Source organism: Pyrgilauda ruficollis, unplaced genomic scaffold (genome assembly GCF_017590135.1).
Source record: "Pyrgilauda ruficollis isolate IOZ18807 unplaced genomic scaffold, ASM1759013v1 scaffold30, whole genome shotgun sequence".
NCBI classification, from domain to species: Eukaryota; Metazoa; Chordata; class Aves; order Passeriformes; family Passeridae; genus Pyrgilauda; species Pyrgilauda ruficollis.
Window position 1 is genome coordinate 2,705,472 of NW_024524378.1, and position 72,089 is coordinate 2,777,560.

The following is a 72,089-nucleotide window of genomic DNA, read 5'->3' on the forward strand; positions in this document are numbered from 1 at the left end:
TAGGTCAACAAAGCATAAAATGATAATGCAGTCTGTGTCCATAGTCTGTAGACTGGCTCCTGGATACCCTGACTCACAAAGAGGATTTAATGTTTATACTAAATTGCAACAAACAAGAGAGACCATATTTGATTCAACAGCAAAAAAAGACTAATGTGAATCCTAAATGTGCAGATAAAAAAGAAATAAATGAGTACACAGAGGTGAAACAAGAGCTACACAGGAGAATTCCAGTCTGTATTTTTAATGTGGAAAATAGGAAAATGTACAGAAAAAAGATAAATCCAAGATATCTTGGTCTTAACCCTCTAATAAGTGTTAATGAGCTCCTTTCGTTTAAACCTCACAGAGGTGACCAGACTAACACAGGTGAGCACATTAGAGAGAAAACACAAAGCAATAAAGGCTTTCCTGTCAAGACAAACAAGCATAACATGAACTAGTGGCTGAGAGTCAAAGCCAGAAAAATTCAAATTGGAACTGAATACCCATTAGTTAATACTGAAAGAGATTAACCACTGGAATGAGCTCTCAAAGTAATGAGTTCTTCATGTCTTGATGTTTTCAGGTCAGGCATTTCTGAAAAACGTGCTCTGGCTAAACACGTTATTATTTATTGATATCCAAATAATCAACTTAATACATGAGCAATTGCATGAAATGTAATAACTGTGATATAGGAAGAAGATTATTCTCTGAATGTACAATTTCATAGCTTTTCCAGAACAGGGTACATGAGCACTTTTCCAGCTATGGATGTTGGCACGCTGATAAGTGAAACTTGGTAGAATGAATGATGAACTGACACTCCTTTCACCATCATTTTACAAACTCAAATATGTTGTTATCTCCTTGCCACTTCATGCTGATCAGTGCTTTCTCTTTCTCAACAAGCTTCCCAGCTGAAAAGCCAACACCTGTAAGCCAACACCTGCTTGTGCTCTTCTAGTGAAAAAATGATCAGGCCCATTATTTAGCTCATCCTCTCCTTTTATTTTAAACTGTAGAAGGTATTATATCTTTCCCTGATTCAGAGCTTCCCTTTGAAACATGTAATTTGTAAGTGGTGGATTTAACATCTATCAGTTCCACTGACAAAGAGCCACTCCTTTTCAATAGCTATTAGATGAAATTCATAATCCTTCAAGAATCTCATATAATGTTAAAGATCTGAAATTATTACAGCTAGGTAAATACATATTTATCATCCCCTTATTGCAGATTTCCCCCTGAGCTTCCCATCTTCTTTAATTTGCATCTGGGTGTATCATTAGTTTTGCTTCCTTCCTAAAGAAATAAAGAAATAGGAGTTTTGCCATGTCAGGACCCTTGATTATCATTTGCATTCTGTGTTTCAGAGACATCTTATTTCATCCTTTAACTGCCTTTTCCTTTTAGCCCGGTAGCAGAAAAAAAAAAATCTCACTTCCCTTCTAGTCTTCTGTTGTCTTCAGGAATTCACTTTACTTTTGTGCTTATTTTACTTCATCAGCAATTCCTATTGTATCTACCTTTTTTTGTAATTCTTTCCATGTTTTTTTTCCCCAGGGCTAGATCCTTTTAGGGAAAGGGAAAGGAAATGCTTCAGCAGACTACATGGATTACTTTCTAAATTTTTTAGTGTGTCCTTAAATACACTGTACTTTATTATAATTTCTTCTGTTCCCTTTTGATAGTAGTTTTTTCAGTTCTTAAAAATTACTTCCTGTTACTTGTGTTTTCTTTAAAAAGCTTGACACTATCCCCTGTAGTTTTAATGTCCTCAAGCTCTATGTCTAAATTTTCATGGAAAGCCTTAATAGTCCTGCTTTACACATTTGAACACTGGGAGAATACACACCAATTATACCCATAGGTTTGTAGCTAATTCCCATTTTCCCATCACTTGTGCATGTAAAAGGTTTATAACTATACTGTAGGAAAATGTCTGTACACACTTGAAGATCAGTATGTTGATCTTTAAATTCCCCACCCAAACCATCCATATTGTAAAGTGAAACATGTGAAGTGTGTTTAGGGCCAGTCTGCAGTCCTATTAGCTGGCAAAACCAGGAAGCACGAATTTACACTTAACAGACCATAAAAACACACAAGGCCATGGAAACCACCCCTTGGTGTAGATGTAAGGGGAAATTGGGATTCAGCTGACATATTTTTGCAATGTTTGCAGGATGGCATTTGCCAGTGTAAACCTGACTTGAAAAGATACAGTGTCTTTCACTGTGAATGGTTTATTTTTGCTATAAATGGCCCCTTTATTGGAAATGGTCTCCCTTTACCTTTTAATCTTGGACTATTTGAACTACCCAACCAAATTTTCCATTCTGTAATGCATTACTACAGATGAAGAAAATAAAAATAGGCAAATGTTATAATTCCAGGAATACTGGAATATTATTCCTTCGAATGAACTAGTTCCCTTTAAAATGTGCAGAGAGATTTTCAATATTGGTACACATAAGCTTGTGTTTAAGAGTTCAAATGTAAAAACTCTGTGCTTACACTTCTAAACTTGGAAATCAAACTTCTGTGAGAGTATAATCTGGCATGAAATAAAGATAGAAACAAGACCACGTGGGAGATATTTGCTGGTCAACCTCATAGTCAACACAGGAAGAAAAATAGGAAGCCTTATTCACTGGAAAAACAAGATGCTCCAAGTCCCTTCAGCTGCTTGTCTTGCTGAATGGACGTTGCCTTTTCTTTCAGGAAACCTTGGCAAGAATGGAGATCTGGCTTGCAGAAGTATAAATAGACTTTAAAATTACCCCAAATGGAATGCTCTAATATGCCATAGAACAATTCCCTCCTTATCAAAATATTAAATCCTCCATGCCCTCACCTACTCTATGTTGGCAGCAATGTAATAAAGAAAAAAGTGGATAATACAGGAAATATGATCATCTCAGAGTCTGAATTTCTCATCCCTTGCACCAAGGAAATAAGTGTCAGTTCTGTGGCTGCAGAGAACCATGCAGGTAGGAATGTATGGTCTAAAATAACTTGTATGTAATTCTGCTTTTCTTTTTTCCTATAGATTTCTTAGTAACCTCTACAGTTCTCTGCACTGGACTCTCCCTTTTCAGAGTGGTGAAAGCAGTAAGTAAAATTGTGGACATGTAACCTCTAAAAAAAATGTTGCTAGTAATTAATGAGAATTGTCACATACAAATTTTTCAGCATTTGGATGGAGAATATTGGTTCAGGCCCAGTTTTCCCAGTAGATACTTTTTAAGGTGTTTAGGGAAGACATATTTTCTGAAAAAAGACAAATTCATGCAGAACAAAAAAGTATATCTAGATATAGAAAACAGAAGAATAGTTGCTTGGGATCTCACCAGGATTAAGTATTATACTAACCATGTTTCAAAATGCCATTTCTTGTTTGACAAAAGGAATGTCAGAGACTACACTGCTTCTGAACTACTGTTGTGTGAGTTCAAAGAGGAACTATTAAGCCCTGGATCTGTGCCTGGGCTTTTTATTCCTGGTACTATCAAAGGGTGTGATCATTAATCCCAGTTAAACAAGAAGTCAGCACGTTCCACAGAATCAAAGGGTGAACCAGGATTCAGGAGAGAGATGTCCTGCTCCTGCTTCTGTTGATGAGGCGTTATGTCACTTATGAAGGTCATGCTGAGCTTCTCCTACTTTTTGCTCAACAATTTAATATTAGCTTAGGGGTCATAACTATGCTTGTCTATGGATTTTTCAGTGTGTTTAGCCAACGTAGCAAACATAATGAGCAATGCATTTTTACAGAATAAGAGGGCATTTATATGTATTATAATTATATATTTAACATATTTTTATTATAAATTCAACTATTGGGAACTTCTACACAAACTTAAATGATTTTATGTTTGCTTACTTCATTAAAGGAGATCAAATCCCACTGATCTTGAAGAAATTTTAGCTCATGTGACTATCTCCATCTGATTGTTTCAGCCCTTTTATTTGAAGCTGGGTCCATAAACGAATGAGTTGGTTTGTGCAGAGGTCAATATCCACATCCATCTTTATCCATTTTTGTAAGGTCAATATTCACATTTGTCATTGGAGTTTAATGTGAGGGCTCAGTCCCATGCTCCATTTCCTTGTGGAGAAGTGAACCTCTTTGTTACTTACATTCTTCACCATTAAAGAAGTCCCAGGAATCCTCAGTGGAACCTAATCTGTTGATTCTCTAATCTATGCCTGACAGATACTAAGGAAGAAACAGGATATTTGCACAAAAACTACTCAGCAGACATATGGGAGTAAAGAGATGTCCATTATTCAGAAAGGATTTACCTGCTATGCCTAATTTTGCAGAAGAATATGGAAAGAATTGAAAGGTTAAAAGGAAGGGCAACAAATATATGGCAAAGCTATGAAAAGCATTTATTGCAAGATAGGAGCTCACAGGTCTGATAACGTTACCCCTCATAAGCATGAAATTCTAGAACAGACATCCCACAGGAAGGTTACTGCAGGAAAGGACTTAATAGAGAGCATGAATGAATGAAATACTGTATTTCAAGGACTGAGGCAATGAACCCAGCCTCCTAGGACTGGTTCGTTTCCAAAATATGACTCCTTTTTTAGAAGAAAATGAATCTCCAGTCAGATGGACCAGAACAGATCATGATTTAGGGTAATGTTTGTTTTTTCCCCCATGTGGTTGAACAATGATTCAAAGGAATCTACATTAATAGAAGCAGCTGGTGTGTGTTTTAGAAGTGAGTAGATTATAAAACTTAACAACTTAATAAAGCCAGTTGGCTATGGGAGGTGGGTATGCATATACAACATGATACCTCATGTGACTAAAATGCATATTAAAAATTTTCATTTTCTCTTTGTACTGAAGTCAGGTGCTCAAGATATGAAAAATATCTATTTGGGTTTTTTCCTCAATAAACTGCATCATGTTGTAATTTGGGTAGTATGATACTGCAGAAGGAAATCTGTGTTTCTTCTCTGCTCTTGAAAAAACCCAACCCAGTAAACTCTACTTCTTTTGCCCTATTTTCTTTTCACCTTGCATGCAGCTCATGAACAAGCGAGCTTCATTAATGAAGTTTCATCTCAGTCCTTCTTTTTTCATCTCACACTCACACTGATGATAATTTCTACTCCCCTGTCAGTGCTGCACAGGAATCACAGGTACTGCTGCTGAGCTGGGGATCACTGAAGCACAAATATCTCCACACTGAGATCAAACCTTGTGGATCAACAGCACAGGATCAAGATGTCATCACCATGGGATACCAGAATTCAGGGAGGTCTGGTCACTGTCTTTAAGTGAACTAGGATGGTAAGCAAAGGGCACTTCTTACCATTTTGGCAATGCTATTTGACTGCCTCTGTTACGTTTTCTGATTGCTGTCAGGGATTGCAGACTGTCAGTATTACATTCCCGTTTCCCTTCCTGTCACTGATGCAAGTTTTTGGGCCACTGCCTAGAAGAGATCTCTATAACAGAGGTCCCTTCTGTCCTTTTTTCCCCTGACAGAATGAATATTCTCTAGTTCCATACACGGCTGTCTTCAAAGGAGAATGAAGAGTCCTTTCATAACCTTGAACTGAGGCATCTTCATCTTGGGGAGAGAATTTCCTCAAACCTTCCATTTTTGAATAATCTGCAGTAGGAATTGATGCCACATTTCTTCCTTTAGGACAGAAAGGGCAGAAGCGGGCTCCCTTCCTTATTCAGTGGCTTCCTTATCCTCACTGAGGGTTTCCGTTCCTCCACAGAAGGGACACAGTGCTCAGTGGTGGGGAGCAAACACAGGGGCACAGAATGGCTGATGTTGGCAGAAACTTCTGGACATCATCTTGTCCAAATCACCTGCTCAAACAGGGCTGCCCACAACGAGGACTGTGGTCACATTAATACCTTCATGGATGGAGACTCCTCAACCTCCTGGGGCAACCTGTGCCAGGGCTTAGTCATTCTCACAGTAAAAATTGTTTCCTGATGTCCAAAAAAAAAAAGCCTCCCATGTTTCATTTTGTGCCCATCACCACTGGTCTATACTGGGCCCCACTGAAAAGAGCCTGCTCCACCCTCTTTGTATTTTCCCTTCGGGTATTTGTACACAACCCTGAGATCCCATTGAGCCTGCCCTTCTCTAACCTGAACAGTCCCAGCTCTCTCAGCCTTTCCCCATAGGAAATATGGTCCAGCACCTTAACCATGGTCATGACCATTTGTTGGACTCTCTCCAGTATGTTCATGTCTCTCTGTACTGGAGCAGCTCAGATCTGAGCCCAGCACCCCACCCAGGTGTGTCCTCAGCTGTGCTGAGCAGAGGGGCAGGATCACCTTCCTCAACTTGTCAGAATTGCTTTGCCTAATGCAGCCCAAGGTATCGTTCACCTTTTTTTTGCGGCAGGGGCACACTGCTGGCTCATGTTTGACCTGATGCCCGCTAGGATCCACAGTGGGTGGGACCCATCCACCCACTGCCAAACTGCATTCCAGTCAGGTAGTCCCCCACCTGTCCCGGCCTGGACACCTGGATTGTTCCTCCCCAGTGGCCGGGCTTTGCCCTTCGCCTTGTTAAAGTCGCTCTCCCTGGGTGTCCCCTGGTGCACAGAGAGCCTGTGCCCAGCTGGAGGTCAGCGGGAGCTGTGGAGACACGCACCCACCCGGGCTAGGGAAGCAGCCTGCCGAGGACGGCGAGGAAGACTCAGGGAGGCTCAGGAGCGGCGTCCCGCCGGGAACGCCCGCTGCAGCCTCACCTCTCGCTCGCCGTGCCGCGTCGCGCCGCTGGGACAGCGACCGGCTCCCGGCGGCCGCCCCCGGCCCTGCCCCGGCCCCGGCGCTCGCCGCCACCCGCGGGCGGGGGCGGAGGGCGGGGGGAGGTCCGGGCGCGGAGCCGAGCGCCGCCAGCCCGGCGCGCCCCGCACACGCTCCGCTCCGCTCCGCACAGCCCGCCCGGCTCGCGGGGCGCCCGCCCATGGCTGACAGGAGCCTGATCGAGGGCGCCGAGCCCCTGCCGCGCCGGGAGGAGGCTCCGGAGTGGGGCTACGAGGAAGGTGAGGAGCGGGCGGCTCCGCCGGGGAGAAACTTTGTCCGCTGCCGGGGGAGGAGGAGGCAGTGTGGGAATTTCAGTGGTGGAGCGCGGCGGGGTTCGCTCCCCGGCCGTCCCGAGCCGCCGGGAGCGGGGAAGCGCCGTCCCGCAGCAGCTCCATCCCCGCCGGCGGGAGGGCAGCGCGGGGCGGCGGCCGCGGAGCCGCGGGGTCCGGCCGAGCAGCCCCTTTCCCCGGGCAGGGTCTGTCTGACCCGCAGCGCGGGGTGCCGGGTCCCCCCTCACCGCTTTTCCCTTGTGCCTCAGGAGTGGAGTGGGGGCTGATTTTCCCCGATGCTAACGGGGAGTACCAGTCGCCCATTAACTTGAACTCGAGAGAAGCTAAATATGACCCCTCGCTCCTGGAAGTGCGTTTGTCACCGAACTACGTGGTGTGTCGTGACTGCGAAGTGATCAACGACGGGCATTCGATTCAGATTGCCCTGAAGTCAAAATCAGGTATGCTGAAACATGGCCTTGATTTTCCCGGCTAAAGCTTGTGTTGTCTGAAGACTCACTGTACTCATGTCCCGGAGTGTAGCAAAAGCAGCCTTTCCCAGCTGAGAGCAGTTGTGCCCATTCTGCATGGACTATGCCCGGTGAGAGTGTTGCTGTTGACTTTGGTAGGAAGAGGAGCAAGTGTTGCAATGGGAGTTGCAGATTTCAATGCCAGACTGGATGGTCAGTGAGATTGCTTCAAAACATATCCAGAATTTCTTCTTGTGGTGGTGGTATCCAATTCACTGGCATTAACAGCTGTCTGCACTCAGAAGCAGTACAGACTATTGCTAAGTGTAGTGCCAAACTGTTCTGTACAGCTGGCAAGATTTGTTCGTGGTTCAAAGACCACGTGAGTTAAAAGTACTTTTTCCCATTAACTTGAGTGGGTTCTGAATACTATCTTCAGAATTGGACAGCTTAAGATAGATACACCAGTTATATACATGCTCACAATATTGATGAGGACCAAGTAGAAGGCAGTCCTCCTTTCTTAAAGGATGACATTTTTGGTGTCACTCATCAAATTTGATTTAGAAGAAAGTAATAAAGGAAACAATTCCAACATAAGTGAAGTTGCAATATCTAATCCAGACCCTTCATCTGGGTAAACTCTTCTGTATGAGGGAGGCAAGAAAGTAGGAAGGAAAAACCTCTGTTTTGCTTTCCAGCACTTAGTTCTTACCGTGTGTTTGGAAGAGCCTCCACGTTATTCCAACCAGTCTTAGCTAGTAACAGCCCTTTGGGGGCATTTAAACAGCTGGACATTGTCAAACCATGAGACATTCCAACTTCTGTTTCCTTCTGAGAACTCAGTAGTACTGGGAACTACAGCTGTGCTAAGTGAGGGAGTCAGTTCAGTTTTACACAGTTTTTTAAAAAGGAAGGGTTTTTTATCTTAATAATGATGCTTTCCTTTATAATTTTCTTTCTATGATAATTTCCATGTATTTTTGCAACACAGAATGTTTTTTTCCACGGAATTTTGCAGATTTGCAATAAAAATATTGTACTTCCAGTCAGTTTTACTGCCTTCATCAGAAGCAGAGCTCTTTTCCCAAGGGATAGGGTTCTCCCTGCAGGATCAGGAATACTTGAATTCTCCTGTGGAGGAAGTGAGAGTGACCACAAGTGACCTCATTGTTCATATAACAAAATGGAACTCCTTCCATGCTACCTTTCCCAAGTGCAGTTTCTAACTTAGTAGTGATTAATAAGATGGGACCAACACACCTAAATGCCTTTGCAAAACCATTAAGAGAATTAGAAAAAAGGAAAGACTTCTTTTATACTTGAATGCAATGTGATGCTGGACAGATGAGTCTTGAATTATAAGAAAATGTAAAATGGAAAAAAAGTTTATGACTGGAGTATGGAATTATGATTTAGGAACTCTTAGTTTAGTTTCAGCTTTTTCTTAAATTTATTGTTACGTAATTTGCCATTTTCCCTTTGTAAACTGGGAATAATTTGGGAGGGAGAGGACAACATTTATTAAACCTAATAAGAGGAGAAAAGAGTTAATAAGTTGTGATTGAACCTGGCCTAGTATTCTGGCCATTTTTCAGGGATTGCAGAAACTCCTGCAGTTTCTTTTCCTCACAGGAGATCTCTGATGACAAATCCATTTAGCTGGATTATTTTGTTGGGAACTGTTGAGCACTGGATGCTTTTGAAACTCTGTCCAATTAATGTGCAAGAGATCCTCATCTACTGTAATGTTAGCAGTCAAAGAAAAAGTTCTTTACGGAAAAAAGTAAGATACATATTAAAAATGAATTTGTCATTACTGGTGAATGCGCTTATCCTTTAATTCAAGACACGCAGTCCATATGAAATTCCCAAATCCTTCTCATTATTTAATTGCAAACATTTTCACAACTGCTTTCATTTTGATAGTGGAATACATGTGGTGCATTAGGTGGAAGAACCATGACCAACTATGAAATAGTTTTATCATGGGATCAGTCTCCTGATTGAAGCCCTGGAAATAAACTCTTTGAACCTCCTGGAGATCCAGGACTACATCATATAAGAACATTTGGTCTAGTTACAGTTTTTCTCAGAACAATGTTTCAAAACAGAGAAAATGCTCAATTTTCCTAATTGAGATTATTATTATTGTTGTTGTTGTTGTCCTAATTGAGCACTACTTGAGTATCATTATTCTTTTTTTTTTGTACAAATTTCATAAATATTTCAATTGGTTGTTTCCTCGAGTGTTCACTGGATTTGTACATTTTCCCTCTAGGGGATAAAGGTATAGACAGAATATAGATAAAGTTAAGGAGCAAATCTGAATCTATAACTATATTTAGGACATTTCATTTTAGAAATTCTAATGGCTGTTAGATAAGTTGTGAAGAATTATTAAAGGAGGATTAACTGGAATATTTGACTTTTTTTCCTCCAGTGTAATTACTTATGAAAACCATAATTGATCTGTTTTCTTTCTTTTTTTTTTTTTTTTTTTTTTTTACAGTTTAATACCTTTGCTTTCGTGTTTGTGCAATTGTAATATGATTAAATTGCTAACTTATGTTTTAGTATTACACAACCTCTTGTGCTCCAAGTTCAGGTGGTATAGTTTGTGTGTCAAAATAGCTATATATTATGGAACTAATTCCCTAAGGCTATATGTCATGCAGTTAAATAATACTTATCAATTATCAGAGATTGTAAAAGATTAATTCCAACTCTGTGAAATGTAAGCTAGAATTTAATGGGTTCTGGGTAGACTGTGAATGCCCTTAAATAAAACTTGGCCCTGCCTAGAAGCCAATATTCAATGATTTTAGTGGGAAGTTACCTTCAGCTTGTGGTGTAATATTTGATCTAAAGCAGATTCAGAAATCCCTGGGTGAAATGTTTCCATTGATTAATTCCATAGCAGATTTGGCCTCACAATTGCTTGCTTTTACTGCTTCTGGTGGAAGTCTCTATTAATGCAAAAGTACTGAGCAGCTATATACATTTTTTTTGTGCACGTGTTGGATTGTGGACAGATGCTTTTAAGAAATTCCAGATGTTTAAAAAACTGAAGTAAGGGAAACCCATGGCTACCTAGAAGCTGTTTTTAAGTAAATGAGGTATGCTGGTTTTGCTCCAGTGTGTATGTTTGATTATATTTCGGTGTGGAGGTGTTCAGTATCTCAGAAGCCTGACAGGTGGTATATGACTGAACACCTTTACCCAGCAAAATATTTGCTATCAAAAGTTTTCTATCCATTTCTGTGACCCACAGTAAATATAGGTGATGGAAATCAAACATTTGGACAACTTGGAGGTTACTTCCCAGTTCAGTTCAGTTCAGAACCCCTGCCATCTGTTTAGAGCACACAGTTAATGTCTTGTTAAGACAGATAAACATTCCCACTTCTGACTGGTAAAGGTACAATGCTTATATTTGGTGTTCTGCATCATAAAACAAAGAGTTCAATATGACAGCAGTTTTACTGTGTTTCATAACTGCCTCAATTCATGTTCTGTACCTGCAAAGTTCTTCAGAAGTAAAGGTGACAAGTCTGTCAACTTAACTCTTCTCCTCTCTGGTACCACTAAGAATATAGAAGATTGCCACAGACTCCTTGTTGTATTTGGAGCATGTATTCAGTGGCATGTCTGCTTTGAAAGGCAAGTTCTTTACCGCTTATCTTCTTCCCCAGTGTTAACAGGGGGGCCATTACCTCGGGGACACGAGTTTGAGCTACATGATGTTCGATTTCACTGGGGGAGAGAAAACCAGCGTGGTTCTGAACACACAGTTAATTTTAAGGCCTTTCCCATGGAGGTAAGAGTGTTCTGCATTGTATAACACCCGTGAAATGGAAAAGATTTAATTTCATAGCCTGAATTCTTGGTAGTTCAAAAGCAACTTCCTTTTAGCTCTGCATGCTTTATATTTCAACCACAAAGCTATCTTCCTGGGGTGTGCTTTACTGCAGGTAAATTAGGATATGCATCTGGAATAGAATGCCTCCAGCACTCATCACACTGTATGATTAATTGGTCGTAAAGTTAACTTGCAGAATTATTAACTTCTTTCTTATTAGTGTTCTAACAAGATCTGCCATTTCAACACTTCCTATGTCACCTTGACTAATAGCTATAGATGGGGAGAACTAGCCACTGGAAATATTTCCATGGTGAGTAATAACAATGTAGGTCAGTTTGGAGTAAGTGTAGAGCAATTTGTTAATGAAACAGCTTTACATACTTGAAAATTGAAGATTATGTGATAGTCTTCTGTATGTTCTCCAAGATCTGAAAGAAGTACACGATTTTGAAATAAAAGCAAAGTGATAATGCAGTCTTAAAAAATTCAGCTCCTCATGGGGTTCATGTCATAGGCAACAAAATGCTTGGTCCTATTCCTCCTGCCCTCCAGCAGCATTTTGTCTTCACTTCCCACTGTCCCATTGGTTACAGCTGTCAAGGAATGGCTTGGAGTATTCCTCAGGACCTGGGCTGCAAGACTATTTTTAAAATATACCAATTCTGATGTTTGGTTTCTTCAACTTTGCATCTTTTATTTCATTTGTTGTGCACTATTTGTCTTAAAGAAACTCAAGATTTTTTGGAGTTCTTTAATTTATTTTTGCCCTATTTATCTATCATAATCCCTCATGAGTCTGAACCTCTTTCTTTTATTCACTGTGCTCAGTGCTAGGAAATTTATTATTGTTGTGTTCATGACTGCCTATTGGAACAGAACTGTCTTTTGGAAAAGTATATAAAATATTAAAGCATATTAAAGCAACTACTGCAGAAATAAGTGTAAAAATCCTGTGGACTTATATCATCCATCTAGTTCTTAGGGTTGTTCAAATACTTTCTTTAAGAGTTGTGGGTCAGATTTTGGTCTCTGCTATTTGTTATTTTGCACTGTTATTTTGTGGTCTATCACAACTTCCCATGTATAAACTTAATAATTTGGAGTTTTCAGGTTGAATTGAGCCAGATGATAGAATCATTTATGTTGGAGAAGGCCTTTATGTTCAACAAGTCCAATCATAAACCTAATACTGCCAAAATCCTCTCCTAAACCATGTCCCTAAGTACCACATCTATGTGTAGATCCCCTCTGCAGGTTGATTCCAGGCAGGTCTTGGAAATACAGAATTGCTTGAATGGGTAAGACTCATCAACCAAAGGGAAAACAAGGCAATGACTTCTGCATCCTGATTACCTGGCATAATATATACAATATGATTTATATGGGCAGTAAGACCTTCAGGATATTGCAGTGTTCCCTTGAGGCAGGAAGTAGCCAATTCATTATAAAATAGGTCTGCTTAGTGCTTTTCTCCAAGGCTGGTCGAGTGTGTGGTGATTGAGAAATATGCATATGAACTATGCTGAGAGCTGTACTTGGGAATCTATCAGGGTTTCCTGTCTCTTTGTTTATCAAAGATCGATTGCAAAGAGTCTTGGTGGTATGTGTGAACAGTCTGTTGATAATCTGCAGAAAATGTAGAATTACCTACTCCAGATCAGTCCAGAGAAAAATATGCTTGACCCAAAGATACAAAACAACAAACTTAATAAGTCATGAAGGGATTTCATTCTTCACCTACTTTAAAAGCAATACAGCAGCTGCACAAACAGAATTCTGGCACAGTTGAAGAACGTCACCTGGAGGTGAGCAAGCCAGTGTTTTTCTGTTTCCTGCATCTAAGCAGCTTTCAAATAAACTCTAACTTCCAAGAAATAATTACTGATGCAAAAATTCTCTAGCAGAAAAAAACCTGATCCATAATATACTTTAAGTACAGTATGAAAGTTTCATTTAGTGAACAGATAAATTCTTATGGCAGAAAATGGCCAGTTCATCATCATCTGCCCCAAGTTCCAAGAAAGCGCAGAGCAGTTTTTTTGACAGATGAACTGCATTTCCTTCTGCTACATGCACAGAGAGCTGTTATATTAATTCCCTCTCAAATTGTCCAAGTCAAATATTATACTTGAGCAGTAAATAATAAAATGGGTGCTTGTGGCCACTATAGTGTTTAGGTAGCACACCCGGGACTCCAGAATGGAAGATTTGCTGTTTGCATTCCAGGCATAGCCTTGTCTTTTTTTTTTTTTTTTTTTTTTTTTAACAATGGCTTTGATCAATGGACCAGGAAATCTTGTTTTCTTGGCTTTTGACATTGGCATTGGCTTATACAGTTTTTGGAAATCATCAAATTCTGAATGTGTATTTACCTTGATTTCTACTGGGTTTCATAGAATATCCGGTCTTGGAAGGGGCCCACATGGATCATCCAGTCCAACTCTTAAGTAAATGGCCCATGTGGGGATTGATCCTACAATCTTGGTTTTACAAGTCCCATGCTCTTATCAGCTGAACTGAGTTTGTTGCTTACTGAGCACAAACAGCAATTGATGCCTATTTTGGCTACATCCAAGCAGTCTGCTGTACAAAATAAGCTGGCAGCTGCTTGTGCATCAGTGCATGCCTAGGAATACGTTGCACACCAAGTGCATAAGTCTGGGTCTTTTTCAAGTGTAACAAATCTAGTAGGTCATCTTCCTAAGGAACTAGAAATTATTTCCATGGCAAATGATAGGGATTCTCTTCTCTTTGTAAGAGGAAAATAAGGAGATAAGCGGTAATATGAAAACGGATGTGCTTGGTTTAAGTGGGTACATTAACAACACAACAGGTCGGCCTAGATTACACACTCTACTACTCTATTTTAAAACCTGAACTGAGCAGTTCTACAAAAATCAGCTTTTAGTTTGATGAGATCTGAGGTGACTATCTGAGACTAATTATTGACTAGAGCAGCAGTCTGTTTTTTTTTAGGGCTGAAGACTATACAGCTTTATTTTATTACACTGACAAAATAGTTGTGAAACAGCTTCAGATTATCATGTAATGACCTTTGTAAAAGATTTTGAAAAGAGTGTAATTTTTCAAAATTTGGAAGGCCAATCTTCAATTACTTCCTTTGTCTCTTCATCTTTGGTACCATAATTTCTATTAAAGAAGTTAGGCAATATCCTGTATTAGTTGGGTAATATCCCATGTTTCTTAGTGCAAAAATCCATTACTTACACACAGCCGGGGCCTTTGCGTGTGGTTGGGATATATAGTTTCATGGTGAAGTTGGGTAGATTACAAAGCTTGTGTAACCTCTGGAACAGCTTCTTGAGCTAATACATATTGTCCAAAAATGTTGTTCCTGTGGCTTGGAGGCTGAGTTCTTTGGGGTTTTTTTATTCTTACATGAGGTTCAGCAAAGATGTGTTTTCCACCTTCCTTGACTGAAGAAACCAGAATGTAGACAGTGATATGCCAGTGCTTGCATTTTCACTGAAAAATCTGTATTTGCAATAAGTCAGGAAAGCAGGACAAAGCAAAAATATTTGTCAGAAGTAAAAACGGTAACACCTCTTAAGCCAAGGAAAACTAGGGGGCTGCACATACCAATACTCCTCCCTTTTCTTCATGGAAAAAAAGAGCATGAAGACCACTGCTGCCCTTTAGGCAGGAATCGGAAGGAATCATTTGTGCAACTTTCTGTAGAAATCCATCTCACCAACTACTTCTACTTCATGTAAAAGAGTGCTACTTTGCTTTTTGGCCAAAGATGTGTTGGCCGTGACATTTGCTAAATATTTAGTAATGGTCTTAGTATTGAGAGACTGTTTCATGCCAGCAAATGGAACGGGGTACCAAATATCTGTGCCTTACAGTACAAATTTCCAGAAAGTAGTGAAATCCACATTTACACATGTGGTTTACCTGAAGCTGATTTAGGTGTAGGAAAGAGAGGAACTATTTGGTGTCTTTATTCCTCTCCTTGATGCCAAGAGCATGGGTTGGAGAAGGAGGAAAAGCAAATGAAGAAGTAACTTTCTTCATTTAACTTTCCCTTACTTCTGATATACGACAGGGAGACAGAAGAGGATAGGAATTGCAAATTGCTGATATTTATTGTTGTTAATAAAGTGAAATGGGAGCAGCTAAAAATGAGTTCCCATCGTACCTGATCTCTGTATAAACATAGCATATTATAGTGCCAGGCTGAATGAACTTACAGTCAAAAAAGAAATGAAATCCAGCAGGAGAAAGTAAATCACATAACATCAATGCAGGTTTATGGGGAAAAAAAAAATGTTTTCACTACTTCTGAAAAGAAGGGAAACAGAAAAATATAAGGGGGCCTTAAGGTTGTCTCTTCCTCTTAGTTAATCAAATGGTGGTGTGACCAAAGGCACAAACTGACCATAAAGGCACAGTTGTTTCCAAGCTCTTGCTCTGAAATAAAACTGTATCAGGGAAAATAAAAAGGTTCCTTTCACCACTTGCGATATAACTAGGAGGATAATTCTCTGTAATCCATCCTCTTTAAAATGTAGGATTGCATTAGCTGTGAACCATGTGAAAGCTCTCAGTAGAAGTGGGTTGGCAGAAAATAATTTAAAAAGTGTTTCCAAGATGTGCAGGAAGATTAAAAACTATTATTGTCCGCCCTACATTTTTTGAGTAGAACAGAAGAAAATACAGTTGCTGCAAGGACCAAAATCAGTTCTGCACAGGAATAAAAACTATTCCTTTCTGTTGGATAACAAAATGCAAACTAAATAATTCTGTAGACTCTTTCAGAGTAACTGAAATACCTGCTGTAATGAAGGTGACAGTGCAAAACACATATCCTACCCTGGATTTGATTTAAACCATGACGTTTTCCTTTGTTAACAAGAAATGGTGCCTGAAGTACTCATCTAACACAGTTAAAACTTTAGGGCTTCAGGTGAGGCTGTTAACATTACGCTTTCCCTACTAAAGCGTTTACAGTCTTCAGCTTGGGGTTTTCTCTGTGCCTGGCTCTGAAATCACATATCTGCACACAGTGCGTCCCCTTTCTGGCATTTCTGGAGAGAAAGTATTATGCTTTCAACACAGAAATTTATTTTTTGCCAACTTGTAATATTCTTTGCCAAGGCTATTTGACCTTGCTATCCCTTTTAATAATTTTCCTATTACCTTATCTGGACTAAAAAATAAACCAGAGTATTTTTAATTGTAATAGAAGGCCTGGGAAACACTGTGCTTGCCAGCGCGTCTCTCCCTTTTTATTCAGAGACTGACAAGCTGCAGAAGGACTGGGTAGGTGTGAATGGCAAGCAGAATTCAAACCATGATGACAGTAGTTTCTTTATTAGGACTATGACCCAGTAATAAACTCTAAAGGATAAACCAAGGAGTAAATCCCGTTGCCTTAGTTGCTTGCATTGCTTGCCTGATTGTGAAAAAAAAAATAATTCCACTCATATTGGCAGCATAAGATCTTTGAACGAAGGAGATCTATGAATTTAGCAGGAGGCAAAAAGAACAGATTCCAGAAGAGTTTATGTAGCATCATGCTGAGGTCTGGAACTCTGCTCAGACACTGTCCAAGTTTTCTGGTGGAATATTAACTTGTTACTAATAGTCTTGGACAATCTTCTAAATTTTGGAATCATTGCAGGTGAACACTCTTAGCTGTGATTAAACACAGCGTGCCTTATAAGGAAATGATGACATTAATGTAATAGCTAATATCCTTTTCAGGTTATGAATAAGACTAGTAATTGTTTAAAGTAGATATTTTCATTGGACAACATCTAATTTTTGAGGACAGACTTGTGGAAAAATACAGGAAAATCATGCCAATATTTAAACAGATGTTTTCAGTTTTGTTTTCTAAATCCCAGTGATTTCTACAAAAGCAATTTTTACATGTTGTGTAGACACCATTTAAGAAAGTAACAGTAATACTTAGATTTACACAGCACTCTATGGGCAAAATTGGTCTTAGCACCAATTCCAGGACTGTCAGTGAATTGTGTTATGTGGGATCCTAATCCCAAATGTGCAGATGTTTTAAGTGTTTTTCTGCATTTTTCTATGTATCATACATTCTGCAATCCCCTAATTGAGGCGACTTCTCTTTTGAGTTTTTGTGGTGGGACAAAGCTGTGAGGTCTTTGTCTCCTCCCAATGTACAGGGAAACATGAAACCAGCAACAAGATAAAAAAATAAATTATCATCATTGTAAAAGCACACATGATCAGCTTATAACTCCTGAGATTGCTAGTGCTTTAAGTTCTTTCAGTGTTATGGTTTTATTGTTGTTGAGGGTTAATTTGACCTAAGTAGCACATGCAGTCTCTGGAGTACACTTTGGTTTTGGGTAATTTGCCAATATGGGCTTCATTGGCCCTTGCTTTGCTCACTCACATATAGTTTTAATTTTTCAGGAATGCACCTGTGTGCTTTCTAATGTGTGAATTCCTGAAAGCAGGTGCAAAAATGGGCTGATGTACTTACTCAAATGTGCTTTTATCTTGTCTAACACCTAAAAAAAATTAAGTTAAGCCCTGTGGAAAAAGGTACACACCTTTAGCGGTAGCAAATATGCTACCCTTCTGTGCAAAATCTACAGTATATTTATTGAATTGTGGAAGATATATGAGCTGCCAGACAGCAGGTCAAAGAAGACTAGTGTTTACTGAAGCCTCTTTATCTTTTTGTCTGTTTTTTAAGAATCATTTGAGTTTTGTGTGGAGAAGCTCTGTGGCCCATATGACCTAAACCTCTTTCGAGGTGGTGGTTGCAATCATCTATGATTAGTAACTTCTACAAGGATGGAGAATTTCAGTATTCATTGAAGAAATTAATAGCTCAAACTAAAAATGTCTGAGCAGAACAGGACAAACTAACAGGAAAAAATATGCAAGAGGAGAAAAGCTGGGTGAAGGAAAATGAATGAGAATGAGAAGAAAATGAGGAGCAACTGAAGGGAGGAGCCCTTCTCTGGGCTCCCCGTTCCACCTAATCTCAGTCTGTTAGTCTATTAGTCTCAGTTTAGTTCTACCAGAAGCCACAGGCAGTCTTTGTGTTTTGCCCCCATCATATTTTCTTGCAGCCCTGCTGGGCTAAGGTAAGCTGCTCAGTTGCAGCCTGTTTGGTGGCACTGTGTCCCTGTGGAGGCAGGCGTGTAACCTTGGACAGAAGAGCTCTTAGCATACCATCTGTGGTAGCAACAGTACAGCCTCTGACACGTTTTAAAAATATGGAATTCTTTTCCATTCCTTGAGCAGATTTACAGCTTTGCCTTCTTAACGCAACTTTCTTACACAGCTGTCTTGCTAAGAGTGCTTGGATTCATGGATATAGAGGTTGCTATCAGACAACCCTTACAGAAAACTCTGTTCCCCAGCTCTAACAGAATGGCTACTTATATATCTGCTGTGGGAGAAGACATTGTGTAGTCTCTGAGCAGATGGGATTTCTGAAGAGGATTTAAACTTAGTTTGGAGCTCAACAAAATTTCTTCTCAGGTCTTTGCCATTTTTTTTGGCTGTGTGCCCTTGCTGTGATTTGCTTCAGTTGTACATAATTTTCTAATTTCTGCCATGAGCCTTGCTGGCACTCTGCATGTATTTTGCTTCAGTTTCCTGCTGCCTTGGTTTTCCTATTTGGTTTTCCTTGGCACTTTGCCCTAACCACTAGGCCTAACTGTTTTGCTATCTAAAACTTATCACTTGTTAAAGAAGTGGAAAGGAGATTCCTTAGTTTGCTGTTTTCCATGCTGCATGCTTGAGTCAGGACCAGTTCCAACACTGGTCCCAATGCATAGTTAAATACTCTAAAAACCAGAAATAATAGCTTTTTGATGCTAGCCCAAAATTTCATGTTATTTGTGCTAATCGTGCACTCATGGCCCTCAAGAGGGCTGAAACGTGTAGATCACCTAAGATCTGAAAACCTTAAGAGGCTTCCAGAAGTATTTGCTGTTGTGCCTGAGTGCATAGCGAGCACAAATAATATAATCCTTAAAACATCAGTGCAAGGGAGATGAGTTCTCTATTGCTATTGTCAAGGAACTGGTAGGAAACAAGTTCAAAGGGATTAAATTGTTTAGCCATGATCGCACATGATGCCATTTGTAGAAGTGGGGGAGAACTGACTCATGATTCCTAGATGCTTGAATTCTAGTGAGGGTTTCAGACAATGTAGTGTTGGAGTACCTAACTTAGGTTGTAAATCCTGTTTCGGTAATTTAACTACAGGGCTACTTGATGCCCTAGTCCACAGGCCACACTGTTTTCAATGAGGTACTGGTCATTCCTGACATTTTGCTGTTCCGGCATTAAGCCTCATAATGAACTGAACTGGGAAATAGCAAAAGTTTAGCAAAATTTGTGGAGTTCATGGAGCTGTGGAAGAGAAAAGTATAGCATGCTATTACACAATCTGAAAACTTGAAATTCAAGAGAAAACTGTTGGAGAAGCATAACAGAGTTTATTATTTCAAAGGAAGCTTAGCCAACATTACAGGAAAACAAAAACCTGCCTGAGTTTCCTAGAGGAGAGTATTATGGAAGAACAACTGCTCCCTGGATAACAGTCAAAATTATGACTTAAGAAGATAATATGCAGCTGCAGATTCTCATATCTTAAGACAGACCATTACCTTTGAAACACAGAGAAATGTGGGATACAAATCAGTTATTAACAAAACATGGCAAAGTGACAGGGAAGGAGTGCTTTCTATTCTCCCTTCATGAGAGAATTAAATTGGTGATTAAAATCCTCCTACACACAAACAGTCTGGTTTTAAATCCAAGACAATAGATTGCAGGCAACACTTTGGAACTGAACATGCTTTTATTAAATGTCATATAAATAACACTTCCAGAATTAAATACTTAACCTATAGCTCTTTGTGTTTTCTGTCTTCTTGATGATATTGCTAGTCTGTAATATTATCAACTATCCATCAAGGTCCAGTCTTTTTTCCAGGCTTCACCATATCTAACTGTGGACCTATGAAAGCACATGCAGACATGCACATGCACCCTCTCAGACTGGTAAGAACTCAGACTGAAGGTAGGCTGGAGAATCTTGCAGTAAAACCTTTGCTTTTTCCTTCCTGGCTTTCATATTTCAAAGGAAAGAAAAAGAAAGACTTGAGAGTATATTTGTTTCTGTTAGCATAAGTAAAGGCAGACCCAGGGCACTTCAGCCTGCATATTTGCTGGAGCCAAACATGGTAGGGAACAATAAGCTGCTCTATGGTGCTCCTTGCTTTGCACACTGAGCAGAAACTTGGCACAAAGAAGAGTCTGACCTATGAATCTGACGCTAATAACTGTGTGGCTGTTTAGTTTCTTACCATTAGGTCGATATTGAAAGTTGGCAGCATAGAGACAGGGATATTTTCAGTCCATTCATGCATTTTTTAGTCCTCTTCTTAGCCTGCATACTTACATTACAGTTAAAAAAATGTTAATTTTGATTAATTCCTGTTTTCTTTTAATCTCTTGTGAGTGCCAGTACACATAATCTGTGCTTGTGATTTCAAATGTGAAGAGAAAAAAAATACATACAGATGACAAATTTTGTATCCTCAGTTTCCCCTACGCCCTATGATGTTTTTGCCAGTGATTTTCCTAAGAAACAGGCAAGCTAATGTTATGTGTCAGCAGCTTCTGTGGGTAAACAAAGACATAGGTAAAAACATGTAAGTTGCAGTTGCATTAACCATGAAGATTCCTTTTTTTTTTTTCCCCCCTACTTTTTTAGACCTTCTGGCTTGTTTTCCCAGAACAGAAAGAAGAGTGCTGATTGGATTTTATGGTTCCCATTGCTTTTTTTTTTAGCTTACTCTTTGTAGCTGTCGTGTTTTGAGTTTTTCCATGTACATCAGTACTTCCTGCTGTTAATTTCATTTTTTAAATGAACCAATAGTTCTTTGTGTAAAATGAAATGAGGATGCTGCAGGTGATTAGACTTTTCAAAGGGAACAGAGATTCCTGTTTAATATTAGATGTTACAATGTTTTTATTATTCTGTTATGTAGATACTTCTTTAGTGAGTTTGCCAAAAGAAGCTACAATAGTGTTTCCTGAGATGCTGCAAATAATTCAATTGTCCCACCATTCGTTACCTTGTTTGTGGCACATCTGAAGGTATGCCACACAATTGCTTAGACTACTTCTGCTTTCACTAGACTGACTTGTTTGGAAAGAGAATAGGTTTTGAAAGTGTCTTTGCAGTCCTTGCTTTTATGATTCAACAAAAATAACTTTTTTTACAGCTGTTCTTCTTTCAAAGATGTTCATGGAGAGGAGAGCACCAGTCAGCAAAGGTTCTGGACTACCGTGGTGTCCTAGTCAAGCATATGTTCAGCATGTTTTAGCTGTGAATTTAGCTTTTGACCTGAAACATGTACTATCTCACTCTGTGATTGTGAAGTTGTTGGAACAGTATCTCCAGGATACCTTGAGCTCTGCTCCATCTTGATTTATGTGCACCTAATTTCTCTGATCTTAGATTACAGACTTCTTTGTTCAGGGAATGTCATCTTGTTCTGAACATACTTGGAGCCTGACGCTTAATGTGCAGACTAGATCTGCTCGATCTTTAACACTTTCAGTAAATCATAAGCAGAAGTTGAGCAGAAACTGTGCTTTCTCTTCTCCTACATTACATTAATCAGGAGGTTTTTAATGCTAACAGTGTTGTCATCTCTGTTCATTGGAACTGCTTGCAGTTATGTCTCTTAGTGGTGAACTTAGTGCTGCTTTCAAAGATAAGCAAGGAGTTCCCTTTATGTAATTTTTTCATTACAATGATTTATGTATGGAATTTTAAAGAGCATTTAAATTATACTGAAATTTAGTGGCATTTTGGCACCTATCCACTATAGAAGCCTAGAAAAATTCAAATATGGAAGAATAAACCAAGTGCACTAATTTTATAACCTAACGACATTCTCATGCTCTTCATTTTGCCCAGAGTTCATGATTTAGTAATTTGCTTCTATTTGCATTTTCAAAGGAAGCAGGTTTACGTTGACCATACTATAATGTTTAACCATGAAGACTTTATGGGTATTTTTTTCTTTGTTTTGTGGCATGAAGTATCTACATGTACTCCTGCTTCTCCTAAGATATTTTCAAACAGTCCATCAATTCCATTAACTTTATTTTCTTAAACCTCTCCTTCAGGCTGTTAATAACTAACTTTCTGGTTTTTTAATCACTTTTCTGAAAGCCATATGCCCTGGTCATATCCTTGGTTTGGTCCCCTTGTGAGGATTTGGAACTTAATTACTATATGTTATGGTCACTGCCAACAGCTTAGTCAATTGCTTCCTGAAACAATTCAGTGCCAAGTCAAGTATCAACTCATAAATTCTTGTGCACATGTAAAATAGCAAGACACAATTTTTCCACATTTTGTCCTCCTGAGATGTTGTTTACGCAATATTTGTGCTGTTGAAATTACACATAATTATTGTACAAGTAGACTGTGTTGCCTTCCACTATTACTAGCTAAAATCCTGAGCTTCATTTCATCCCTCTCAATCCAGAAAAAAGCCTTCCTGCTGGCCGTAGTTAGGTAGCTGAGTTTGCCATTTTTACTAATCCCTACTCCACTTTTATGGCATGTTGTGGATGAAACTGGAATGTACTGATCCTTTGCAAACTTGGGTGAGTCCAGGACAACCTTTGATATCTCTACAATCTTTAGCAGAGGAATTCTAAAGCTGCTTTAATTTACCTTAGAGATATAGACATATCCCTGAGACCCTGTTTAAGGAATCAAAAGAATGTTTCAGCTACACTCTTTCTCAGCAGAGACAGAAATATCACAAAACCCAGTCTGCCCAAATTTTCCAGACTGACATGTTTTAGGTGCCCCTCTGATTAAGACATCATGATACGGTATTCCTGTATTAGTATTTTGATGTATAGCCTGTATGCATTACAAGAAGAGTTGGGAAGAGATGAGAGCAATGACAAATCTCTCATTCTTGAGAGATTTGTTGAGAGGTGCCTTCTATCCTGTAATATTATTAGACTAAGCGGACTTTCCTGGAGCTTGTAACAGCTGGTTGCACAGCTAGCAAGGAATTGCTGTATATCCTAGTTCTGAGAAAGGAACAAAGGTTACTAGAAGATTAATTTACACATGATGCAGCATGCACTGAAGAAAGAAGCTTTTGTAATAATTAGCTTCTCAATCAAGAGTGTAGAGAGTGGAAAAAATGCAATGGTTGATTGTGCCAGCTGCACAGTTTCAAGCAGGCCCACTGATGATTGTGTCCCAGTCAGATGTTCCAATCCATCTAAAGAAGAATTATTTAAAAATTATGGTCTTCTACTGTGCACAGAGCACAAACAGGACCCTGTTAAACAGAATAATCCCCCACATCACAAACTCTTGCAATATGGGTTATGGTTGCCAATTAAGTTGAGGTAGGACCTACACCTAGGCTGGGCAGGTATTTCTTGTTCCTCTTTCTGCCTGAGCTGCCAATAGTTTCATCAGGCCCCTGTAGAGCCTGGTGCTGGTGCCAGGGGTGTCAGGAGGATTTTTGCTGTTGGCACATTTCCTTTTGACTCCTATGGAGCATGAGCCTGGTGCTCTATTCCAAACTGCCTGACATATCCAGTGGAAACTCAGCACATTGAGCAGCAAATTAGAATTTCAGTCATTTACCAGTAAGTATTCATAAAGAAAGGAGTTATAACATATGAGCTGCTTTTTTTCCAGACTGTGCAGGTTCATAGCAAATTTGCAACATTAGGATCATACAAGAATGCAGAAATGCTGGTGCAGAGTTCTTCTTCTCCTGTAGCATTAATCAGATACCTCATCACAGATGATGAGCTGTGATTTATTCCAGGATGTATTTTCCTGTAAGGAATTAGCCTGTGTTGTTTTCGGTCTGACACTTGGGTGACACATGCATACCAGTAGGTCACAGTAACGGACAGAGCTACTAGCAACTTTCCTGACATTTTAAGGGTTGGGCAAGCTTAGTTGAAAGTAAGCTTAGGTGAAACATGGTCATTCAAACAAGTGGATGACTGAGGAGGTTTGAGAAAGGAGTCATTCAGGAGTCAATCACGAGATGCTGATTTAGTGGTCGCAGGAAATTCATGGCTGTACACAGAGAACCTTCAGGAGTGCAAAAGAACAAGAGGCAAGGGACACAGGCTGCAACAGGAGACATTCTGATTAGGTAGAAGGAGAAATAAATTATGGGGAGGTCAAGCACAGAACGGGTTATCTAGAGAGGTTTTGAGACTTCTGTCGTTGGAGATACGGAAAACTTAGTTGGACGAGGACCTGAAAAACCTGATCTGACTTTGAATTAGTAGCTAACTTTGAAGTTGGTGCTGCTGTGAAAGAGTTGAACTTCAGAGGTGACTTCCAACATAAATTGTCCTGTCATTATATATTATATCTGTGAGCTGGGAATGAAGTAAGGTCATCAACAGAGCTTTAAAGATCATTTTTGCTCTCAGTGAGCTTTAGACCCTGCAGAATTCCACAGAGCAGTCAGTGCCCCAGACAGGAGAAAAATGTACATTTTTGTAACTGTGTTTTTTATTGAGACACTGGTTTCCAGAACTGATGAATGTGATAGGTCATATACATTGACTCTGATTCCTGCCAGAATCTGTCATCCCAGGACTCCAGTTTTGTGTAAAAATCTACCATCAAGCCTTTTCATATTGACATAGAAGGTATTTCTGTGGTAAAGAAAAGAAGGGATTTCAGTGGTAGGGTTTTAATTTGACAAAAGTTTATTGATTTTAAAGCCAGAATCTCAGGTCCTTACTCAGTTTAGAGAGTCTTGTTTTGAGACAGGCCCCCTGCTAATGTCTGTCAACTTTTCCTAAATAAGGATTGGGTTCAGTATCCTTTTGGTTGAGTGGGGTCTGGATGAAAATTGAGAAGTTTCTCAGAATTTGTTCCATACAGAATAATCTTTCCAGGGGGTTTCCTCTGCTACCTGGAATGATTTCTTAATCTTCACTGTGTAGGAGAGTCTCTCCAGCTGTTCACTTCAGAGCAAATCAACTTTATCAGCACTTTATTATTATTTGGCTTCATGAGTTTTCAGTTTATCTGATTTTAAAGAAGCTGCTACTACAATTCTTTGATTTACAGCTGTAATGTTAAAAGGCCCAAAATTATGGTTTTTTCAAGAAAAAAGTGGATTTTTTGAGTGCTAAGGATTTTCTGATAGCTGATTATCTTGTAATAATATACTGTCTGGCATGTCAAGCCAGTCCCCCATAATCAGTAACAGCACAGCTGACTCGTTTTGGCTGCATAGAGCCATCATAACTGCCAAGTATCAAAACATTACCTGACAAGGTGAGCAGAGACTTTCCTGCGACACTGACGTGTGTGACTGCTTTGTACTCTGAATGAGAACCACACAATGGGAAGCTGCCAATGCACTGTAACTGATTGTTTAGAAAGCTCCACATGGTTATGTTCATATCAGAGGCTGGCACTCCTTGTGAGTGAGCATTTTTCAAACAGCTGTCTCAAATAAATGTAAAAAGGTTACTAAAATACAGAACATTATTAGCCTCTGTGATTATTCCTAGTTGTGAGATACAGAGGCATGGATATGATGTTGTTCATATCCATGGGCATTATATCATAGTGACAGTTTCAAGATTTGTGAAAGCACTGTGGTCTTTCCTCTGTGCACATCTGATTCCCATAAATATTAACAAGAGTTCTAGGCCATGTTTTTTGTGGTCTGTACTCTCAAGAGTTCAGATTTTGTAATGTTTGTAGACTTGTTGCCATCTTTTTTTGAAAATTGTTCTCTGATGTTTGTATCTGATGTTACATTACAAATAAAAAAGAACACAGAAAAGTCAGAGCAGCTCCAGAGAGCAACAAAAAAAGCAGGACAAAACATGATTTAAAAAACCCCCACACTTTACTACAAACACTACTTCCTTGCACCACTTTCTGAATGACTTTTCCATGTACTTACCCAGCCCTGCTTTGAGCTACATTTTTTTTTGCTTTATAGAAGAAATAATTTTACTTCCGTTTATTTAAGTGCATAACCAAATGCGTTTAATTATTTGAGTGTGCATGCATGGTCTTATAGAGTTAAATGATATGTTGGCCTGCTGTTTGGAAATATCATGGTATTAATGATTATTTTCCATTAGGTTGCCTTTCTAATTTCAGTTTGTAAATCACTAATGATAGAACATTTTCTGTGAAGAGCTAATTGTGGATATTACCTTGAGTCAGGACATGGGAACGTAACAAATACACTGCAGTGCATCCAGTGTGCTGTTGTTAGCAGTACCAATCAGGGGTGCTATGTAGAAAGAAGACATGAGCCCAACCACTTTTTGTTGTACTCCCCAGCCATCTACTGTCATGGGGCTAGGAGTGCTCTCTACCTGTTTTCTTTAGTGTTTATGACAGCAAGTTTGCAACCTGCTGTGTGAAAAATATATCACTAATCCACTGTAATTATGGCCATCTTTAACACCAGCATTTTAAATACGTATCAGAAGTTCATTCTACTTTGGGTGTTAGCAACCCAGTACAAAACGATGGATCTTGTTCCAAGGACCCTGCTGTGGAATTTAAATGTCCTTGAGCAGACTCTCAAAGTTACAGAGACCTTTAGACCAGAAAGTGCTGATTGCCTATTTTTCAGTTCCTTTAGTGATGTTGATTACTAAACCTGAACCTAGTCTGTGGGTTTCAACATTACTTTTACACATATATGTACTGCTGCACAGACTAATTCTAGAGCTCTTAACATTTTATAGCATTACACAGAGGTTTTGGTGTCACTTTTCTAGGTAATGCAGCCTTATCATAGGGAAATCTGTGCCCTGATGAATCTGCTGCTTAAGACAGGACAATCTCTTTCTGGATAAACTGGGGTCATTGCTTGAGCAATTTGAAGTACTTGTTCATTTTCCTCTTTCTGGGGTTCAGCATTTTCCTTTCAGATCTGTTTAGAGAAAATGTGCTGTTGTCAGAACGCAGACAGATGTCAGATTAGGTTTCACCTCCAAGGGAATGTAACATGCTGAATGCCAGAGCAGCTTCAGCCAAGAGCTGTCTGTTGACACAGGCAAAGCCATGGTCCCTGGACTCCTGGGGATTGTCCTCAGTGCTGTAGTTCCAGCCACCAAGGGACAAGCTGGCTTTGACATGTCCAGCCAAGAGAATCCTCGTAGCTCTGAGGACACTGCCATCCCCACTGCAGTCACCACAACCAACTTCTCTTTCACATTTCCCTCTTAACATCAGGATTTTGGTTCGGGCTGTGGGACTCCGTGATCTCCCTCTAGTGGGGAGCTGGTGCGAACGCCAGGCTCTTCTGGAGAGAAGACCTCGGAGACCGAGATCTCATTATTTGATCCTCTGGCTTTAAAATCCAAAGGCAAACCAAATGTGTAACAAAGCTTTTCATTCGTGACAAAATGCACACAACCAAGTAAATCCATGGGCTTAGTTCTAACAGGGAGCGCTTGTATGTCTAGAAGTCGTGTAGCTGTGGACAAATAAATTATTTATATTAGTGTTCTCATGTAAAAATGATTTATTGTGTTTGCTAAGATTTTTTTTTTTTCCCACAGCAGATGCCTTTGATCAAAATGAATAAAATTATTTGCGTGATAATCTGGAATTTAATTCAATTTACAATATGTTCATTTAAAAGTTTGTATTTACTTTTGGAATAACAGTCATCAAGACGAGTGCCTAAAATTCATATTGGAAAGAAATAAGTGGAGAATGATTGCTTGAAGAACTGGTATTATGAAATGCTGAGATGCCTGACTGAGCTCCTGTTGTGTTAGGGGCAATAGGTATTTCAAGGAGGCTGTTTGTGCACAGAAATAAAAAACAAAGTAGGAAGATACACTGTTTTAAAACCTAATTTTGCTGAAGGTGGAAACAATGTTAGCTATAAAAATGACATTTGAACTTCTTAGACACCTGACTGAACAAAACATTGAGTGTGATTTTACAATGGAAATTGTCTAAGAGTTGGCAGATAAACTTCAAAGCAGCTGTGCTTACAATGTTGAAGCTCTACAGTGTTATCAGACCTAGGCACAGAGATTTACATTTATTTCTGGAAAAACTTATTTTCAAAATCCTTCCTTCCTTCCTTCCTTCCTTCCTTCCTTCCTTCCTTCCTTCCTTCCTTCCTTCCTTCCTTCCTTCCTTCCTTCCTTCCTTGCCTTCCAGCTCTTTTCTCAAGCACTATTTCCCAGATTATGCTGTGACACTTCACCACAACAGATTTTGTGTTTACTATCCAGTGTCTACTGCCTCTCATGTATTCCTCAATTGGCTCCTTTGCTCTTTACCATCTCTTTATTTCACCCTCACCCCTAGGGTGATCCTCAAGCCACTTTTCTCTGCTCAACTTACTCTGTGTTTAACCTTTTCTGAAATCACTTCTACTCTTACTACTGACATTTGAATGATTTGTCTTGGGAGGTAGTGTGTGAGACAAGTGGCATTGTGATAGTACAGTCAGTCAGTCTAATGTGTGTTTGGACAGCCTATGTCCATAATAATTCTCCTACCTTGGGACAGAGCTGAGGGACAGTGTTGGTGGATTTCATTAGCTGATATTATTTCCGCATTCAGATTGAGAGAGTTGTTAAATCATCATTACTATAGTCATTCACACCTTTGATGTAGATTTTAGTAACTGACTGTACACCACTTTATCTGCAACATCTGTTTTTTTTTTTCCTTGGTGTTCCTGATATTTACAATATGTATTATCAACAGTAAATCCACTTATCCCTGCATGTGCACACACAACATGCTGAGGCTTTGTTAATTGATGTTAATTGCTGGTGGTTTTAATTACATGTTTCTCTATTGTTATGTTTGCACTGCTTTGTTTTAGCTTCATCTCATGCACTGGAACTCCACACTGTACAGCAGCATTGATGAGGCAGTAGGGAAGAAGCACGGCATAGCTATTATTGCTTTGTTTGTGCAGGTAAGTCTCCTGTGTTACACTTGTTATGATGCACTGTCATTTGTCTGAGGATAATGAGGTCCTTTCAATGTTATTTAATTTTTAATGATTTCATGAATGAAAGCAATGTATGACTGCCGGTATTCTGTTTGCAAGATATTTTTCAGTCATGTCTTCTATATGTGTGCTATGCAATCAATTTTTGTTTAAACAGGATATTGGAAGTATGTTAGTTAAAGAAGGGATAATACATAGTCAGGCACCTTTCTGGGACTCTGGCTATAAGCAGACATCGAATCTTCATTCCTCTGAGAGCAGAAGGAGGGCTGTCAGGAGGGACAAATGCTTCACTATCTCTGTGATGTATTTCTCTTAATTCCTGGCTGGGTCTGATGTTCAGGGGTTGAGGATATAGACAGAGGAGAGGAGGAAAGATTAAAGAAAAGGCTTACAAAGCCATTGGCACTGCTGAAAACTGGTGTTAGAATTGTGCTTTCCTGAGCACAGGGACAAGTGTGTTTCTTCACACAGGACAAATGTGAGGTGGAGTCGTATCACTTCTTCAGAGACTGAGAGTGTTAACAAGAGTTACCAGAGACCCTCAGAAAAGCCTGCAATGAGGAGGCTTAAAGCTTCCTGGGGACAAGGTGGAATGAATTCTAGGAAGTTAGCACTATAATCTAATTGCTGTTGAAGGTTTTTCAAGGTCTGCACCCTATAAAGGTTTTCAGTTTTAGTCCTCAAACACCAGATTCTCATCTTCCTCATGAGAAATGGCAAACTGTTTTATTTAAATGGGTTTGGAGGAAGAGGTTTAAAGTTCATCCTTAGATCAAATGAATTTTCTTGCACAGTGGTATTATTAATTTGTCATATTTCATAACGAGTTTATGAGTGCCTTTGAGCTTTACCTCTGAATTTAAAGGTACATTGGTTACTGCCTCAACACTCAGATAGAACTGCTAAAAATGGAAGTTAGAAAGTCTTCAGCTTTGTGTCCTAGAGGGCTGTGTGATAATTGCTTATGTAAGTCACCTTCTCATTCCAGCAGAGGTAACCTTTGAGTCAGTTAGAAAGTTATATATAAGTTCTTGAATAAATTTGAAACTTCAACCATACATTTTCCATTTCTGGTCTGTCACCCACATCAGGGTTCATAAGCATTCCAAAAAGGCTCCTTCATTAGCCAAGAGATGCATAATTACAACTGACCAAGGAAAAATAATATTTAAGCTGTTTATTAAAGAAAAAAGGAGAAGAAATTTGGTGACTACTTTTTTCTTGGTAAAGGCATGGAAAAATAATTTTGTACCATGGTTCTCAAAATACATTATTTTAAGGTCAATGAAAATATTTTCACTGATTTAAGTGACAGCCCTTGGGGATTATTAATTTAGAAGCAGCATCTTTGAAGTGACTTCAATATCTTTTATGCACTTTGAAACATTTGAAATTCCTAGAAGTAACAAAGTACCTTTTGTTGACATTCAGTTGTTTCCTTCCAATGGCTACTGTGTCATTCTATTCCAAGAGAAACAAAAAGCAAACAAACTTTTCCGGGTCTAGCTCTCCCATTCTCACTCATGCTGGTTTATTTCCTCACCTTGTATTTGTACACATTGGCAAAGAAAGCAAGTGGAAAGCCATTCTGCCTCTTCTGATTTTGTTCTGACGGTAAAGCTAGGATCCTGGAATGGGTGATTTGAGTCAGAAGCAGCTGAGTTTAGTGTGCAGAGTGAGCAACGTCCATATAAAATTAGAATCTCTCGTCTCAGTGTTTCTCTAGAGCCCCATCTCCCGTGCCTCACAGGCGTTCAGTAGAGGCAGTGCTGCAGCCTGCTGGAGCCTGGCTTTCACTGGCACCATCCCAGAGATGCTGTGGGAGAGGGAATCTGCTGTTCTGTGCTCTGCAGGCATGAAAAAACTCCCCTGAGCTTCAGAGATACCTTGGGCCAGATTTGCAACGCTATGGGAACAAATTCAAAAATTTTCTGTTCTGCTTGTTCACTCTGTTCCTTTCTGTGTACTTTTCTGGCAAAAACCAGTAAGGACAAACTGTATCCTTGGCATCTATATTCCACAATACTGCATGATCTTGACTCCACATAGAACAGGTGCTGCACAACAGGGTTAATAAAAACCTACCAGACTTAATTTTGACTCTTTCTATTGCTCTGTGAGTTGTCTTTGCTTAAAAGTTATTTAAGCCCTGTTTACTTTTGGCTGGTGGTTTTATAATGATTTAATTTTTTGGAGCTGTCATGTATCAGTGTATTTGATTAACACAAGGTTGTGTAGCTAAACTAAAAACAGCTATAGTACTGACTGTTCTGGTTGACCTGTGTTTTGCCTCACAGTTTCTGAAATACCAAGATACTGAAATTCACCTTTGCTTGCTGTATTTCAGATAGGAAAAGAGCATGTGGGCCTAAAGGCTGTAACTGAAATTCTTCAGGACATCCAGTACAAGGTAAGGCATTGTCTGAAGCAATGCTTCCTTTAATGACCACAGAGACAGTAGGCAAAGGGTCTGTAGGGAGCCAAGAGAAAGATTTCAGATGTGTCTCTGGTAAAACCATGTACAAAAGCCACCATTTGGTGGCCAGCATGAAAACCTCAGCATTTTATTCTGATAATATTATTCAGCTAATATGTATTTATTATACTTTTATTTTTTTTTCTGGTGGCCAGAAAGTTTGATCTATACCAGTAACTGCTTGCAAGTCCTACCTTTTCAGTAATTTTCATGGAGTGAGTGTGAGTGCCAGCACTGCAACATGCTTAGTGAGCACCAGCAGCCATGTCTCCAAACTTACCTGGTTTTAGTTTGTAGAGGAAAAGAACAGATGAAGTGAGCACCCCTATTAACTTGCAGGGAAATCAGCAAAAACACAATGCCAACTTGTCAAGTGGATTATATCTGGAGATTCTGAAGGACAGGTAGTAATCCTTGCAGGACTGACGAGATTTGAGTGCTCTCCAAAATGCTGACACTATCTTAAATGACCTTGGGCAAGTTACTTTCAACTCTTTGCTTCATGATCTGTAACATAGAAATAATCATACATTCCTTTGATTTTAAAAGGAATTTGAGATGTATTGATGACACATATTTTTATTGGTCTGAAGAGATTACCATTCACTTCAGCAGATGCTGAAGTGCAGAAAAATAAGAAAGGAATTGAAATCTTTTAGTCAAATGCTATATGGTAAACTTCAGGCATGATGTTTAATATTATAAACTCTTTATTTATGAAAGTGTCAGAGGAAACAATAGTGTATGAAACTCTAATTTCATTACTGAGACAACATCCGAGCAGAGGAAGGTCATGAGAGGCCTCACAATTATGGGGACTGTGTTATAATGGTCCCTTTCAAAGGCATCAAACACACTTTGGCACATATAACATTTTATTGTATTAAATATGTAGGACCAGCATTATTTTATTAAGTGTTATCCACATCAGTTAAGTAAAGCTCACTTTGGCCCTTGGTTTTTTTAACTTTTTTTTGTATGAAACCGCTGAATTTCACATAGAGAATTTCAAGGCTGGGACCTTAAAGAAATCCAGGTGCTAAAGGCAGAAAGTTAACAAATTGCTGGGATAAGCTTGAAAATGAAATAAAAAATAGGATAAAAATACATATTTGTGTAGCTGCAAGGAGAAATGCAGTGGTGATTAAATGGGTGCTCTTAGTGAGGTTGCTTTCCACAGGAATTCAAGTCTTAATGGCAAAAGAACACAGAATGTGTTTTACCTCGGCATTCATCAGCATTTTAATTAGAAGCTAGAGATGAGATTGACTTGTATTCATTTTTTCAGGGGAAGTCCAAAACAATACCCTGTTTTAATCCCAACTCTTTATTGCCAGGTAGGTGCCTTTGCTTACTTTTGCACTTTTTTACTTTTCGTGTGTGGATTAGTAGCCAATTGCAGGGGCTGAGACAATCCTAAAGCCTAGCCTAAACTGCAAGCCTGAATGATCCCATAGGGTGGTAATGCATTTTAGTAATGCACATCCTGACAGGGGTAGTGGTGAATTCCCATTGGAATTTACTGTAAATCTGCACCTTTGTCATGTGAGTGGGATGTGTTTCTGTAGAGTGTGCACTGCTGACAACACCATGGCCAGCTTTGTTGAGGATTTACCCACCCATCCAGAGAGACAGCTGTGTGTATTCCTTTCTCTACTTGGGCATAAAATAGGGAGTGTAAGGCTACCCACTTAAGAAGGTAATATTTTTGGCAGAATCAAAAGACAATGCCATTGTGCAATGACAGTTGTATAGCAAAAAAGGAGAAGGGACAAAGGGAGGCAAATTCAAACTTACGTAGCTAAAAGAGTAACAATAAGAAATGTGATGTTAAAAAAAAAAAAACATTTCTAAAGAAAAATGTTTCTGCAAGGAATCCATTTGAGCTAAACTCTGTCATAGTGTCAAGGTCTTGAATTTTTCAAAGTAGCCCAGGTCTACATTAAACTATATTAATTATATCAAAAGAATATTATTTAGGTTGCAAAGTCAAGTCTCAGCAATAAGGAATTGCAGGAATTAAGGCAGCCTGTGCCTCTCATGCATATCCACTATGAAACATCACCTGATTGCATGACCATAAGCTATTTTTCACAGGATCCCTGCCTCACAGTTCCTGTTTGATGCTGATCAAGTCACATAAACAAAAATGCTCACAGGTCATCTCTAACTATGTGTTCCTCATTTTCCAGGTGCCCGACTTGAGATCATGGGGTCTGATTTGCAGAAGTGCTGAGTGCTTACACCTCCAAGAGAAGTCAATGGGAGCAGTGCTCTGACTGTATTATGTCCTATAGAAAGTTAAATACTCTGAGAAATCAGGTTCTAAGCATGTCATATTGAACATCTCAAATGAATAGATGCATTTGACCTCATCTTCTCTGCCTCAGTTCCCCAGCTGTAAATTGAGGGGGATAATCTATCCTTCCTCACCACTCAGGGGTATGGGAGGATAAATTAATTCATTTAAGCTCTCAGGCACTGGAGAAATGAGTGTATTAGAAATATGAAAAATGAGAAAATATTCTAACAAGCAAGATTTCAATAGCATAGGAAAAAGAATTCCAAATTCCTCATATTGTACTGAGAATTCTAAATAATATTATGTACTTTTCAAAACAAAATAATCTGTCTTTGCAAGTAAACAATGAAAGGTTCTCCAGAAAAGACACACATGATCATGTGACAGCACTGTATCACGATGTATGCACAGGATGGGCTGAATTAATTCTTGCAGTTCTTAACTTTTGAGCGTTTGATAATGCAACTTGCTGTCAATGGATTTGCTACATCATTTCCTAGCTGAGAAAGAAAATTACACGAACAAAACGAAATCCATTTGCTGACAGTCACAAACTTCATTAGGAAGATTTAATTCTAGTGCTATCCCTCTGAGCTAGTGGTGAAATGACAGTCACATGTTAGTTCCACCAAGCAGGTTTATTTGTTTCCAGTATCCCGTTCTGTCCTTGTCAAGCAAGTCATGACCTTACCCCTGGCTCTCCATGCCATGATTAACCACCCTTTTTCTCCCTAGTTTCTCTCTAGGTTTGTTTCTTGAGAAACCCTCTTTTACAGTCAGGCAGTTTTCCCTCCTTTTTTTAGTACTTTTTAGGCTCTATGGCCTACAGCAGCAAAAGAAAGCCCTGTGCTGTCTCACTTATGGAGTGTAGTGTGATTGGAATCTATGAGAAATTAAAATTAAAATAATGAAAATCAAATGTGTTTTATGTAGAGTTAAAACTCTGCATGCACAAAATATTGCACAAATTTTTCAGCGACAACTGTTTATCCTAACAGTTATTTATAAAACTATTAATAAATATATAAACTTAAGGAATTATGTAATTATAAGGTAAACCTTGATGTTTTTCCCCCTCTGAAATTCAACTCACTTTTCCAAAGGTAGGAAGCACCAGTGCATCTCAAAAATATGTCACCAGAATTGCAAAGTGAAAAGTTCTTCTTCAGCTGAATTTTCATTGATTTTTTTTTTCTAAAACATAAAATAAAATTAATTCTTAAGACATATCCTAAATGTGGAAGTCAGCTAAAATTCAATCACCACAGACCCTCTGCCTTCAAAATACGTTTCTTTTTAGCTTTTGACATTAACAGGGATTACTTTATTCCCATAACATTGCTTATTTGCTGTGTTAATTTCAAGAGCTGTGCACTTGTTATTTTTCACATCCACAGAGTGGCATTTTCACATCTAAAATGCTCACCTGCAGGGGAACTTACTGTAATATAATGACCACAAGCTCATATACATTCGTATGAGGAAGCAGTGGGCAGTGCTTGGCAGGTTATAAATTCACACCTTAGCTTCTGCTTACTAACTTCATGCGAGTGAGCCCACAGCTGTCATAAGCTGTCACTGAAAGACACCATTATCTTCCTAATAGTTATTAAAATTCCACGTTTCTTTTGATTTCAGATCCTCTTCTGCGTGACTACTGGGTGTATGAGGGCTCTCTAACCATTCCACCCTGCAGTGAAGGTGTCACCTGGATATTATTTCGCTATCCTTTGACTGTGTCCCAAGTGCAGGTAACAGCTGTGCTCAAATTGACCTTGGAATATGGTTATAGCTAAAGGTTATAGCGTGCAAATGTATATATCAGAATGTTATGTCTGTTCTCCTTAAAGATCCCATTAGATCAGTACGTGGCTTTTCAAGTAAAGGTCAAACCTTTTGAGTCACTGAAAGCAACGCAAAGGTCAGAGATGAAAAACCTTGTTATCATTTATCATCTGCATTTAAAATAATTCTTATATTTAAGTCAACAAAAAAGAAAAAAGGAACTCAATGGGCAAAATAAATTCAATTCTTTGTAATTGTAAGCTTTCAATATCACTGGTTTTTAATGTTAAAGGAAAAAAAAAGCACAGGGAGGCACTATGTCCTGGAGAATGAGAAACATTAATGTAGTACAGATTGGCTAGATTGCACTGAACTATATTTAATTTATCTGGCTCTTTTAAAATTCAGTTTTATAATAAATGCCAAATGGAATCTACCTATTTAAATTTGATTTCACATGTATGTAGTTTAAAATGTTTGGGTTTTTTTTCTTAAATTAAATCTAACATTTCTGAGCCTTTCAATGTACAATTTTTCAAATCTTTCTACAAATAATCCCACTAAAAGCAATGAAACTTCCTGATGAATGTTCTCCCACAGTCTGTGAATCCCAGCTGGAGGAATGTGCATTTAATTTAAGTGAACCCACCTAGAATCCCTGAAGCGCAATGCATTCCTTTTCATTGCCTACTCTGAAGCATGTATAAAAAGTATAAAAGGTGATAAATTAAATTATTTTAGCTTTAATAATTTAAAATTTTAACACAATAGTCTAATACAATATTTTAACATCTTTAACAATTTAAAATTGGCAGCATTTCTTGTTTTATGGAAACTGAATTCTAGGTCTAATCATAGGATAGCTCCCAATAAGTTATTTGTCTGATAGCTGCAAATTAAATGCATCCCATCATGAGTCTGTTATTTGTTTATGAAAAGCTAAGACTTGTGTCTGCTTACTATTGAGTAAATGCATTACTTACTACTGAGTAAACAGCATTCTATTAGCATTATTTGATTCAGAATAACTTTTAAAGACAGAGTGCATTCTGTAACTTGTCAGCTAATTGTCCAGACGGGATATTGATAAATAAGGGGAATTAATCAGATGTATAAAGTCCAGCTATTACAGCTGAGACATAGTATGGTATTGCTAATTGCAGATTTTGTAGTCTCTATTCCTTTTTAATCCAGTCAGTGCACAGAGGAGAGCCGAGTTTAAACCATCCACGTGTAGCAGGAGACAGCAAGAGGGTTAACAAAAGAGGAATTAAGAAGAGAAATACAACTTTAGTTAGTATTACTATGTGCTAATTTACCACAAGCAAGCAGGATATTGGAATGTTGTGTGAAGGGGATAAGACTCCTGAAAAGAATATTGTGCCTGGGGAAAAGAGTGACCTGTAAAGCCTGGGGCAAAGACTGAGATTCACAACCATGGCCTTTGTTAGGTGAGGGGTAGCTGCTTTGTGTTCCTGCATTTCTTTGATAGGTGCAAACCCGATCCAAAAACGTTGCAGTGATGGAGGGCATGCAAGCCATGGAGGAGCTTTTCCCTCCCACTGGCACTGTACACAGGTGAGAGGTGGCACAGGAGTCCACTGATGGATTAGAGCAGACTCAGACCAGGATGATCCACTATACTTGTCATAGATAAGCATCAATTAGAAAAACATTCCTCTGTGATATTTATGATTGCAGCATTAAAGTTAAGGTTGTGCAGGAAAGATAATTATTAAGAACTTGAAAGGCTTTTGCCAAGGGGTAAAAAAGGGACATAAAAAAAATTATGTTTCATCAGATATTGCTTTCAGATGTCAATGAAAAATAAATATGTCAATGAAAAATAAATATGGGGTAGGTGAGAGGAGATGATTCTGGAATTTGTAAATTAAAAGGTATTGTGAGGTCTCCATGATGCACAAATTATGATTTTGTTGGTTCTAGCTAAAATTCCAAGATTTTAAATTGTAATTACCATTTTGGCTGCAATGAACTATCTGGCCTCTTTTGTGCATGTGGGCATGAGTGCCTATGAGAGATTTCATTTAATCACAGAAACACAGAATGATTGGTGTTGGAAGGGACCTCTGGAGAGCATCCATTCCAAATGCCCTGCTAAAGCAGGTTCATCTACAGCAAGTTGCCCAGGAGAGATTAAGGAGAGATTAGAAATGCAAGGGCTTTTGTCTGTGGAAAATAAGAGGATGTAGTATAGGATATACCATTTTGAATCTTCCGTGGAAGGCTGGTAGAGGTATTTAATTTTATTAAGCCAGCTTGTAGTATTAAATCATAGATTTCAGTGCAAATGCATTTCTAATAGGTTTAAGTACATTATTTTTACATTTGTCACTACCTTGTAGAAATTTCTTCTCTGGGATACTAATGAAATGTCAAGTGCTTTATATAATACTAGTAGCATCTGTGGTTATAGCCAGTGAGAGAAAAATTCAAGGCCATTTTCATTTTTCAGGCCATGAAATAATCAAGTTCTGAGTGTCAATAACAAGTAAATAAAGAATTACATAATATAATATGGAATAGGTTTTGTTTCTTTCCTCTGATCAAACTAGTTCATATATTGGAGTCAATATGCTAATTTTCTGCAATTAACACAGCAATATGGATCAGCTTAACAAACTGCGGGTCATAAGGGCAAAAAATGAATAAAATTGCCTCTCTGTTTCATGGTCACACTCATAAAATATTTTCTTATTTTGAAACAATGAAGTAACCATTTTGACATAGGCACAATAGGCTGACCATTACAAAATAGAGAATCTTTTTTTTACCGGGAGACATTTTCAGATGGTAAAGTCCAGCTGATGAATAGATATGTTACTGATCTAAGTCAAAGTTAAGTGAAAGGAGATCTGAGTGTGCTGATTAAATAGCAAAAGAGCAATTGAGGACTGCAGCATCAGGATGTGCTTTCCTGGAGTCCTGAGTTTCCTCATTGGAAGTAATTTTCTTTGTTATGAGACTTCACTTCCATGAAAAAGTCCTTCATGGGTTATTCTGTGCATATTCCTGTCCTCCTATTGTGATTTTTTTTCATCCTCACTTGATTTATGTTGAAATGCACAGCCCAAAGAACTGTGTTGATTCTTTTTGTAAGATACCTGGCGCATGCCAGGTACCTGCTGAAATGCAGTAGGAGAAAACTCCTATTAGGCCAGTAAAAACCAGGAAATAATTGAAAAAGACTTAGTCATGCTTCTGTCCACTATACTAAAAAAAAAAAAAATGGGACATTTGTGAATAAATGCTTTGTGGTTCACTGAAGACCAAGTGCATTGTCTAAGCCACTCAGAATAGGGATTTTAAACAATGATGCAGAAGGAGCTGTTGTTTTGCTGTATTCATTGTCAGAGTTAACTGGTCTTTTATTGAATGGCATGGTCTCTAGTCCTTTTGTCTACCTCATTCAGAATTAAAAACTACCAAAGGACCGAAAGAGTAACTACCATATGGAGCTGTAGTGGGAAGTGTGCAAAATTTATGTAAACTAAAATAAAGCACTCAGAGCTTCATGGTATTCTGGGTGCTGGAAAGTAGGTCCATGCTCTTGGAAGATGTCATGGATACATGTAAAATTTTCAAACAGAAGGATAATGCTTCTACACTTCATATCAAAGAAATGTTTATAGAAAACATGCAAATTCTAGTAATGTGTGCTCTATTCTTCAGCAAATGTGTAAGTGAAACAGAAGAATGCTCAGGATCTGAATACAATGAGTGGTAAAAAAAATTCTACACAAAGTGAACATGAATGGTTTTACTCAGTAGAAATGCAACTGTTCACATTGTGGATTTGCCTTCTGCACTGGTTAGAACTTAATCCCAAATTTCAGTGTGAACAGGTTTGGGTCATCCTTAATGTCTTCTGGACAGGAGAAGAAGTTTTAAAGTAGCTATTCCTGGTAAAAGTATGTGACTATCCAAGGATACTTAGCCATATGCCTCTAAAACATCTGTTTCACTGGCAGTCCTGCAGGATGTACTCCACAGCATTGACTTATGAGGGGCTGGGAGGAGATGGTGAGCAGTGAAACAGGATCAGCAGGGCACAAATATGTCTTGGTTTGAAAAGACAGGTGTGTGCTAAGGAAGGCAGGAGCCTCCCCTGAAATGGAAAATATAAACTCCCTCCCTCCAAATTACAACTTTGAAATTAAGGGGCTCTCAGACAAAGATATGGTTTTACGATGCTGTTCTTTCCCAACAAGACAACAAGGTTGAATTTTGAGCAACCCCAGTGAAAGTACAAAAGGCAACAAATTAAATTCTGTCATGGCTATTCTTTCATATTTCATTCGTCAAAGTAGTTGCTGCTTCTTTTCCACCTTCATTGGCTCCCAGAGCAAGAATTTGAAGATAACATAAAAGAAATACATGTGAACCTGCATTAGCCCTGCTTCAGTTATTAAAACTTCTCATGTTATGTTCCCTCAGCCTCTATCTATTTTATATATAAAATAAAGCCCCTCAATGTTCAACAGTTACTCCTAATCCTCGTTATACTTTGTTAATGGATGTTTTGCTATAACGAAACACCTGGCAATGAAATTCAAAGAGAGTTAAAGTCCAGGGAAGTGGTTGAGTTCCAAATATCAGATGATATCCAGTTAGGAATGCTTAGCTCTTCCCTCTGGGCAGTGCGCCTCACAATGGGATGCTGTAATTTTTATCAGCCATGCAGTGACACTCAATGGCCCAATAACAGAAGGTATTTCCTGGAGGGAGGGTTGGTTGTGGAAGAGATAAAGAAAAACTGCCCAATTAACAGAAGATTACTGCCCCACCAGTATGGGAATAGAACACACATCAGCTACCTTTCAACCTGAGAACATATTACCTTGCCACATGGAATTTTAATAGGGAAAGTTGTGTTGGCACAGCTAATGTCCTTTTCTGACAGAAGTACTTCTCATGGGTAGAGCAAATCACCATGTAGTAGAGGGTCTCTGTCACGGCAGTCCATGGAAGGAACAACTAAACAAGGAGGGTGTTGATTGCAGAAGAAATTCCCCCTTGGAGCAGAGCTGCAATTCTTGACTTCCGTAAAGACTAAAGAGCAGGCACAGAGATCAGGTCAGTTCTACTCTCCTGACTGAAGAAACTGGAAGCTGCTTTGTGAGGAGTTACCTCCTGGAGAAAGATTTCATTGTGGGAACTGAGACGGAGCATTTGTAGTTTCAGTAGGAGACAGCTCACAAATGCCAGCTTTGCAGAGAGCCTGCTCTTCCCTCTCCTTCATCTGTCTTTGTTTGAAGTATCTCATTCTCACAAGATCAAACAAAAGCCACATTTTTGTAAAGTGCTCCTTCCTAAACTGCAATTATCTCAGACTTTCCAGAGTTGATTCAGATGGTGAAAAAGTATGACTTTACAAAGCTCCTTCAGTCATTTACCAGCCCTTGAGTTCTGAAGACTTTTTCAATTCCAAGCTGGTAGTGGGTTTGTTTTCAGTTTCCTTTAAGTAAAAAACAACAACAAAAATCTTTCATAACAGGATTCTGCCTCTAAAAGCACCTTCAAGGAGCTTTTTTCATTTTTGCAGTCTAAGCTGTTGCCTTATATCTCAGCTGCCACAAGCTGAGTGTTGATTTCCTAGCCCACTGCTTTTTGAGGAAAATTAAGTAGAGAAGAGCTAGCCTCTAAATCAAGTAAATAAGTCTGTATCAGTACTGCTGTAGAGTGGAAAACACCGAGGGCAGTTGTGTTCCAGGTTGCAGTAAGAAAGTATTCTCTGTAGACAGGATAAGAATAAAAATGCCATTACCTGCTGTTTAGCACCTCATTTAATTTAATTCTGGAATCATGCTTACATTCTCCCTGTAATATTTCCTAGGGTGTTTTTCACGGAGAAATTATAATGTCTTAGATGATAAAATGATTGTGTACTCCAGGCTCCATTTTACTTTCTGTGTATCTTCAGTTTCAAGTTAGAGATGAACTGCATAGTGAAGCGTTACAGGGCCAGTACAAGTACAAAGGCTGAGGCTTTGTAGTATGCAGGGGAGTCAGCCATCAAGTACATTTGCTGTATCCAGCAAAGACAGCTTGTGAATATGTCAAAGAAAAATATTTTTTTCTAGTAGTTGTAACTATTTAACATCTCAGACTCCTAAAAACAGCACAGGTGAATAGTAATGGAGAGTGTTTTGTCATGAAGCACCTGATGCTAGTACCAGGGATGGAGATGGAAGCTGCTTATATTCTTCTGCACACCATATCAGATTTAGAAAAATCTAAAAAGAGTGCATAAGCAAGAAACGTATTTGTTTTGGCTCAATTGAAATATTTTGTATTTATTTTTTACTGTATTTGACTTTCTGACTATCTACACCAGTAGAATACTGAAAATTCAGATATACAGAAATACAGAATACTGAATACTGAAGCAGTATTTTGTTTTGATCATAAAACCAGTATTTTTTCCTATAAAATGTCAACAGACATCCTCTAAAGCTAAGAATCTGTCCAGTACTCTTCTGGTTTAGAAGATAACAACAATTTCAGGAAGTAAATAAATCACTAGGAGAATATCAAAACAATTTATAGTCAAGCAAGTTATTCCTGAAATGCACTTCTTTGAAGAAGACCCAAATTGCTACTCTAAACACACAACAGTAGGGCTGATTCATTGGATGTAATCTGCAACAGCCAAGATGGTTGTAGATCTTAAAAGAAGCTTTGAAAAGGCAAAGGATAATTTTGCCAAACCATGTACTTAAGAGTTCTTGTTTTTCTCTATATCTCAAATATTTTGACAGTGCTGAGGACTATTTTAAAATGTTGTTAATGTATATTGACCTTACTATATGGTACGTGAACACTCCAATTTTCAAAGCTGAATAATTGGCTGGACAGGGCTGGTTGTGATCATTAGTCCCATGGCGAAGAATATGTCTCAGCTTCTTCATTTCTGTTTTTCTGTCTTTCAGATAGAGGAATTTCGAAGACTGAGGACTCATGTTAAAGGTGCTGAACTTTTAGAGGGCTCTGATGGAATCCTAGGCGATAACTTCAGACCAACTCAGCCACTTAGTGATAGAGTCATCAGGGCTGCATTTCAGTAGCAGAGGAGGAAGAACAATGATGAATCTTCTTCAGTCAGGTAAGCAAAAATTTAGTGGAAAATCAAAATTTTGAAATAATTTAGCTAAAGTAGGAAATGCACTTAATTTTAGCTAATGTTATGATACATTGTCAAAATTGTATATTCTGACACTGTAATTTCTATTTCATCCTGTGTATAATAGTTTGGTTATGCTGTGATTTAACTCCAGCTGGCAACCAAGCCCCACGAGCTGCTCAGTCACTTTCATGTGGTGGGATGGGGGGGAGAATCAGAAGGGTAAAAATGAGAGTATTTGTGGGTTGAGGCAAAGACAGTTTAATAGGTAAAGCAAAACCCATGCATGCAAACAAAGCAATGGAAAACGAGAAAGCCATTCACCACTATCCAGGCAGTGAATCACAATGCCCACTTACATCACAGTTGTTTCTTGTAGCTTTAAATTTCTCCTGATGCAGTGAAGAAGAGCATGGTATGCCTTGGTTATGTGGTATGTGTCCCCAGTTGCTGAGTTTTACTGGTTGATTTCTTTCCACATTTCTGGAAGACCAGCCATTGGTGGTTCTTTTCACACTGTTAAAAAAGCAGGGTAGTAGTTCTGGAAGGAGGCCTTTAATTCTAAAAAGAGGTTTTTTAGTTGGTTTTTTTTTTTTTTTTTGAGGTTTGTGTTAGTCAACAGTTACTCCTAATCCTCGTTATACTTTGTTAATGGATGTTTTGTTATAACGAAACACCTGGCAATGAGATTCAAAGAGAGTTAAAGTCCAGGGAAGTGGTTGAGTTACCATTTCTGAAGTCATTTAAGATGCTAGAGGTGATTTTAGGGATATGGTTTAGTGGTGGACCTGGCAATGCTGGGTTGATAGTTGCACATGATGATCTTAAAGGTTTATTGTAACTTAAACAATTCTATTATACTGAGACAAATTATTTCCTTGAAAATAAGGAGTCAAGGCAACAACTTTGTGGTTGATTTTGAAATGAAGTGATCCTACTTTAATGCAGTACCCTATTTACTGTTGAAATACATAATATAAAAGCTTTCAATTTTCTATCTTCACATTTCTTCAAAGCTACAAAATAAGAGATTTATCTAGAGTTTAATCTGGAAAGCCTGCTGCTTTAAGGGTTTTGAGAAACTGTTTTGGGTAAGGATATTTATTTGTACTTTAAATTCTTGCTCTCTCTAGTTCATGTCAGGCTTTGTTGTGGAGTTAAGCCCATTCAGATCATGCTCGGGATCCAGTCCCCAGTTTCATGCGAAGTAACAAATGATGAGGCAGTAGATAACCCATAAAAAAGATTGATAATTCAGTGCTTCCAAAAAATAGATCCATTAAAACGAAGTGAGAAGATTATCCTCCCTCCTGCAAATGATAGAAATTATTAAATTGGCTAGGACAATGACCAACAATTTCATGGTCTTTCCATATAGCATAAGAATTTGATATAGTGTATGCATCTAAACACTGTTGAAGTAAGAATTTATTCGTATTTTATAACCCTATTTAATATCTGCATCCCAGAAATTGAATGAAAAACCCAAAACATTGATCCCTTTTTTAATATTATTTTCTCATTCCCATATTTAATTTTGGGCATATCCCTAAGACGAATCCTCAATTACATGGTTCTCTGCAGTAACCAAATATTGTCACTTTAATCTTGAAATGGATGGTTCAAATTCATCCTAGCTTCTGCATAAAAATGACTTGGGAAAATTGTAGCAATATTAAAGTACAATTTTTCTCAGAGTGAATAATGCCCTCAGGCCAGTGCAGGTAATTCAAGTCTGTAACAGTAAAATTACTTGACACACTGAGTTTGAATTTTAAGCATGAAAGAGTTTCCTTTACAATGATGGAATTGAAATGTAAAAATTTCCCTTTCGCTTTCATGTTTGAAATTTTATTACATTTTTCAATACTTATAAAGATTTTTTCTATGTAATAAGATTTATCTTGGCTTTGCTTCACAAAATAATCTGCAGTTTTAATTCACAAATGATGGAATTTTTAATGCAAAGTAATAGTCCTCACTGTAGGGCCATACTAATTATGGACACTCAAGCACTAAGGAAGAACTGTGACTCCTGGCACAGTGTAGCTCACAGAAGAAATGACACTTGTTTCTCTACACCTGATTGAATTATTTATCAGAAATTCATTTGGTCAGGCCTTTTGAGTTTTGTGTGCATCAGTCCAAGTAGCACTGTACTAATCAAAGTTTCATTATATATCTTTGCTATTGAATTTAGGGAGCTGAAAAATGAAGTGTAAAAAGAAACCACATGGCTTTGTTCACATTTCTTCTATGCAAAGGGGTAAAAAGGGAAGGAAACAGTCCTACTTACCTTGTAGTGATTTCTTCACACCTCTCCAGGAGGAAGGTGTTGAGGAACAGTAGCTCCTCAACACAGACCACAGAAATCTCAGAAAGATTTCTTCCTTCACAGGAAAGAGGGAAGTCCTTTAAGCTGGGACTGCTGGCATCAACTGAATATTGCTATGAAGACTCAGTAGTAGATGGGAAGTAATAGGTTTCAAGGCAGCATCTTCCTAGTGATTCAAGAGGAGCTTTTTTCCTTTCTTTTCAAAGAGCAGATTACCTTTTATTTTAAAGCTCTGATATGTCTTTAATATTACAATTACAAACACACTGGTTGACTTATTTTCTTACACTATGCCCCTCTGCCAAGGCTGCTGGAACTCCTCTCAGTAAAGTTTTCAATATTTTTTTTATTCCAAGCCAGTGTGGCACAGCCACTTGAAGAACCTTGAGGAATGCTAGTTTGCCATGAGCTTCTTACTCTGCTGGGGAAAGAAGGAGACAAATGTTTCTGTAAGTGCATCCACAGGAGTAGGAAGAGATTCTTTGAAAGGTCTAATTAATTTTGACTGAATCAGAGTGCAGGCTCTATGCACACCATGGTCCCAAAGCTTCAGAACGTCTGCTCCTCAGCCTTGATTTAAACCTTGACAAAACTGAACCTTTTGTGGCTTATGGTTAAATGGCATATGTTGATCTTTGATGCAATTTGTTCTAATTTGTTGAGTAAGAGGCAGAGTTGACACAAACATGGAATAACGTGATGTGTAATACCAGGGAAATAACTAATTTTTTTTTTAATGTTCCTCCATCATGGAAAAGCCCAGATCTCAAAATATTCCTCTCCAGTTCTAAGACAAAGTTTGGCCAGGTTCTAAAGGGGGCCTTCAGGATGACAAAACAGATAGAACTTTGTAACTTCTCTGCTCTCTTTAACCCAGTGGGTTTTAGAATAAGTTTGCTGCTGTCTAGTTGGCCTCTCCTGGCTCTGCTTCTTTTCTGCTGAAAATGTGTCTCTCTCAGCTATAGCTTGGGGTTAATGAGTTTTTGGATTCTGTTTTGGTAGGGTTTTTGACAGGCATCCAAGTTACATCCCATTAAATGACCTTTTCATCCATCTTCTCCTGCAATTGCTAAAGTTTTCAAATACATTTCTTTTGAAAAGGCCATTTAGAAAATTTCTAACATCTTTAAATCATATCCAGTAGTGAAAGAACCAGTCAGGTGTTAAGGAGTTTGGAGGAAAAGCTCAGTACAGATTTGCTTTCAGACATGGAGGGTTAAAAAATTGAGTTCAGATTTAGAGAGTGAAGAAAAATAGAATAACAGAATAGTTATAATTGAAAGGTGTCTCTGGAGATCTATTAGTTTGATCCTCTGCTCAAAGCAGTGTTAACTACAGTGGGTTGCTCAGAGCCGTGTCCAGCTAGGTTTTGAATGTCATAAGGATGAAGACTCCTTAACCTCTCTAGGCAAATTGTACCTGTGCACTCCTGCAGGGAAAAAGGTTTTTCTTAATTTTCAATGAAATTTCCTTTATTTCAGTTTGTACCCGTTGACTCTTCTTCTTTCACTGTATGCAGCTGAAGATGCAGTCTGGTGTGATCCTCTCTACTTGTTCTCATAAAGTGTTCATACACATTGATAAAACCCCTGTTGAAACATCTTTTCTGGATGCTGGACAGTTTCAGCTCTCTCAGCCATCCTTTAATGGCAGGTGCTCCAATCCTTTACCATGCTTGTAGCCTGTTGCTCTCTCCAGTATGTCTGTGTTTCTCCTGAACTGGGGAAACCAGGACTGGACCCAGTGCTCCAGATGTGCTGTCAGTGCTGAGTAGAAGCATTTCCCTCCACCTGCTGGCAGTGCTTTTCCTGCTGCAGCCTAGAAAGCTGCAGAACTTCATTATTGCCTCGGGTGCATTACTGGCTTAGCTTGAACTTGATATCTGCCAGGATTCCCAAGTTCTTTTCTGAAGGAAAAGAGAAGGGATAACATTGTGGCTTCCTCAGTGTTAATGCTAGTTTCTTTTTTACTTCCTGCTTGACTCAGAACCCTTGCTAAGGGCATAGAACTATTTCTTGATAATTTCAGATGATCTTGGAATAAGATTTATAGTCACTATTGTTATACAGCAAAGCCTAACAGTGAGGAAAACAGATGCTACCGCTCTTAGAAATCAAACAACAAAAATCTTACATCTTTAGTTTCATTAAAGGGTATTTATTTGACAGTTGTAGGCTTGACACACTATTTCTCAAGATGTGAATTGTGACTGTTCCAGAAGGCTTGCTGTAATTCTGGGGCTTGCCACCTTTTCTAATGGATAAGTACTGGAGAAGTACTTATCCATTAGAAAGTTACTTACTGCGTTCTTCACTGGAGACAGCATTGTTTCTGGTTTCCAATGGACTTATCACCCCCTCTTTTAATTTACGTGTAGCTGATTTTATAGACATGCCTTTCCCCTCTTTTACATCAGCGGAACAGCTTTTTCTGTGAATAATCAAGGCTTCTGATTTCAAACACTTGAATATCAACTTGAATTTGTAATGATTGCGAACTCAGTATGGCATGCCAATGTGTCTTCCCTTTATACACCAGGGTGTATACACATGATTCCATGCATAGAGTAGGTAAATGGCATTGCTCCTGTTTACTAAGAGGAGGTCAAATAGGTGCCTGTTATAGAGGTCATTGAAAACCCCAAGACTTTTTTAGCAGAAGACTGTAAGAGCTTGTTCTAAAAAACAATTTTCTGAAAGAATATTTTCTTTTTAAAGTGATAAACTTTAATTTTCTTTCCTCTGAGAATAATTAATAAAATAAAGAACTTGATCTCCAATGTGTTGTCTCAAAACTCCCCATCTCAGACACAATTTATGTTGTATTCATAAACAATTATCCTCCAAGTGTGATGTCTTATACCTACTCCGTCTACATGCATACATTACTTAAATTCTCCTGAACATTTTTTCATTTGTGAATGATTCAGAAATTCCTGAGAAAGCATCAATTTTTATATACACAAGTGCATATACCTACTCATACGTACACATACATCTGTGGTAGGCTCAGACTGCGAGTAGCTGCAAGTTTATCCAATGTCCTTTAAATTATGATAGCAGAAATTAATTCAGATTAAAAACATGCTTAATATAATTACTATTTTCCTGGTTGTAAATTCAAGATTAGAGAAAACAATTAAATGACATCATTAAAATAGCAAGGTTTTGCTAGGCCTGAGGAACAGGAAGGTGTAATTCAGGGTGGGAGGAACAGAGACTGAATTTCTGATGCTGCAGAGATGCTGCAGAGACAGTGTGTGTGATACTGAGAGGTCTGAGCAGACAAGGAGAAGCCGGCACAGCATTAGTTCCACAGCAATGAGGGAGGGTGATGTGGTAACTATCTGGTGCATTTTGTAAATGGAAAGTGCAAATTCATGGCTTTTGAAGCTGCTGAGCAGCTCTTGTGGCTACAAAATTATGTTGCCCTTTCCCCAGGATAATAATTAGGGGATCTGGTGTTGCCAGTGGGAATGAATGAGTACTGAACAAGTGGTGGTGTACTCTCCTCTTTATGGAATTGTGAATTATATGATAATAGATTGTAGAATATGAAAGAACTTTCAAATCCAGAGTGAGCTGTGGAGTTGCACCTTGCCTTTGAGAAATGGGAAGGGTGATGCAATGCTATGGACTGTGTTTCTGTGTTTAAACAGATCTCAGTGAAATTTATATTTTAATGGACATTAACATCAGCAATCCACATGTCTTTACTCTCAGTTTACTAGCAGCATTTGCAATTCGTGAAGTTCACAAACAAGTTGCTCTGCAGAAGTTCTAATACTTGGGGATTTTATCCTTTCCTGTTGTGTAGGTTCAGAGCTGGAATGAGCTGTCAGCAGCCATGCATCATTAGGCTACTGCAGCTGTTCTTATCATTTTCCTGTTTGAAAAAACCTGAATCAACCTGACACAAAGATTATCAACACTAGTTCTTTAGAAATGCAAACACCAAGTTCCTAGATTTGTTGAAATATAAGTATTTATACTTCTTCTAAATGAGTGATTTTTTTAATTGGTCATTGTTTTTCTCCATGAATTTAGAGTTTGTGCTTAAAAGGTGATTGGTTTAATTGTTAAGTTTCAGTCTTTTAAAGAAACTGAACTTCATGTTATCACCAAAACTGACTCTTGCTCTTCTGTATTTAATATCTAATGTCCAGTGCCCAGCCCTCTGCTGCCACTTCAGAGCTCTTGAGAACGTGCTTACACTTGAGTGCATGATTGTAGGATAGAGGGCCAAACACATTTGCCATGTGAACCACACACCATAATCAGAGGCCTACTGGAAACAAAATTTTTGGAGACTTCAGACAACCAAATGCTCCAGGAATGGCTGAAAAAGGGTGCCTTTTGAGGCTGTTTTCCACTACTTCATTGTAATAGCAGGGGGTAGGCTATGCACTAAGATTGCAAGTGAACCCTATAATATCAGCATTAATTTTTTTCCCCACTGCTGATGATTCAAATAAGTGACTAGAAAAACTCTTTTGTTCATAGCTCTGACATGGGGACCAGAATGTAGGGACTTGGTAGACAGAGGCAGCCAAGACTCTTAGACTGGTCTTTGCTGTGCGAGGTATTTATGTGTCCAGGCCAGAGCATCAGTATAGCAGGTGATCAAGCCCTAAATGAGAAATAAAACCATTCTGAGTTTTCAGAGTTATTATCATATTGGAATTGTCCTTGTTCAATTCCTTACTGAGCTCTTGTTAGAAATATAAATTATGGAGGAATGGAAAATGTTCAAAATACCTCAGCATGTAAAGAAGCAAGGAGGAAAGATTACTGTGCTTCCTTTTCAAAGCTAAAACCATCACAAGGTAGTCTAGGAATCAGATCCCTGCTTATGCTTCAAATAAGATACTTCATGCTGACAAGTGCTCTTAAATTTTGTGACCTGTGAGTTTCTACCAGCATAATACTGTCTTTCTGATTCATAATTCACTGTTATCATCAGGTTTTCATAAAAAGAGTTTTGAGACTATAATTCCCAGCAGTTTACCATAACCACGTATGGTTTGTAGACTGCTTCTTGGGAACTGGTAATTCAGGAACCCAGAGTGCCTGTCATACAAAACACCCTCACAACATGTATATTAGCAATCAAAACACAGAAGTTAGAGTCTGAACACGCACTGAAACTCTGCCATGGTATTTTCCCTTATGGTGAAAATGCTGCAAATTAGTGGTGAGTCAAAATAGTGGGAAGCTTAAATCATCACTGATAAAGCTACACTTTTTTTTTAAAAAAAGAGAGTGATGCATATAAAATATAATGTAATAGACACTCAATTCTCAAAGATACTAGAAGGACACACAGGTACATATGTCTGTACAATACAGAGAAGAAAGCCTGCAATATGCTTTCCTCCTTCACCAATATTATACAAGCTAGGCATTGGAAGTACACTCTGTTTTACCTGGATGAAATCACACAGATTTAAGCAGAATATTATTACACCATTGAAACTGAGGGTCCAGGTCAGCCTAGATCCTTACTCTTATTGGAAATTTTAAATTCTGATTATTTTGTATAGATAAAGACAATGCAATGAAAAAAAATGCAAATTCTTGCTAAGCAAACAGACCTGTTTTGTAAATAAATAGCAAATGAAAACTTGCAAGTTATTTGGATTACTGAAAATGTTTTTGCAACTGATACTTGCCACTCATGAAACAGAATGTCAGCACTAACTGTTGTTAGCAATGTTTTATGGATAAGACCAGAGTTTATGACAGAGCAGTTCTACCCAACAAAATTTGCTCTAAAAACATTTATGCATCCCTGTAACTCAAGACAAACAAAGGTGTATTTTAGTTAGCTAGATGTAGCTAAATGCCCACAGAACTTGAAGTTGATTCAATAAATTGTAACTTTTTCGTGGGAAGAATGCAGTGTTTCAAGAATGATAAGGTTTGATAAGGTACTCAGTTCTCTTTTCTGAGACACACTGAATCCTTGCCTGGCTGTACTTTCAGGTGCTGTTTTTAGGAAGGTGTAGGATAAAAGTAATGTTTTGTCAGTATTATACTGGTTTTGCCACCTATGTATTTTGATTTTTAAAAATCTCTTAAACTTTTTGATTTATCATAGTGTTAAGGAGGAGAAGGCAAGATCCTTCTATAAAGAAAAAGATAGGGCATTGTGTGAGACAATGGGGGTAAGGAGTATGGTAAGACAAAAGAAGTGGAAAAGCTCTCCAGGAAAGGGATTGGCTACTTTTGAGCAGCAGAATAAAGGTTTTGATCTTGTGCATTGATCTTGACCTAAAGCTACTGCAGTGGGACATCTTACTTCCTCCCTATCAGATGGAAAGATAGATTATTGTGGACATCCTATGTAATTTCTCCATAGTCTCTTTATTTGCGCTTTCTCAACAATTTTGGGAGAATTTGAAAAATAATCCTTTTCACTGAAGTTTTCTCATATCTTCTCTTTTAAATATTTTCTCTCTATTGCTATAGGAACATTGGGACCTTTGGTTCTTAAAAATACACTAGCTTTGCTCCTTATCTTTGCTCATACTTCTGCTTCTTGATTCTGAGATAAAATTTATAGTGTTCCATTTGTCCCAGTTTTGTACAAGAAAATTTTCTCTGTGAAGGACATAAGTGCATAAAATTTTGTATATGAAGAATTGGATAGAAATCTTCTTGAAAAAAATAATTATTCTTTTACATTCTGAGGTTGAATTCTGAGCTTTGATTAACCTTGTTAATATTTTTTTTTTAACCATGGGTATTGTGAAGAACTCTCAGATTTTGAAGGTATTTACTCTTTATGGCACTGATCCTCTAAGGTCTTCTTTGGGAATAATTATTTGATCTGTAGAGGATTTCACCAGAAAGTATCATAGTTATTGTTAAACAAGAATAAACAAGGACAAACATGGATAATAACACTACCAACATGTACAATCAGTCTTTTGTCAGACAGTACATTAAGTATTTCCACAACAAACACAGCTGAAATCTTCCGACTGGCTAATAATTAGGCTCCCTTCAAAAAGTAATTCATTAATACAATAGGTACCAAATCCCAGTTCAACTTAATTTCACTGACTTTTGGACTAAAAGCATTAAGCTTAAACTAGCTTAAAATGTACAAAATGTGCATTCAATTAAAGAGTAATTAGATACTCAATCACCCTTACATCACACTAGGGATTATCCAAGAAAGAAGATAGGTACTACTCACTGCAGTGTGTAAAACAATTTTCTTAATTAGTTTAAGCCCTAATTGAGATTGAGGAAGCATCACTGTGTTACAGCATTAGTTTACCTAAATGGAACCTTAAAAACACAAAGATTTTGGGTTCTTTTGAATTTTCTCATTTGGATTGTTCAGTTCTATTCACTGATCCAGTACCTCTGGCCACAAAAATGGAAACTTTCTATTCAGTTCAGGTTGGTTGGTCCCTGCACCCTTGTACCAGTAGTCCATTGAAAAACATGCCAAGATTTTTTTCCAGAGATGGAGAAGAACTTATTATTGCTTGGTTGTTGTTTTGGGCTTTTTTTATGTTACACCTCTATACCAAGCCCCAGGAAGAGCTGGGAATCCTCTGTGCTGCTAGGTGGAGTGTAAAACCCTTACACTGCTTACAGGCTGCCTTAGGAGGCAGCTGGTGGAAAGCTCTTCAAGGGGACCATCAAACGGTGCTGCTGCCAGACAGCGTGGCTTTGGGGGGATACTGAGTGATAACCAGGGGGTATGTGGAAATCACATTGTCTTGTGGTAGGCACTGACTTCTTGGCAGCACTGCTGGTTACTGACAACCTCTACACTCCCTTCCCCTGTCAGGACCAGAGCAGGAATTCCCTGGAATGAGTTGACTTTTTGTGCAAGCAGTTGTAGCCCCAGGTGACCATTTGCACATGAGCACTTTCAGATTGTTTGTGTGTTCACATTGAGCTATTGTTAGCACTATAATAACCTCAGGGCAAAAAAAGGGGATTGTTATTACAACAGAATGAAGCAGTCAGACACTCTCATACCCACTGCTTCTGAACTGAGAGCACTGGGGCAACCTGAGCACCTGGATTCTTAAGGTTATGCCAAAGCAGATGAATATGTGTTTGCATGAAATCAAGTATTGGTTAATGCTGCTAATAAATATATTACTGCTGTTAGGAGAAATTGAGTGATCATTTTCTATCCTTTGAGCCCACCTGACTCCCATGAGAGCTGGTATTCAGCACTTCACTTAGTAAGGCCCCTAAAATAGTAAACGGTGAAAAGTTCTCTGTGTCCAGTATATTTTTCTTTCTAGTTTACTTCCATGGGCACCAGGTTATAATCAATTACCAGACTGATTCAGAAAGCCAGTTCTAAAACTTTGTTTCAAATTAATAATTTTACCACTGCATTTAACTTTGCATTTTTACTGCCATTTCCTCCATTGCTAGTAAATCTTGCAGCCCTGGCTTTACCCTAAAAGAGAAGAATCAGTACCATTATGCCACTGAAGTATATACCCTGAAACTGCTCCCACCTGCTGTCATGAAATCCCAGCTTTTAGTTTTCCCTGTCTTCCTGGCTGGATATAAACAGTCTTTCAGACCCACTGTGGAGGAATTTCAGTAACATAATTGTTCCATTCTCTTTTCAGAGGGGGGAAGACAATGCTCCCACAGTGCCCGCAGATGAGAAATGGAAACTTTTGAGACTGCTGCTTCAGTTGAACCACAAAGCCTGTATTGTTTGCCTTCATCTAATTCAGCCTTGATAGACAGCTGTGACAGTTGGTATGTCCACATGGTCCAGTGAAATTCTGGGAATGGGCTGTACATTAAAAGAAGAAAACATATTAAATCTTTCAATTCACACTGTTAACTATTTTTGAATTGTTGTTATCGTTGCTTTTATAGCTACTTTGGCATAGCATTCAATAGTCATCTGTGATCCAAATAGTACTGATTTTAAGCTTGGTATGAATGCTAATATCTAGAAATACCCATTATTGTTTTAAATGCTAGATTTGCTTTTATTCCATATCATCTCTTGTGCTGTCAGTAACCATATTTTCTGTAGAGGGGAGATGCATTCTACAAAGGTAATAAAACCATTGTTTGTTCACAAGAGTATTATACAAATTCAAAATTAATTTTTTGGCAGAAAGCAGCACTTCTCTGCTAAACATATGCACTTGACATGATTTATCTGAATAAAGCTGAACGACATTTGCATTATTAGGAACCTTACTGAAAAGAAAGACAATTTGGAACTGAGTAAAATTAACCAATATAACAATAAACAAAATTGTCTGGATTATTTTCTACTTGGTGAGCCATGGAACTTTGCGATGTAGTGTTCAATTGAGGCAGAAAATTTTCAGTCTTTGTTCTCCTGTGAATTATGACAGTTCTATTTGTTTTGTGCATTGCTGAGGATGGTGGTGTGGAGACTTACTCTGCATGTCCTGAACTCGCTGCACAGCATGGGGATTGCCACACTGGGCCACACATGACTTATCTGACACAGAAGATAAGGCAAGGGTAGTCTGAATCAGCTAGTCAGCCTCTTAGCTTCTAATTCCTGAAACACCAATAAAACACCAAGATCTGAAGGACAGAGTCACTAATGTGGGAGGCAATAACTTTGATCACTGTAGCTATTAGTGAGGTCCCCTCTCATGGATCCCTAGCATGAGGGACATTGCAGAGATCTGTGTCAGTGGAAGAGCCCCAGAGGCACAGATGGCAACTTCCAGTCTGGGGCACAGTGAAGATGCAAACTGAGGGCTCACAAAGGGGAGGCCACTCCCTTGGGGCAGATCAATCATCACTCACAAAGTCATTCCCAGGCAATGGTAAATGCAGAGTCAGAAGGCACCCTTAATCCACCTTGTCAAGGGTTATGGGGAGAGCTACTGCTGAATAGCGAGTTATGAGCTCTGTGAGTATTTTATGTGTATATTAGGGGCAGCAGAAACAACAGGGCAAACCAACACAGTGCATGTGAGCTGGGTGTGGGGGACTGGATACTGCTGATCACTTGATGTGTTTGTAACTGGGTGTTCTGCAGGAACACGTGCTTCCTTTGGAGATGAGTCTTGGTGCATTGCAATAAATACACAGAAAATGTAAAGCAAGGAGCCCACCACGAGGTCATCCTTAATTTGGGCTTAGCAGAGTAACAATCACCATATTGTTCCTTGGGCTTAGAGAAATTTATATTTCTTAGGGTTATCTCCATCTCCTGCCCACATTTAATGAAGTAAAAACCCATGATCTATACAATGGGTTCAAGATTTCAGTGCTGACCAAAACCACACTTTCCATCTGCAGTGTCTGCAACACGTGTGTGTAGCATCTTCACTGGCTGCTGCCCTTCTTCCTTCAGCAGTTACTCCCCAAGCAGCTGCAGCCAGACCCCAACCCCAACACCTGATTACTAGACCCTGGCTTCCCACTGATCTGCATCATACCACAGGGCAGGAGAAGTCTCTGCTGCAATGGCCTGGCTGGACTGTCTGCAGTTTTTGACAGGAGCCTGATAATTTGTCTTAGTTGTCAGGTTTGGTACTAAAATATTGGGAAAATAAACCAAAAATCTGTGAGGTGGAAGTCAGCTGTTTTCTGCCAGGTGAAGGTCTGTTCTTGTCTCCTTGCATCCAGCAAGGAATGAGCCATCCAAAAGTGGAGTGACCCATGTTGCTAACCTGACAGTTCTCAGGTTATATGCACAGCTCATTCAGATCTTCTCCCTTTGCATACAATATACTATTAACTACTGAGTGTTAACTGACAGGAACTGTAGTGGTAATATGGCAAATATTGACATTATGATGAAATCTGAACTAGATTTATTCTCTAAATAAACATGTTCCTTATCTTGGAGCTGGCTGATATTCTTGTGGCTGTGAAATACAGATATGTTGCAAAGCAAATGATGTAATGTCTCCACCAAAAAGTCCGTTATTTCCCTTTCCTGTGCTCCCTTCCTGTGTTTGCTGTTCTTTCAAGCATTGCCTCGTGCAGTGAAATTCTAGTCATATAAATACTACTGAGGAATTGAAGTTAGTAAATTTGTCTCAACACTTGTCAGACTTTATTTTTCCTAGGCTTGGCTTTGAAAGGAAAATAAAACCCACTGGTAAAAATACTTAGAGCAGTTTTGTGTCTTAAGAACTGGATCTAATTATAACAACAAATTCATTCACAAAACACACCCATTACAGATTGGTCAACCCACATTCATTGTGTGTTGGGTAAAGTTAAATTAGTCTTTCTGGTTTTGGTAGGAATTCACGTGGAGGAATTTTGAGGAAGGGCTCTCGGTGTATTATTTCACTGCACCCATCAGAGGTTTTATTGAGTGTGGAAAGGCTCTGCTGCTCTCCAATTGATGTTCCACAGGCCTACCTTTGTATTAATATTTTTAAAAAATCATAAAAACTGATAAGAGGGTTCTGAGAGTAGTGTAAGTCTATAAATTAATAATTTCCTCTTCAAGCCTTCAGCTACTAAAATTTTGAATCATTTTGTTCTCTGGAAGCATTTTTAAAGGTAAATGTTAATGGACATAATGCTTCACATAATTTTAGAGATTTATTAGAAATGTGAATTATAAGTTTCCAAGAGATGTTGAGCAGTTGCACACTTGCTGATCACGAAAACAATGACATAATACTTAAAAGCAACTTTGTGCTTCATCAGGCAAAAGCTGGCTCCACAGGTTTCTGAAAAACTGTAGGAAGGCATTGGGAATAGGAGGAAATCCGGCTCTTGAGAGAAGGAGGGTGAATTGGGGCAGATGCCTGCTGTCAGTGATCATCCATCTGCAGGTGATGTGTTCTTCAGTTTCCTCTGTAGTTTTCTGGAGCTCTCAGAAAAATTTAGAGCCTTTAAACTCTTAGTTTGACTGCAAACCTTGGTATGATGTTCTTTGCACTTTGGGCTGTGATTCTGGGCTTCCACTAATTCAAATTAGAGGAATTCTTAGAAAGCACTGTGCCACCCTAAAGCTGCCTTTTGCCCTGCCTCCCACCTTTTCTTTGTGTGAAAATTAAGTCATAGTTAGGTAAACCAGTAAATTCTAGGCCTGATCCCAAAATATACCTGGGAGATAAACAGGAAAAAATTGATGTAGTTTAAAGGATAGGCTTGATCCCAGACATTACACTGGCAAGCGTGGGGTAGTGGCTGTGTGTGGAAACAGATGTGAGGTAGAATGTGAGCCTAAGAGGAAATAAGAGTGATCCCTGGCCAGCATCCTGGTTTGCATCCTAAAGGTTGACTCATCTGTGTTCCTGACACTCAGAGGACAATTGAAGACTACTGTTGCTGAGGAGATAAAAGTGCTTAACAGCCAGAAAACATAAAGAAAAAACAATTTTACTGAGAAATTTCTGCTGAATTTTGCTGAGATTGCAGAAGGTACAAGGAGAGGAGATCCATGCACATGCAGCTTCACAAGAAGTCACACCAATCAGCATTTTCCAGACCCGGCCAGGGTGCAGCTGCCGTAAAAGCACAGACTCACCTTCATTGAGTTTGAGTGGTGGGCACAGCACTTGGTGCAGTGATGGTCTTGGGCAAACTGTTCCTTTCATGGTGGTCACATCCATTCCAATGAGAATGAAAGGAGGCTTCCTTTCTTTAGAAATGGGGGACTCTCAAGGGGGAATGATGATGGCTGTAGAGAAAAAAGGGAAAATTTTCTAGGTGTTGAGAACTGTGGAAGGGTGCAGATTTTGGCCTGCTTTTTCTTTCTTGGCTGGGTTTCATGGTGGCGTCATCAGCCATGGAGTTTGCTTTGAGATGTTTTCTTCCATTATACACCAGTGCTGCCTGATGGAATGTCAGCTAGCTGGAGAACTACCCTCTGCACCTCCTGAGGCTAGACCATGCAGGATGTGTTTGGAAATGTTCATGTGCACATTTATTTATTAAACTGTAGCCACCATTGTAAGCACACCTATACGTGTGTATTTATCTCTTTAGAATACTATACATTAAAAACTATTTTAAGAACAAAATAAATTCAAATAGAATTGTAGAACTTCTAATTAAAGTTAGTATATTTCAGTATATATAGCATTAGTTCACCAGCCCTTTTGGTATTTGTATGATTTGTTTTCTCCCCCTTTTGGTATTTGTATGATTTGTTTTCTCCCTTTGCTTAATGAATTTGTGTTAAAGTCCTATTTTTTTTTCCTTTTTCCCCATTATTCATTTTTCAGCCCCAGGACATTTATATCGAATGCTGTTCGAGACTTGATCTGAAGACATTATTCACTTTCTCAAGAGCCTTTCTCTTACAGTACTTGTTTGAATGCTTCAGATGCATTAAAGAACTTATGTTTCAATCCCTTTGCACATGCTTTCACCCCTCTATCATGTGAGGATTCCTCTCTGATCACAAATTATTTGTAGGATGCCAGGTATAAGACACAGCAATCAGCCATGCCAGAGAAGGACTCCTCATATGGACCTGCAATGCATGTAGTCCTCGTCCAGGAGAGCTTGTTATACCTTGACTTATCCTTCTTTGCAAATTAAAAACCCAGCATTGACTTGGCAGTCAGATCACCTCTTAATTCTTCTCCCTGATTTGCTGGGATAATTACTCCTAATGCAAGGTTTGCTTTTCAGGGCTGGATATTTTTTTGTGATTCTTCCATTCAGTATCTTCAAATGCTTCCTACCAGTGTTCTTCCCATGCTGTTTAGAGAGACAGTGGCAGCTTTTTGCTTCTGCTTGGCCTTCCCCAGAGCCTGACCTCATCTTGATCCAAAGAGGCCCTCCTCTCCCCAAATATCAGAGAAACAACTGAAGATGGGGTAAAAGAAGGGAAATATTAGATAAACTTGGAATAAACTTGCCCTATAAAGTACACAATGAGCTTTTAAAGCCTTGAATAACAAAGAAAAATAAAGTATAAAGATAAAAAAAAAACAAAAACAGCACAAAGAAACTTCCTTAAGTATCCTTTTCACTAGCAAGAATGTGGTTGGAAATATTCCTTTTCTATTTCGATCTCAACTTGCTTGTTTTGGAAGTGATCCATTCTGGGTTGTGTAACACCAGCTGACTAAGCCACAGCCAACTCCCAAATCAGGGTTCAGAAACCACATCCAGCCAGCCTTATTCCCCGAGACTGCTTCTCTCCTGCACCTTTCCCACCAGTGACAGGGAATTGGCTGCTTGTCCTTGGACAGCAAACCTTATCCAAAGCCCTGGCTGTCCACCACATTGCCTGTGTTGGGTTACCTTCCTGCCCCCACTGCATCTCCTGAGATGGGAGACAGTAAAGAAATAAAGTTAAAACACAAACTCCATTCTTTTATAAAGTAAAGCACTTGAGAAGGCTGGAGCTTCAAGTGCATAAGCAGCTCCAGTGCTTATTATTAAAGGTGATGTTTGTGTCTGAGATGGAGACAAAACAACATGATCTTACGTAGAAATAAACTCTTTTCCTCCCTTAGGCTTTAGTATAAATATACACTACAAACAGTGCTTTCTGAAGTGCCTCCCATGTAAACATCTGACAGTGGTGAGCATGAAACAGATGAAAGCTGCGATAAGTCAGTGAAAACATACAGCTGAATATGATACACCATGTCAGCAATATTTTAAATAGCAGGTATAAAGCAGTTCTGAAAATGTGTGTTTAGCCTCATGTTGTGAAGACACCAGGGTTTTTCTTGTTGGTACTCTATAGGTCTGTATGAAGTGAGTTTCATTATCTTGGATCATAAGTTGACAGTGGCTTGGTCTCTTTAGCTGGGTAATCATACATGTGGCCAAGCAAAAATAAAAAAAAAAAAAAGCAAACCAAAGGTAGCTCAAAGATTTATTCATGGCTTAGAAACATGTAGTAGTTCATACAGACAAGGAGATGTTTACTCAAGAGACAAAAAAAAAAACCAAACACAAAAGGTTCTGAGAGTTGTGTCCTCTTGGCAGGGAAGGTGCTAACGATTACCAAGCGCATGAGTCTCAGTGTGAAATTATAGGCTGTGATTAAGTGGATGTGCTGCAGCATTTTGAATCTTCCTGATTTTACATTTTGACCACCCCAGTTCCGCATAATTTAAAATGGAATCCCAGAAACACATGAGGCCAGAGTATCTCAAAATGCCTGTGACTAGGGCTGTAATGAATGAAAAAAGTTCTTGCAGAGCCAAAGAATCTGTTTTCAACAGGACCCAAGGTATCAAGCCTTCAGATGACGATTCAGTGGCACAAAACTTTTACAGGTGTTCTGTAAAGATGTGTTAATTGCACTATATTATCCAACCACTAGATGTCTGCATACTATAGCTTCAGGCAGGGTTTGCTCCCCAACATAAAAACAAACAAAGAAAATGTGTATGTGCAGATGTCTCTCTCTGTATAATAATTTGGCATCCGTTTTTTTCTGACCTATGCCCCTTGTCCAAGGTGGGATCTTTGGCAAAGAGATACCCTGCAAGAAAATTTATGTGTATGAAAATGACTGGTTTCTGTTAAAACTGGAAAGTAAACAATAGATTTGGCCAAATGTCAAGATCACATCTATTCAGATAAAATTCACATCTATTCAGATAATATTCACAAATACCAGAAATTAAATACAGCAGGGCCAGCAGTGATTTTAGGAGCACCGTAAATCCTAGTTCTGGTATAACTCTAGTTCTTCAGGAAGTACCACCGGTATTTGTTGCTTATTATTTGAAAAATAGAGCATCATCTGTTTGATTTAGTGCAATCAGAGCTGTCAGGAAGTGGAAGGTGAGCTGTGAGCACTGTGAGCCCACAGATATTCCCCCAAGTGCTTGCTTTGTAGTAACAGCATTTAAACAAGGACACATCTTTCCCGAGCTGTAGGACAGCCCAGACTAAGTGTGCTCTGCATGGGCAGTTGTTTACAGACTTGTTTGGCATAAACACATTTCTCACAGGGTTTTCCCAAGGCACAATCATCAGCAGCCCTTCCTAGGTGCTTGCTGTGCTGAAATGCCAAGAGTAGAATGGGAAAAAATTCTTGTGCTTTCAGGGCCTTTGCTACTGCCTGGAAAGCATATACTGCTTGAGTTTAGATACCCCTCTTACCTGAGTTAACGAGAATAATTGAAGGCTTTGAAGTTTTGCAAAAAATTACTGGTTTACACAAGGCAGTACCTGCAGTGTCTCATGTGACCACCATGGCAGAGGACCCAGATTAACTATGTCCTATAACCCTTGAATTGGAACTCTTCCTCCTCTCTCCAAACACCTCTTCATACCTTTAGCACGTTGCTTTTATTTCTTGCTCCAAAATACACCTTCCTCTTGCTTCTCCTGATCTGCCACCTTTCCTTGCTGTTGTGAATTCTTTCCCAAATACATTTAGTAGTGACTGCAGACCACAGACATTTTTTGTGTGCTACTTGATATTACAGTATTCACCCTTTCCCAAAAAGTTTTAAATGGTGTTCAAGACTTTCCATGCTTTGCATCTCTTGGCTAGTTAATAAATTAACAGTTCCTAAATTCAGTTTCTCATTAACAAAATTGAATCTAATATTAAGGATTCATTCTCATTTTAGAGTTGATTACCATAATTGTGGTTAGTGTTACATCACAATTAACTTTGTTTTTATTCACTAAAAAGCCAACAAGCTCATTTCACAGCACTTTCATTAGGGTTCATAAAAGCAAAAAAAGGAAGATCCAATAGGTATCCTGCACTTACAAACTGCTGAAATTTTATTTGACTGTCCTTAATAGTGAGTGTCAAATTTGTGAGGCTTAGGGACAGATTGATGAGGAAATTTTTCTCTTTTTAAGAAGCGTAGGAATCAATAAAATGTTGTTGCTACTTCTTTTTGAATTAGAGAAGAATCCTGTTGCTGTTTATGGGAATGCTAAACTCTGCAGTTCTTCACTGTATTTTTTTTTTAAATTCATAAAGTCCCTGAAATTATTTTGTGAAGATTATTTGTCTTGAGACAAATGCGTGCTGAACCTCAGGGTCTCAAAAGTAAGGATTCAGTGAAGCCCTTGGAAGATGAGTCTTTGTTCCACGTGCAAGAAAAGGAAGTGCCCTTCTTGACATTTTTAGAATTTTTCTGAATAGCAATGAAGTTTTAATTAAGTTACAATATGCTAAGTTACTGAGATTTAAAATTCCAATCAGTTTTAGCAATGTTTTTAGGGCTTTTGTCATATTAGCTAAATTTCTCTTTTTATTGAGCCTCCAGCTCCTGTATAGACCAACGTGCATTCTGCATTTGTTTTGTTGTGTAATTGTTTTTATTTCTCAAAGAGAGAGAAAAGAAAAAGGAATGCTGTTTGAAAAAGTATCTGTCAGTTGTCCTGTAAATGAAGAGTGTGATAATATGTGGTTACGTTATCAGGTCTTAATAGGAGAGATTTGTGAGTGTAATACACACCTTCTCTTGCTAATTAGTCAGTTAAAAAAGAGCAATCTGGTATTACTTTGGGAATATTTTCACATAGAAAGAAATTTAGTTTAGAAAGAAAGGGCATAGATGAGATTGATTTTACATTTTTTAAATAATGCTTCTTTCTTACCAATATCTAAGTAGGAAGAACTGAAATACATTAATTCAATACATTCTCCAGCAGCACAGCCTTGTCTTCAGAGCTGTGGCAAAACTACAGTCGAGTCTGTGTGTGCAATCCAGACTGCACCACCACAGGGACTGGCAATTACTTATGATCAACCAACATTAAAGTGGAAAGGTTCACTCTATTAGGCTTTGTCTTTATAAAAGAGACCACAGAAATTCACCCACTTATTCCTTCATCAAGTTGAGAAGCTTACATTAACCTTCTGCCTCATCCTGAGTTACCTTTTTATCTGTACTCTCAATGCTTTACACCTGGCACTATGTGTAACCATACTGGGACTACCTGCAGTGTTTGCGTGGTTTTCAAATATTTTATTTCACGTGCTATGTTTATTAATTTATTTATTTCCCTTTCAAGTCACGTCTCTTCTTTTTTTTGCTCATCAGCTTTCCTCCAGCTTTTCTACTTTTTACTTTTCTCCTAGATTCTTTCTGTCACATACCATTTCTGTCAACAGGCCTCACGCAGGCTGTGCTTCCACTGTATAGGATCTGTGTGCTCCTGGATCAGCCTGTGGTACAAATCCAATCTGAATGAGGCACGGGCATATTTCTGATGAATTAGCCAGAGTACAGTACATGGATATATGCCAGGCTTTATCCCAACTATGGGTAAACAGATGATGTGTATTCGGCATAAAATTAGAGTGGGCAGGATGAGCTAAAAACTGATCTGTCAAGACAGATTGAAGTTGTACTAAGAATTCAAAATATTTGGAACAAATTTGAACTGACAGACTGAAGTTGTTTTAGTGCTTTGTGTCATATGGCCACAGGGTTTTTGATCTTGTAATAGGCTTCTTAAAACAGGTTTACCATCTTGTCTATTTACAGCCTCAGTAACACTAATGTCAGTACAGTAGTGAACTTCCTGCTATTAAGGCCGGTAAGAGTCCCTTAGGTAATTTCACCTGATCCTTGAGTGACCCAGGCAATAAAATTTCCTTCATTAACCCACAATGTGTTCAATATCCTCCTGTCATTCTCTAATATCAAGGCCCCATGGCAGAAAACATGTGAATCATCCAGTAATACAATGTTGCTTGGACAATACAGTCAACACACCATCTCGGAAGCACCTCTCTGAGATTTGTGCATGGAGTCACACTTTCACACAGAACCTTGGCAAACCTCTTAGCTTAGAAACAGCCATCCTCAGCTTGGGTCTTGGCTTGACTCCCTGAAGAGTAAGGCACCAGCCATGGATGAGAGACAGCTGTGGCTTGTGGTTGCCACACTGGCTAAATCCACTGCCTGCTGCTTGCCAGCTGAAATCAGCATTTGGCCACTGGAGTCAGAGCATGCTTGAGAAGGGCTTACAGGCTTGGCACATCCAGGGCTTGTGCCTCAGACAGACACAGGACGGAGATATGGTCTAGCATATAGAGAGCACCCTACAGCTGCAAAAGAGAGCAACCTAAGGAAAAGCTCCTCCATTCCCACCAGGGGAAATACAGTTCTGAACTCTGAACTTCAAGACATGAAAGTTTTTTCTGTTCATTTGTGTATCCGTAGATCAGGTATACAATTAGTGGGGGAGGGAGCTGAGTGAGAAAATAAGAAGGAACACAGATGCACAAACTGATGGAAATAAATCTAGAATCTTTCCTGACACTGAAATCAGATGACAGGTCTTAAGTGAAGAGACAAACAAGACTGCTTCCAATGGGGACACAGGAATCTCTTTGTGGATGAACTGAGAGTGACAAAGATCTTTTTACTTTAAAAAGTTTTTAATAAATAGATAATATCTATTTAATACATAGATAATATGGAGGATTGAAGACATAGAGTATATGAACTTCTTGGGAAAAACGTTTATCACTTTCCACCCACTTCATTGCATAAAATTCAGGGTATCTCACGTTTGAATTATTTGATTTGGCCAAAGTGTTTACACTTTTCTCCAAAAATGACAAAGTCATGTTTTTGATCTAGTAAACAATCTACCTTTGTGCACGTTCAAATATGACCTTCCAGAAATAAGTTTCCTGTGTTTTTTCACTGTTAGTCCTGTTAGTCCTTCAGCTCCAGCTACAGGACAATTGTGTCTGTTCTCTTTTCCTGACTCACAGATCTCCAAATTGTCTGGTTTTTATGCAAAAAATATCTTTCTTTGATGTTTTTTAGATATGGACAATCAGTAGGGATGGTCCACATATTTAATGTCTTCAAAGCTCTGTTAAGGACCTATCCCCTACATACCACTTCAGCCAAGTCATCTCTGAGCAGTAGGAGATGGTCTGGAAGTTATTTATTGCCTGCTTATTACGTTTGTTGTATACTTGCACAAGTTTCCCTCTAGCCAGGACTGTAGTAAGATATCCTAGTACTCAGAGTACCTAATAGTTTCCCCTTTTAATAATGCAGTTTGAATAAGTATAGAATCATAGAATGGCTTGGATTGGAAAAGACCTTAAAGGTATCTTGTTCCGACACCCCTGCTACGAGTAGTGACACCTTTCACTAGATCAGGTGGTTCAGGGATCCATTCAGCCTGGCTTTGAACATTTACAAGGATGAGGCTTCTACAACTTCTCTGGGCAACCTGTTCCAGTGCCTCATCACCATTACAGTGAAAAATTTCTGCCTAATATCTAATCTCAATCTACTCTCAGTTTAAAGCCATTATGCCTTGCTCTATCACTACATGCTCTTGTAAATAGTCTCTCTCCATCTTTCTTGTAGGCTGCCTTCAGGTAATGGAAGATGCAATTAGGTCATCCTGAAGTCTTCTCTTCAGGCTAAATAATTCCAACTCTCTCAGCCTTTCCATGCAGGAGAGGTGCTCCATCCCTCCGATAATTTTGTTGGCCTCTTCTGGACTTGCTCCAGCAGGTCATTTCTTTCCTGTGCTGGGGACCCCAGACCTGGAATCAGTACTCAAGCTGGGGTCTCACAAAGATGGAGTATAGAGACAGAATCACTTCACTTGACTTGCTGGCCATGCTGATTTTGATGCAGCCCAGCATACAGCTGGCTTCGATATTTTTTCAAATACTTAAATTCTCAAATAAATAATTCAGTATTAGAGTTGCAGACACTAAATATTGATTATTCACAGAAAGTTACTACAAAATGGAATTGCTTCTGCCTAACTGTGTTGTCAGTCTCTTAAAAACAGGACTGATGGTACGGATGGGCCTCAAGGGTACCTGCAGTGAGATCACGTTTGCTTTGGGAGACAAAGGCAGGGCCACCACAGTGGCTTTGGCAGAGGTCTGAAGTTTCACTGCTGGATCCAGGTGCTCAGGTCGTGAGCTAGAAAGACTCAATGAAACTGCTTGGTCCTTCCTGATTCACTGAAGGAGAGATGTAAAGGGGTAGCCAAAATAAAGCTTTATCCACCCTGCTCTGTACCCTACTTGGGTGAAGTTCAACAAGACACCTTGAAGCAGGCTCAGCAGGAGCATACACTCCCAGAGGACGTCTCCCCTTGCTGTGCTTTTGCAGCCTGTTGGTGCTGCAAAAACACAGGGATGTTGAGCTGCCATGTCTTGTCCTATCCCAGCACTGAAGCAAGAGTGGCTGATGGGTATAGGTGTAAATTGCTTTAGAGACCTTCCCATGTGAACCTTGCCACCTCTCCTTGGAAAGCTTTTCCTCCAGACTAACTGCATGCAGCTGCAGTGGCTGTGTCTCCTGGCCTTGTCCCCATCCCTCATGGGGACCCATCCCTCATGGGTTCTTCAGGGTATGGCAGTGCAGTAGGGAACCATGAGAGCTGGGGGCTCCCTGGGGTGGCAGGGCTGGGCCTGGCAGGTGCCCCTGTCCCACCACCTCATCCAGGAGCAGCCAGGGACACTGGGGCACACTGTCCTGTATCAGGCACCTCCCTGGGGAGGGACAGCTCTGGAAGTGCCCTCACGCAAAGACACAGAGTTTTGTTCTGTGCCTAACAGCCTTTTACCTGCCTTAAAGCTGTGTGTTGCACGTGTGGACAATCCTGTTCTCTGAGAAGAGCCTGGTGCCCATCTCCACTATTTTCTGCAAGAGAAATTTTTCTTAGTTTTATTGTGACTGTCATCTCTGCAGTGCAGAGAAGCCACCATCCCACCTGAGGATTGTGGTGCAGGTGACCACCAGATGTTACTGATTCTGCTGGTATCACCTCCTGGTGGTTGCTGACGTCCCTCTCTCCTGACCTCTATGGCTCCCTCACAGGGCTTACCTCGGCAGACAGAAATTTGACATTGGCACTGTGAACTCTGCTGAGTCGTAAAATCTGCACAACTTAATGTCATGGGCCTCATCAACAAGTCTCGGTACTAAAGCAGCTGATTAAACAGTAACTAATCTCCCTTTGTTGCTGAAGGGAAAAACAGAACAGTAAAACATCTTGCATGTTGCCCATCTTCTGAAGTTAAAAGGAAAAAAAAAGCTGAAAAGGAAGAAAAGTAAATAACTATGCTTTGGATGGAACAGAAAACCTCCTGATCAGAAAGGGACCGATTTACACATATTCCTCAAATGATATGTGATAGCCAATTTCAAATCAATATAATTTCACACCTATTTCATAGCTCTTTCTTCATTCCTTGTGTACATTATTAATCCATAAGTGACATCGAGCAGCTCACTGGCTTCTAGTGGTGAGGAGGAGTTTTGCCTGAGAAGTCTGGGAAGAAGAAGCAGAGAGGTGAGAGGACCTCATGGTGCTGGCTCTCAAAGGACTGGCGCTCCTCTTCTACTCAGTCAGGCTCATTCATCCTGGTGGAAACTCCTTCAATAGTCCTGTATTAAACACAGAGAGTCACCTGTACCTTCCTCCTTGGCAAGGGGTTTTACCACCTGGTCTGAATGCCAGTGCTTCAAAAGGGCTGTGGCAGTTTCTTTGGGCATGAGAAAAACCCCACAACAAACCTCTTCCACAATTTTGCTTCTGCTCCATAAAAACAATGGCTTGAGGTGGCAGGATGGCATGGAGGGGTGAAAAAGAAGATGATCATGCCATGAGCCCTCTGAACTCTTGTGGTGAACAGCTCTGTGACCCCATCCTGGGGCAGCCCAACCTGGGATGAAGGTGTCCTGCTCTTCAGTAGCTCCTCCTGAACACTCTTGCCCACTGTTTTGTCTGTCTAAACAGGGAAAAAGCAGCTCTGATACACAAAGGCAGAAGCTGGAGTCAGCTTTTTTGCAGACCCAACTGATGTTTCCAAGTGTTGCCACCAGAGGATGTACCAAGCACATTTTTTGCTGTATCAACACATAAACATACAAACAGATTAAAATAGCCAGATTTACCAGCAGAGGTAGCATAACTTCTGTATCAACACAGGAGGTATCAGTGTAAACAACAGTTCTTGAAAAAGAGAACAGAGAGAGGGGTGAGGAAGTTACATACTGCATTTTCTGATGCAATTATCCCAGCTCTGTAGTATTTAACATATTGAATGGTAAGTGCATTTCTGATTTCTTTAATGCATTGCTAATACTGGCAATGTCTAGCCTAGGCCACTTTCAGTATTTAAGAGTTTCTATCAAGGACAGCAGCCATTTTGATGTTTGTTTGAATGTTTTTCATTGCAGTAATTCATCTTCTAGATGTGGGGTAGTCAGCAATTTAGACACCAGACAGAACAGAGTGCTCAAAGAGACAATGGCTACTGGAGTGAGGCACTGACTCAAAAGCCATTTGAAAAATGGTTGCTATAAAAAGGAATGCTAAGAGGATCAACTGTAGGTAATTAGACAGCATTTAAAATTGGTGTTTTAAATGTAATCTTCTCAAAGACAATTGTCAAAGATTTCTTAGTAGTTACCCTCCATGTCAACAAGAAAGTATACACTTTTAACTGGAAAAACCAAGTTGATCTCACCCTGGTATTTTCCCCCTTATTACAGGCACTGACTACTTCTAGGAAGCCACAGATATACTTCAAAATGTACATTCTAAAAGTGTATAATGTTGTGAAACATTCAAGAATACTCACCCTGCATTAACTGTTTCTAGACTTCATTAATGGTCTGACTCTGACCATTCAGTGTCTGGTTCAGTGACAAAACACCCCATTTAGTGGAAGGGAATCAAGCCTTGAAAAATAGATGTTAAAAATTTTTTGCCGTCATACTCTGAAATAAAGATAACGCGTTGCAGGAGTTTTATCTTTTGTGGATAAACTGAGTTATGTAGTCATGGGCCCATCCTGGAAACAACTCGTTTATGTGTCTGTGTTTGTTTAGGCACCAAGTCTCAACAAAAAACTCAGGAGTTATTAACTTTCTAAAACAACCTGTTTACTCAGTGCATGACCCCTCTGTATTATGATAAACAAACATGAAAACAGATGGATTAAGGAAAGATTCACTGCTCTCTGCTGAAGGCTTCTGAGAAGAATTATTCTGGACACGTGGTAAATTACAGTTATTGTTTATTTGAATGGGGCTTGCCAGTATAAAAATTAGCAGAATAATTTCTCTTCAGTTACAGTGTTTGCAACATCTGCAATTGCTCATTAGAGAGCCATGGATGAACAGATTCATCTTCCATATCGTAAATACAATCATGTATTTTCAGCTGTCAGTGTACTAGGGTTCATTTTTTAACCAATCATACACCTTTTTCAGTTATTATTAGTATCACTAGTCACTTAATTCTGTCCATTTGAACTCCACTTGCAAGTGCTGGGAAAGTTGAATGTTGTAGCAAATTTGTTTATTGATCATCCAATTATAAAACAAGTACTTTTTATTTCTTCCTAGTGGCAAACAAGGAAATTCTGAAGAGTTTTTCATATTCTTGCATTCTCATGGCCAGTGTTAAGTATCAGTCCATGACTGCTAGAGGCCCTGGCAGACCTGTAACACATCAGGTGCCTGATCACTTCTTCTGAAAGTGCAAGTCATTCCTCCCCTATCTCTATGAAAGCAAACAGGGAATTTGTAGCCCTTGGCAGCTCAAGGCCCTGCTCTCACACTTTGGCCCATGCAATGCACAAGTCATCATCTGATGCTTCTCACAGTACTTTCTTTGAAATCCCTTATGTCTAAGAAGTTAGGATATAACATTCCTACTTTTGACTGCCTTTGAATTTTCTGTTTCCTTTATTTCAGTAGCACAAAAGAAAATCAAACACACCATAGAAATCTTATACACAACTGAACAAACAACCCAATCAACATCTAAGGCATAGTGGAAGAGAACAGTTCAAATATTAGTGTATTTTTTGTTAGAACCTGATTTTTTGTTAGAATTAGTGTATTTTTTGTTAGACTGACTGACTCCTCAGAGCCCATTCACTCACTATCTCTGGCATGTTGGTGTAGGGAGGAAGGCATCCTCTGGATATAGGATTCTCTGAACCCAGCTGTGCTCCAAGGCAGTCATTACAGCTAGAAACACTAGGTAGACACCAGAGACTCCACAGGGCAGACTGGGGAAGAAGTTGCCTCTGAGAGCCCTTTCTATGAAGATGCTGGAGACCCAGGCATGCCTGGTCTAGTCAAGCCATTCCTTGTGATGAAGTCATTGCTCCATCATGGACTCCACACCTCTGGAGTCTGCACCTGAGCCTCAAAGAAGCACAACCACCAGAGGAGCCTTCAAGCAGGGGTCAGGACTCTTGCAGCCCCCTCCTCTCTCCTGCCCTATACTCAAAATAGGATCCAATTCCCTGTCCTCAGGAGCACCTGGCACATGCATTCTTTTGCCCTTTTGTTTTCAGCATGGTGTCTGCCATCACCTGTGACATCAGGTGTTGTCACTGTGCAGCTGAAGAGTGGGCAACCCCCCAGGATCCAACAGGTAGGACAATGCCTGAGAAAGTCCATCACTCAGTGAACAGTGCCAGATAGGGCTGGTTAGAGCAGCCTTTAATCCTGGCAACACTCTTAGCTCTGGTATTTGCACACATGCCCCCAAAATGGAATTTTTTTCACAGCTGTAATGTCAGAAATCTCAAAGGCATTTTTGATTGGCTTGTTGTGGGAGATTTCAGCTGTACTTCACATGGTCTTCTCCTCTGTAGTGGGCAAATCTGGAGCCAATTTCTGGGGTGTAACTTCATCCAAAACCTCATTGTAGTTACTAGAGCTTCTGAGGCTTCTCAGATGGGTGGCTGACAGGAAGCTGCCTGGTTACATGAGTTTTAACACAACTTTCAGCTAACTCTGAGATTCAAATGCAACATCTGCTAGAGCACACAAGGATGTCATGTGGATTTATGATTATTTGCTTGAGGATTCTGGAGCCATAAACCAATGAATGGACTACAATGAGATAAATACAGTATTTCTTGTCTGTCAAAGGTAATTCTGTCCCGATACTTTTCAATGCATTATTTAATTGAAAGCAGTTCCCATTTTGCTCAACCTTGCAATTTAAAAGTTTAAAAGATAATCTACATTTCTTTGTTTGACTATACTGTCAAATGCATTTGAAAATGAAATTCTCAATCACGGTAATGTTAAGACTGGTCGTTATGTTTGTGGGTTTAAAATGTTAAACTTAATAATACTCCTTTTTTGAAACTGGGCCAATGCTACTTCACTTGAAGTCAATGGGAATTTTGCCAATGACTTAAATGAAAGCAAAGTTGGGGACTATATATTAGCTTTAGGTTTTAGGACTCCACAGGAGCCCAGTATTTCCACTTTGTGAAAATTAAATATTTCCAACTGCACTGATCTCTCTGACTTTAATTTGCTGCCACATCTCCAAAAATGCATTAAAATGCACACTGACAAAGAGGGAAATATTTTGTTATATTGCTTCCAGATTCTAAAGTTTTAAAGCAACAATATACCCTTGCTTTTTTTTTTTTTTTTCTTCTTTCTTCCCTCCCCGAAATATTTGCATTTCTCAAAGACATGAGACACAGTGCCAATCCTCCAGGCAATTCTCCACACAAGGAGGATTGTGAAGCCCAGGTAATGTCTGCAAGTCTTCAACAAGCCTGTGCACAGCCTGGGAGCCCACCTACACACAGTGACTGAGTAGCTATAGCTGCTGTAGAGACTCCAAAGGTTTTTTGAAGACCATTGTCTTTTAAGAGATTATTTAAAATATTGATGTGTTTTTCTAGTACTCATCTATCTTGTTTTGTCACAATGA

General features: G+C 39.1%; 1 protein-coding gene across 2 annotated transcripts; it reads left to right on the forward strand.

Annotated features, from left to right (window-relative positions):
- Positions 1–6,853: 6,853 nt before the first annotated feature.
- CA8 (carbonic anhydrase 8) lies at positions 6,854–54,744 on the forward strand. 2 transcript variants are annotated; one of them, XM_041473784.1, is made up of 9 exons: positions 6,854–7,026; positions 7,326–7,517; positions 11,222–11,346; positions 29,292–29,387; positions 31,774–31,836; positions 33,191–33,239; positions 35,843–35,955; positions 42,943–43,115; positions 54,086–54,744. In XM_041473784.1, the coding sequence occupies exons 1-8, from the start codon at positions 6,948–6,950 to the stop codon at positions 43,075–43,077; spliced, it is 852 nt and encodes a 283-aa protein (XP_041329718.1). In that variant the 5' UTR covers positions 6,854–6,947; the 3' UTR covers positions 43,078–43,115; positions 54,086–54,744. The 2 variants fall into 2 exon arrangements, with proteins under 2 accessions (XP_041329718.1, XP_041329719.1); XM_041473785.1 differs by lacking the exon at positions 33,191–33,239 and having other exon boundaries at positions 35,842–35,955.
- The last annotated feature ends 17,345 nt before the right edge of the window (positions 54,745–72,089 follow it).

Excerpts from the sequence above, each read along its gene's own strand:
- CA8 (XM_041473784.1), top strand. The coding sequence starts at position 6,948 with ATGGCTGACAGGAGCCTGATCGAGGGCGCCGAGCCCCTGCCGCGCCGG. Across the intron at positions 7,027-7,325 it reads GGAGTGGGGCTACGAGGAAG|GAGTGGAGTGGGGGCTGATT; the intron begins GTGAGGAGCGGG and ends CTTGTGCCTCAG. Across the intron at positions 11,347-29,291 it reads TTAAGGCCTTTCCCATGGAG|CTTCATCTCATGCACTGGAA; the intron begins GTAAGAGTGTTC and ends GCTTTGTTTTAG.